The following is a 72,089-nucleotide window of genomic DNA, read 5'->3' on the forward strand; positions in this document are numbered from 1 at the left end:
GACGTAATGTGCTGTTCCAGTCTCTTCTGTACTTAAGGTCCATCACCGTTCCATTTGGATCCCTACGTAATTCGGTGCTCTCCGACACACACGATCGAACAGCGGAGGAGTGGTACTCAAGCGTCAACTTTAGGTTACAATATCTCCGCATGTAATTAACATTTTACAATGCAACAAACGGCACTGATTACCTATTTGTTTATATGTTCAGATGTGCTAACAAAACTAACGGGGTTCCATTTAAAAAAACGTAGGTTTGTGTTAAAAAACATACTTCCGTGCGTTTGTTTATGGTTTGTATTAACCAATTACACTAGCCCGTCTCCTCACGTTCGGTCTGTGGAATCGATTCGTCAGTATTTGATGTGGTTTACGAAATATATCCAGCGGAAATGTTAGGTGACTCACCCTGTATATCTCATCTTCATCTTCCTCGCACATTTTCTCAAGAAGTGTAGTGAGCAGAAAGTCTCGGGGGAGAAAGAAACTGCTGTAATACAAATTATCGACATTACATTACATCAGAAAATCAATGATGAACTATTGTAATATCTCAATGTAAAACCTGAAAAAACTGATTCATTTCGTGATATAATTTTGTTGTTTTTTCCAGCGATTAGTTCACACAACAGCAGAAGAGGGGTTAGAAACGAGAGAACAGGAAGTGGAGAAATAAAAATCGTGAACAGGTGTGGAAGCATAATAGCGTGTCGGGATTAACTTACACGTTCTCATATTTAACACTTTTTCAACACAGTTTGTTTTTTATACCTGTATTAACATTTTAAACTGTACTGAAAGAGCAACGGTGTCACTCTGACACACAGAGGTGGCAAATTTCCACAGCTTAATCGAATTACTACTGTGTGTGTGTGTGTGTGTGTGTGTGTATGCGTGTGTGTGTGTATGCGTGCGTGCGTGTGTGTGTGTGTGTGTGTGTGTGTGTGTGCGCCCATGTTATTTCGCTGCCAAACTGGCTCGGCAGAAACAAATCATCGCTTTACTATAGAGACGAAAAGCTGCAAATTTATATACCCACGTCAAAGCTGCGCAAAGTCAAAATATGCAACTGTAGAGCGTTTAATCCGAGTAGCTTTAGGAAGTACAGCAGCATCTCAATGCCTGTACACAGATATTCAGATGCTCTGGTCACTCGATGAAACTGTTGAGTTGGAGATAATTTTTTTAAGAAGGTCTTGATTCCTAATCAGTCCTGTAGGACATCAGACATATCAGACTTTTTTAACCAGTGGTGCGATGTATGGCCAAACCTGCAGTTCTAGTTGCATTTGTGAGTCATGAGTCTGAGACGAGAACATTTAATCGCCTTTGGCTACTGTGACGGCGTAAAATTGAATCGTAAAAACAGTACATAAAATTTCTTCATGTCTGAGTTCACAGCTTCGACATAATTTCTCATTTATACGTCCACCCTGGGCTGTCAAATTCTTTATGCAGATGAGATTCACTGCATCATTCACCGTATCGTCGTATTACTGGCCAGTTTCGAGCTACGGTCATTTGGAAACGTCTGCAATAACAATATCGACAAAATAAAAACGTAGAACACTTGTTAACATGGCTAAACTTTGGGTACTACAATGCTGTTATACTACTTGCAGTCGTGTCTACTGGCACATACTGACTCGCTGTAAAACGTCACATGATAAACATATTCTACGAGCGTCGCATGTCCCAGAGTTTTTGTACCAACGATGTTTATGTCTGGGGAAGCGAAAGAAACGGTGTGTGCTGTTTTTGTCAACAACAGTTCAGTTATTCGACATGTTACAAAATGCGTTCATCTGTATAAAGTATTCGACACCCTACGCCGTACATTTAAAACGATTTTAATTTCGAGAATAGTGCATAAAGTAAACAACTCTGACTGTTTCAAGGTTCAAGATAATCATGTTTCGAGCGGTCTAAGGCGCTGCAGTCATGGACTGTGCGGCTGATCCCGGCGGAGGTTCTAGTCCTCTCTCGTGCACGGGTGTGTGTGTTTGTCCTTAGGATAATTTAGGTTAAGTAGTGTGTAAGCTTAGGGACTGATGACCTTAGCAGTTAAGTCCCATAAGATTTCACACACATTTGAACATTTTTTTGATTTTGATAATCATGTTTCCAAAAAATTGCACGGAAGGTTTTAGGTTAAAGCACAAATCTAGATTTTTCCCCCTTACGTTTACCAGTAACATTTGATGCTCTAATAGCGATATACAGGAGGTTGTTGGGAATAAGGAGAGGTTACCGGCATACGAAAAAGGGGAAAAGTACAGAATTTCGGTATAGTTTATTTTAAGTTGGAAGATTAAACGGGAGATGAGTGGAGTGGGAGGGGGGGGGGAGATAAGGGTTAGCTATTAATGCGGGGAAACTTGTTACAAACAATTTTAGAATTAACAGCTGATAGCGAATCAGATTTCTTCCGACAGAAATTTCCATTTTTTGTGCTGTTCAGTCACCGGTTACAGAGGAGCGTACTGCCAATATCAGACACTGCGAGAGAAAACTTTGTTTATGCGCTGTTCTTCATTTGCGATTGCTTTCTTTTGCGTTATTTTTTAATAGCAATGTAGTCTTCCTCTAAATCACTGCAAAGACCAATCTTCACATGAGTGAATAAGTTTAAATGTTCTCTGTAACGAAAATAAATGCACGCCTCCACTGAAATATGACATGGCAAAGTACGAGACAGCAAGTTACAGTTCCATTGGGGCTAGTTTTTACAGTGAAACAATGTCGTGTGCATTCTCGTATTATGTATTTTGATTGTTAACATGAGAAATTAGAAGAAGGGTCATGAATTTCATCAACGATGCTTGTGTTGCGTGCCTCAAGAACGAGCTTAGAAAAATGTAGCCATAATGGATGTACTGAAAATACAACTATTTTTGACTTTCCTTCTGCAATGGGGCAGGCAGTTTCCAGAGTAGCAACGTCAGAGACTTTTGTGTTAGGATCCATGGCGGTTAGCATCAGATATATTTGACGACGAGGATCCTGTACCAACGCCCATGACTGATCGTTCGAAGTCATTTGAAAAGAAAATTATATCCTCCGATGGAGAACATCGTTTAAGCTGGACCTTTCTGTTGCATTGCTACGACTTCTTCTTCAGAAGAACGGCGTTCCACATCGAATCCAGAAATTCACGTCAGCCCTAGTATTCGGCCATTTATCAAGGTTGTCGAGCTTAAGGCCATCGTTGAACGGCAGGAACGGTGAGTAGTGTTTTGACACATGCCTCAGTGAAAGGTGCTTTATACACTGAAGTAGAAAAACTCAAACTGCGAAGAGAAAACCATTTCTCAATATAGACGGGAAATGAGCATGAAGGCAAAGAAGCATAAGGTGTGCGACGTCAGCTCTCATCCGACAAAGATAACGAACGGTGCCACACTACTCGAAATGAAGGCCAACAACATGAATTCACTGTCCTAGATGTACAGGTGGGGCTGATGATTGTCACGCAAATTATGATAAATATTGTGTTCGCAATAAATGCAGTTATGATGATGAGTTTGAGGATAGTTAAGCAGAATAAGGGTTTCTTATAATGTGTGAATGAAATTGACAGGAAGTGCAAAATGGCTAAGCAGGGATGGCTAGATGACAAATGTAAGGATGTAGAGGTTTATCTTACTAGGGGTAAGATAGATACTGCCTACAGGAAAATTAAAGAGACCTTTGGAGAAAAGAGAACCACTTGTATGAACATCAAGAGCTCGGAGGGAAACCCAGTTCTAAGCAAAGAAGGGAAAGGAGAAAGGTGGAAGGAGTATATAGAGGGTCTATACAAGGGCGATGCACTTGAGGACAATATTATGCAAATGGAAGAGGATGTAGATGAAGATGAAATGGGAGATACGATTCTGCGTGAAGAGTTTGACAGAGCACTGAAAGACCTGAGTCGAAACAAGGCCCCCGAAATAGACAACATTCCATTGGAACTACTGACGGCCTTCGGAGAGCCAGTCCTGACAAAACTCTACCATCTGGTTAGCAAGATGTATGAAACAGGCGAAATACCCTCAGACTTCAAGAAGAATATAATAATTCCGATCCCAAAGAAAGCAGGTGTCGACAGATGTGAAAATTACCGAACAATCAGTTTAATAAGTTACAGCTGCAAAATACTAACGCGAATTCTTTACAGACGAATGGAAAAACTGGTAGAAGCCGACCTCGGGGAAGATCAGTTTCGATTCCGTAGAAATATTGGAACACGTGAGGCAATACTGACCTTACGGCTCATCTTAGAAGAAAGTTTAACGAAAGGCAAACCTACGTTTCTAGCACTTGTAGACTTAGAGAAAACTTTTGACAATGTTGACTGGAATACACTCTTTCAAATTCTAAAGGTGGCAGGGGTAAAATACAGGGAGCGAAAGGATATTTACAATTTGTACAGAAACCAGATGGCAGTTATAGGAGTCGAGGGGCACGAAAGGGAAGCAGTGGTTGGGAAGGGAGTGAGACGGGTTGTAGCCTCTCCCCGATGTTATTCAATCTGTATATTGAGTAAGCAGTAAAGGAAACAAAAGAAAAATTCGGAGTAGGTATTAAAATCAATGGAGAAGAAATAAAAACTTTGAGGTTCGCCGATGACATTGTAATTCTGTCAGAGACAGCAAAGGACTCGGAAGAACAGTTGAACGGAATGGACAGTGTCTTGAAAGGAGGATATAAGATTAACACCAACAAAAGCAAACGAGGATAATGGAATGTAGTCGAATTAAGTGGGGTGATGCTGAGGGAATTAGATTAGGAAATGAGACACTTAAAATAGTAAAGGAGTTTTGCTATTTGGAGAGCAAAAAACTGATGATGGTCGAAGTAGAGAGGATATAAAATGCAGACTGGCAATGTCAAGGAAAGCGTTTCTGAAGAAGAGAAATTTGTTACCATCGAGTATAGATTTAAGTGTCAGGAAGTCGTTTCTGAAAGTATTTGTATGGAGTGTAGCCATGTATGGAAGTGAAACGTGGACGATGAATAGTTTGGACAAGAAGAGAATAGAAGCTTTCGAAATGTGGTGCTACAGAAGAATGCTGAAGATTAGATGGGTAGAGCACATAACTAATGAGGAGGTGTTGAATAGGATTGGGGAGAAGAGAAGTTTGTGGCACAACTTGACAAAAAGAAGGGAACGGTTAGTAGGACATGTTCTGAGGCATCAAGGGATCACAAATTTAGCATTGGAGGGCAGCGTGGAGGGTAAAAATCGTAGAGGGAGACCAAGAGATGACTATACTAAGCAGATTCAGAAGGATGTGGGAGGTGAAGAAGCTTGCACAGGATAGGGTAGCATGGAGAGCTGCATCAAACCAGTCTCAGTACTGAAGACCACAACAACAACAACGTGTATAGTTCAGGTGAAACTTCCGGGCTGTGAGACCGTGGTGGATATGTAAAACTATTACCTGACGTTTCGTCTCCGATTTCGGGAGTCATTTTCTGTAGGAAAGGTACCACTGCATCAAGTGCTCAAAGGACACACAAATTTATACAGTTGTATAAAAGGCACCACCATTCTTCGACTGATGGCGACTGCATGATTATGATTGTCAATCTTACCGCGAAGTCGTTATCCATATTTTATCAAATTTAGTAGCTTCGTCTGTTATATAAAAATTATTGTGTGTTTCTAAGTTTCTATGGCTTCTCTAAACATGTGCGCTTGATAGTTCGTTGTCTTTGATAAAACGCTGGCCCCAGTGAATTTCATTTCGTGGTTTCCATTGCTCCGCTATTGCTGATTTGTCGGTTTGTTCCAGACAACAGTTCCTTTTGTGTTAGGCTAAGCGGGTGTTAACACTTGTGGTAGCAATGTGCACTCCTGGAAATTGAAATAAGAACACCGTGAATTCATTGTTCCAGGAAGGGGAAACTTTATTGACACATTCCTGGGGTCAGATACATCACATGATCACACTGACAGAACCACAGGCACATAGACACAGGCAACAGAGCATGCACAATGTCGGCACTAGTACAGTGTATATCCACCTTTCGCAGCAATGCAGGCTGCTATTCTCCCATGGAGACGATCGTAGAGATGCTGGATGTAGTCCTGTGGAACGGCTTGCCATGCCATTTCCACCTGGCGCCTCAGTTGGACCAGCGTTCGTGCTGGACGTGCAGACCGCGTGAGACGACGCTTCATCCAGTCCCAAACATGCTCAATGGGGGACAGATCTGGAGATCTTGCTGGCCAGGGTAGTTGACTTACACCTTCTAGAGCACGTTGGGTGGCACGGGATACATGCGGACGTGCATTGTCCTGTTGGAACAGCAAGTTCCCTTGCCGGTCTAGGAATGGTAGAACGATGGGTTAGATGACGGTGTGGATGTACCGTGCGCTATTCAGTGTCCCCTCGACGATCACCAGTGGTGTACGGCCAGTGTAGGAGATCGCTCCCCACACCATGATGCCGGGTGTTGGCCCTGTGTGCCTCGGTCGTATGCAGTCCTGATTGTGGCGCTCACCTGCACGGCGCCAATCACGCATACGACCATCAGTGGCACCAAGGCAGAAGCGACTCTCATCGCTGAAGACGACACGTCTCCATTCGTCCCTCCATTCACGCCTGTCGCGACACCACTGGAGGCGGGCTGCACGATGTTGGGGCGTGAGCGGAAGACGGCCTAACGGTGTGCGGGACCGTAGCCCAGCTTTATGGAGACGGTTGCGAATGGTCCTCGCCGATACCCCAGGAGCAACAGTGTCCCTAATTTGCTGGGAAGTGGCGGTGCGGTCCCCTACGGCACTGCGTAGGATCCTACGGTCTTGGCGTGCATCCGTGCGTCGCTGCGGTCCGGTCCCAGGTCGACGGGCACGTGCACCTTCCGCCGACCACTGGCGACAACATCGATGTACTGTGGAGACCTCACGCCCCACGTGTTGAGCAATTCGGCGGTACGTCCACCCGGCCTCCCGCATGCCCACTATACGTCCTCGCTCAAAGTCCGTCAACTGCACATACGGTTCACGTCCACGCTGTCGCGGCATGCTACCAGTGTTAAAGACTGCGATGGAGCTCCGTATGCCACGGCAAACTGGCTGACACTGACGGCGGCGGTGCACAAATGCTGCGCAGGTAGCGCCATTCGACGGCCAACACCGCGGTTCCTGGTGTGTCCGCTGTGCCGTGCGTGTGATCATTGCTTGTACAGCCCTCTCGCAGTGTCCGGAGCAAGTATGGTGGGTCTGACACACCGGTGTCAATGTGTTCTTTTTTCCATTTCCAGGAGTGTATAACTTACTTGACCTCAACTAAACGGAATTTTATACATACCGGTATTACCCGTGGATGATTCAATGAGACTATCGTTTTAGCAAAGGCAACACATCATCAGGCACGCATGTATAGAGGAAAGAAGCAACACTTGGGTTTTACTTCTCGTCGACAACGAGATCATTAGACAGAGAGCTGGAGCTCGGATTGTTCTTTTAAGGGTTAGGGGAAAATCGACAGTGCCCTTTCAAAGGATCTATCCCGGGATTTGCTTGGAACGATATAGGAAAATCACGGAAATTCCAAATCTGGATGATCGGACGCGGATTTGAACCGTCGCCCTCCCAAATGCGAGTACAATGTCACATGTACAGAGCGCCATATATATTTACAAACACCATAATAATTTTAACAGAAAAGAAAACGCTGTTAAGTGAGATACGATATGGACGACGACTTCGCGCCAACGGAATGACGCCGAATTGCTTTTAATCCAGAACGATGATGTCAGGGGGGGCCTATATTCAGCTATATAAATTCGAGACAGCGTCGAGACCTTGTTGCATTTGCCGTTTTATCCTCGAAGATGTTTTCCAAAGTCGGGAGTGAAATGTTTCAGTGAGGTGACAAAAGGCGTGGGATATCTCCAAATATCGTGTCGGACTCTCTTTTGCACGGTATAGTGCACCAGTTCGACGTGGCATGGAATCAACAAGTGCCGGGCGGGGTGGCCGAGCGGTTCTAGGCGCTTCAGTCTGGACGCGCGTGACCGCTACGGTCGCAGGTTCGAATCCTGGCTCGGGCAAGGATGTGTGTGATGTCCTTAGGTTGGTTAGGTTTAAGTAGTTCTCAGTTCTGGGGGACTGATAACCTTAGATGTTAAGTCCCATAGTGCTCAGAGCCATTTGAACCAATTGAAACGTCCCCTGAGAACAATTTCTTGATTACTGTGCTGATAAACCTCTTACTTTATTTGCTTTTCAAACAGCTGAGCAAAACTGAACGTACTCAAACATTCACAAAAGTGACACACAATATTTTTAGCGCAACGCAATCTGACTTTCAAAAATCCCTACAAAAGAATGGCCCTGACTAACATTAACGTATACCTTTCACAAATCACTCACCTCACAAAAATCTTCATTACTACTGCAATACAGCGAGCGCCACTATTGCCAGCTAAATAAAAGATTCAAACTACTGAAGGCACTAACTACTCATAGGCATAGTTAGCAAATGAAAGATTTTAATAGAGAACAAACAATGTATTTACCTTAATAATCATAATATATACAGCAGTTCATGATATCCAGTATTACAAATTTCAAAACTCCGCCATCTCTCTCCCCACATCCACCACTGCTGGCGGCTCACCTCCAACTGCGCAACGCTATGCGGTGTTAACAGCCAACTGCCCAACACTATAATGGCAGACAACAATGCAAACTAGCCACAGACTGCACACAGCACAGCCAGTGATTTTCATACAGAGCGCTACGTGACATTACCAATAAAAAAATCTAAAGCAGCCTACTTACACAATCAACAAGTTCTTGGAAGTCCTCTGCAGAAATATTGAGCCATACTTTCTCTATAGCCGTCCATAATTGCGAAAGTGTTGCCGGTGGGGGATTTCGTGCGCGAACTGACCGCTCAACTATGTCCCACAAATGAACGATGACACCCGTGTCGGGCGATCTGGGTCGCCAAATAATTCGCTCGACTGTCCAGAATGTTTTTCAAATCAGTCGTGAAGAATTGCGGTCCGGTGACGTGGCGCACTGTCATCCATCACACGAAGTTCATAAACGGCTGCAGATGGTCTCCACGTCGCCGAGTATAACCATTTCCATTCAATGATCGGTTGAGTTAGACCAGAGGACTCAGTCCATTCTGTGTAAACACAGCCCACACCGTTATGGAGTCACCACCGGCTGGCACAGTGCCCTGTTGACAACTTGGGCCCACGGTTTCGTGGAATCTGAGTCACACTTACAGGGTGTTTCAAAAATGACCGGTATATTTGAAACGGCAATAAAAACTAAACGAGCAGCGATAGAAATACACCGTTTGTTGCAATATGCTTGGGACAACAGTACATTTTCAGGCGGACAAACTTTCGAAATTACAGTAGTTACAATTTTCAACAACAGATGGCGCTGCAAGTGATGTGAAAGATATAGAAGACAACGCAGTCTGTGGGTGCGCCATTCTGTACGTCGTCTTTCTGCTGTAAGCGTGTGCTGTTCACAATGTGCAAGTGTGCTGTAGACAACATGGTTTATTCCTTAGAACAGAGGATTTTTCTGGTGTTGAAATTCCACCGCCTACAACACAGTGTTGTTGCAACAAGACGAAGTTTTCAACGGAGGTTTAATGTAACCAAAGGACCGAAAAGCGATACAATAAAGGATCTGTTTGAAAAATTTCAACGGACTGGGAACGTGACGCATGAACGTGCCGGAAAGGTAGGGCGACCGCGTACGGCAACCACAGAGGGCAACGCGCAGCTAGTGCAGCAGGTGATCCGACAGCGGCCTCGGGTTTCCGTTCGCCGTGTTGCAGCTGCGGTCCAAATGACGCCAACGTCCACGTATCGTCTCGTGCGCCAGAGTTTACACCTTTATCCGTACAAAATTCAAACGCGGCAACCCCTCAGCGCCGCTACCATTGCTGCACGAGAGACATTCGCTAACGATATAGTGCACAGGATTGATGACGGCGATATGCATGTGGGCAGCATTTGGTTTACTGACGTAGCTTATTTTTACCTGGACGGCTTCGTCAATAAACAGAACTGGCACATATGGGGAACCGAAAAGCCCCATGTTGCAGTCCCATCGGCACTGCGTCCTCAAAAAGTACTGGTCTGGGCCGTCATTTCTTCCAAAGGAATCATTGGCCCAATTTTCAGATCCGAAACGATTAATGCATCAGGCTATCTCGACATTCTTCGTGAATTTGTGGCGGTACAAACTGCCTTAGACGACACTGCAAACACCTCGTGGTTTATGCAAGATGGTGCCCGGCCACATCGCACGGCCGACGTCTTTAATTTCCTGAATGAATATTTCGATGATCGTGTGATTGCTTTGGGCTATCCGAAACATACAGGAGGCGGCGTGGATTGGCCTCCCTATTCGCCAGACATGAACCCCTGTGACTTCTTTCTGTGGGGACACTTGAAAGACCAGGTGAACCGCCAGAATCCAGAAACAATTGAACAGCTGAAGCAGTACATCTCATCTGCATGTGAAGCCATTCCGCCAGACACGTTGTCAAAGGTTTCGGGTAATTTCATTCTGAGACTACGCCATATTATTGCTACGCATGGTGGATATGTGGAAAATATCGTATCCCAGACCGCAGCGCCATCTGTTGTTCAAAACTGTAACTACTGTAATTTCGAAAGTTTGTCTGCCTGAAAATGTACTGTTGTCCCAAGCATATTGCAACAAACGGTGTATTTCTATCGCTGCTCGTTTAGTTTTTATTGCCGTTTCAAATATACCGGTCATTTTTGAAACACCCTGTAAATCCTACCATCAACCCTTTCTGAAATCGGGATTCAGCGCAGTGTTTTCCAATCGTCTAGGGTCCAGCCGATATCAGCCCAGGAGAGGCGCTGCAGGCGATTTCGTGCTGTTAGCTAAGGCACTCACGACGGTCGTCTGCTGCCACAGCTCGTTAACGCCAAATTTCGCCGCACTGTCCGAACGCACATGCTCGCTGTACGTCCCACAATGATTTCTGCGTTATTTAAGGCAGTGTTGCTTGCCTGATAGCACTGACAACTTTAGTCCTAACGGTTCCGAACTGCAATGTCCTATGCGTCTAGATTCAACTATCATCCCCCGTTCGAAGTCTATCAATTCCCGTCGTGCGGCTATAAAGAACTCGGATATCATTTTACAAGAATCACCTGAGTATAACTGGCGACTACGCCAAAGCACCGCCCTTTTATACGTTGTGTATGCAATACTACCGCCATCCGCATGTCGCTTTCCCTTGACTATCATTGTACACTGTGTTTAAAAAATGTTACATATTCCACAGGAAATACAATACTGGCCATTAAAATTGCTACACCAAGAAGAAATGCAGATGATCAACGGGTATTCATTGGACAAATATGTTATTCTAGAACTGACGTGTGATTGCATTTTCACGCAATTTGGGTGCATAGATCTTGAGAAATCAGTACCCAGAACAACCACCTCTGGCCGTAATAACGGTCTCGATACGCCTCGGCATTGAGTCAGAGCTTGGATGGCGTGTACAGCTACAGCTGCCCATGCAGCATCAACACGATACCACAGTTCACCAAGAGTAGTGACTGGTATATTGCGACGAGCCAGTTGCTCAGCCACCATTGACCAGGCGTTTTCAATTCGTGAGAGATCTGGAGAATGTGCTGGCCAGGGCAGCAGTCGAACATTTTCTGTATCCAGAAAGGCCCCTACAGGACCTGCAACATGCGGTCGTGCATTATCCTGTTGAAATGTAGGGTTTCGCAGGGATCGAGTGAAGGGTAGAGCCACGGGTCGTAACACATCTGAAATGTAACGTCCACTGTTCAAAGTGCCGTCAGTGCGAACAAGAGGTGACCGAGAGGTGTAACCAATGGCACCCCATACCATCACGCCGGGTGATACGCCAGTATGGCGCTGACGAATACACGCTTCCCATGTGCATTCATCGCGATGTCGCCAAACACGGATGCGACAATCATGATGCTGTAAACAGAACCTGGATTCATCCGAAAAAATGACGTTTTGCCATTCGTGCATCCAGGTTCGTCGGTGAGTACACCATCGCAGGCGCTCCTGTCTGTGATGCAGCGTCAAGGGTAACCGCAGCCATTGGTCTCCGAGCTGATAGTCCATGCTGCTGCAAACGTCGTCGAACTGTTCGTGCAGATGGTTGTTGTCTTGCAAACGTCCCCATCTGTTGACTCAGCGATCGAGACGTGGCTGCACGATCCGTTACAGCCATGCGGATAAGATGCCTGTCATCTCGACTGCTAGTGATACGAGGCCGTTGGGATCCAGCACGGCGTCCCGTATTACCCTCCTGAACCCACCGATTCCATATTCTGCTAACAGTCATTCGATCTCTACCAGCGCGAGCAGCAATGTCGCGATACGATAAACCGCAATCGCGATAGGCTACAATCCGACCTTTATCAAAGTCGCAAACGTGATGGTACGCATTTCTCCTCCTTATACGAGGCATCACAACAACGTTTCACCGGGCAACGCCGGTATGAGAAATCGGTTGGAAACTTTCCTCATGTCAGCACGTTGTAGGCGTCGCAACCGGCGCCAACCTTGTGTGAATGCTCCGAAAAGCTAATCATTTGCATATCACAGCATCTTCTTCCTGTCGGTTAAATTTCGTGTCTGTAGCACGTCATCTTAGTGGTGTAACAATTTTAATGGCCAGTAGTGTAGTACTGGTGAAGACTGGATCCAAGTTCCTGTAATGATACGTCTGGAAACCAATACTTGCTGAGGCAAGGTCCACTCTGTCCTCTCATTCCCATTTGCCTGCTACGCAGAAGTAAACATTAAGGCAGTAGTGTTGCACATGTGGTAACCACGCAGCCATGTAGACGCAACCTGCGTGTTGGTGTCGGAGCAGCGCTCCACTGCTGCGGTCACGGATCACCGAGCGGCGACACGCGAGCAGGCGGCAGGAAGCGATGCTAATTTGCGCTCCTTAATAGCCTCCGCCGCACGCCAGATGTGTCGCCGGAGGAGACTGCGGGCAGCGATGACGTCACGCGTTCCGCGAAGCCACTTGTTTACGCGCGATGCAGTAAAACAGCGCCGGCTTTCCAGGACGAGAAAAACGGCGGCAAGACCAGGAAAGGCCGGTCCAGCTACGGGCTGGCCACTGTGGAACGCGGCGCAGCGAGTAGGAATTAACTGCGCAACGCGTCGGAGCCCAAGACGACATTCGCGGGACTCCATTATTCTCGAAAGAACTTTGACGATGCAAATTGCTGTCAAGGCGTGGTCTTCAGATGAACGATGCCTTTTTTGCGGCCTTCAGAATATCCAGTGTAACACGGCAGAAAAAAAGAAAATTTCGTGCCATAAACGTCAAATCAACGTCACATTTCTCACCATCCTGAACTCGACCAGCGTTATCCAAAAACGGACTATCGTTAGAGACTAATCAAGATGCCACGATAAACGCACTCGCGTCAATAAACTGTTCTGTGATCAAGGCAAAGTGACCGCTACGATTCATCGATGTAATAACTACTTCCACTTGGGAGGACATGTAAATTTACTTTGCAAAATCTTCCCTACTTACTTGTTACCTGAACTGTCATTGCATTTTACTGTCCTCTTCTTCTTTCTGCTTGTACAGTTGTGTGCGCGTGCGTGTCTCTCTCTCTCTCTCTCTCTCTCTCTCTCTCTCTCTCTGTGTGTGTGTGTGTGTGTGTGTGTGTGTGTGTGTGTGTCATACTGTGACTAAAACCCAGCACATTGTCAGACACAGGAGAAACTACTTCATTATTTATCTACTGTGGACAATCCACACTAGCGACTGCTAAATTCATGCTCTAATACGACAATTAAATGAGAAATCGCGAGAGTTAGGAAAGCCTTTGACTGTGTTTCTCGGACACGTACAGCCGGCACGTTAGCTCAGCGTGTTCGGTGAGAGGGCTGCGTGCTCTCTGTAATTAAAAAACAACCTGATTCAACAAAAAAAAGTAGTCTAAGGCGCTGCAGTCATGGACTGTGCGGCTGGTCCCGGTGGAGGTCCCTCGGGCATGGGTGGGTGTGTTTGTCCTTAGGATAATTTAGGTTAAGTAGTGTGTAAACTTAGGGACTGATGACCTTAGCAGTTAAGTCCCATAAGATTTCACACACTTTTTTTTTGATCAGATGTCTTTACAATAATTATCTCGCAGCTGCGAAGAGAAGTGATGGCACGTCTCATTTCTTCAGTGTCTCAGTAGGTGTCGTGCAAGGTTATGTTTCGTCTCATTAACTGCAGAACATCTGTGCCGAACATGTCATTAGGAAAGAATTGACAACTTCTGCTTCGCCGATGACACCGTGCTTTTAGACACCAGCGAAGACGAATTTGCTGAGATACTGACAAAAGTACAGTACACCAGTCTCTCATTGAGATTAGACATAAAGCTCAGGAAGCCGAAGCTCATGATAATTGATAGATACGAGCAGGTCCAACTTACAGGTCTATTAAAGGATCTGGAAAACGTGGGCTCTTTCATCAGTCTTGAGTCAACCATTTCTGACACGAGAAGCTGTGAAGATGAGACAAGAAGGCGGATCATACTACGACGAGTGGCTACGAAGAAACTCATAATGATCTGGTGGAACAGAGTGATAAAGGATAGGACAAACATTTGGCTTGTTGAAACACTTGTGTTTTCTCTCGTCTTCTACGGTTGCGTAACGTGGTCTCTGAAGGCCAGAGACAAGCAGCATACTGACACGTTTGAGCTTTGGTGCTGCTGTAGCATGCTGTGCATTAAGTGGACCGGCAGAAAAAGTAATGTGTATATTATTAAGCAACTAAACATCTCCTGGTGCCTTTCTTCTTGTGTCAACAAAAAAAAAGTCTGACTCTTTAGCCACATTGCAACAAGAGATGGTGAAAGTCTAGGAATAAAATAATCGTGGAAGGAAATATCGAGAGCGCGAGACCGAGGGGGATATCAGTGATCAGGTGGACAAAAAAATGGTTCAAATGGCTCTGAGCACTATGGGACTCAACTGCTGTGGTCATAAGTCCCCTAGAACTTAAAACTACTTGAACCTAACTAACCTAAGGACATCACACACATCCATGCCCGAGGCAGGATTCGAACCTGCGACCGTAGCGGTCGTGCGGTTCCAGACTGTAGCGCCTTTAACCGCTCGGCCACTCCGGCCGGCGAGCAGGTGGACAAATCAAGTCGAGGCATCCAGCATACTTCTAGAGCAAGCGATTAGAGAAAGAAGTTATTGATGGAGTCACGAAGGTCAGCAAAGAATACGACGACTTTTGGCGATGAATGCGACCTTGTGACCAGAATTTCTCCTGTATTCTCACTGATGTGACTTGGCATCTACACATGTGGACCACAAATTAGCTTCAGTGTGCTGCGCAGGGCCGGCCAGTGTGGCCGAGCGGTTCTAGGCGCTTCAGTCTGGAACCGCGCGACCGCTACGGTCGCAGGTTCGAATCCTGCCTCGGGCATGGACACGTGTGATGTCCTTAGGTCAGATATGTTTAAGTAGTTCTAAGTTCTAGGGGACTGATGACCTCAGATGTTAAGTCCCATAGTGCTCAGAGCCATTTGAACCATTTTGTTGCGCAGGGTACGTCTTTCCTCGTACCTGTAGCATTTCTCCCTTTGCCTTTTCCGTACTCGAACGCTGCGCCACCAAAACAACTGTTAATAAGCTTCTCCGTTGACCCGAAACCTATGATTTTATCGCCCTGGTCATTTTGCAACATATCCGTAAAATAGTAACCTGTTGTATGACTGTTGTTGTAACGAACGATATCGGAAAAAGGGCAGCACACTTTTTTCGTAATGAAGAACGTCCACCTTGTAGAGGCTGCTGCTAGAGTTGGAGGAGTACCTCAGTGATACTTTAAAATTCACTAAAATAAAAAGTTTCCTTTTGCACAACAGTTCCGTCTGCAAACAGCTTCACGCAGCGTCCGGTATTATCCACTGGGTCAATATTTTAGTATGCTCGCTATGGCTACTGCTGAAACTAGTTTAACATCTGAAAATTTCTCACCGTTGGTAAACTGGAGTGTTGAGTTCTATTGCCGAGGAAGTCTTCATTCCAGACACACAGTTGATCCGGTATTTCGCAAGAGTCTACATTTTCAGTAGGCGACTGCAAGGAACTCTACCGAAAGATTTGCCCCACAATAAGGGTGCTGATAACTGCCGCCTTCTGGATTGTATGGACGAACATAGCGTGTTGATAATTAATTGAAACCCTCAGCTGCCGACAGGTGTCGTTGATATACCTCGATAGGGAGAGCTGAAAATGCGTGCCCCAACCGGGACTCGAACCCGGGATCTCCTATTTACATGGCAGACGCTCTATCCATCTGAGCCACCGAGGACACAGATGAATAGCGCCACTGCAGGGACTTATCCCTTGCACGCTTCCCGTGAGACCCACATTCCCAACTGTCTACAATTTACATACGTAATGTACGTAATGTGTACTTGCCCATCCACTCATTCCTCGCGCACACTAAGGTGACGATTCCCGTAAGAGTTCCGGCAAATTGTGCGCATTCGCACAGACGAAGGTCAGTGGCTGGGTAGTCTTTAACTATATGTATGAAGATAGTAAATGTTCTCGAAAGAACAGGCACCATTGATGACCATTGATGCCCCGGTCGGTGCACGCATTTTCAGCTGTGCCCATCGAGGTATATCAACAACTGTCGGCAGCTGAGGGATTCAATTAATTATCATTTATTCTAGAGAAGCTGCACGGTCATCAGTGCTATCTGTTCTTTCGAGAATAGTTACTATCTTCATACATTTAGAGTGTTAAGTTCCATAATATCACTATTTTACGAATCCATTGTTAATTTTTATAGACGCTAAAAGCGGAGCAAGCATTTCCGCCTAATATGCATGGAATCGTAGTGGTATTCCATGAAGTCCAAATTGCCCTTCCTCTGTCTAGCGATTTGGTACATTTTCAGCTCCGCGGTCACCTGTCTTAATATCTTTTCTTTCAAGTGTGTCTGATGACTGGACGCAGTAGTACAGTTTTCCTCAGCAAAGCAATATCGAATATCAGGTAACAAAAGTCTTGGTATAGCGCTATTCTCATATGGAAAAGGCGATTACGTTATTCAGTTCTGCAGAGCAGTGTAGTTTATGTACTGTATTCTGGCAATGATCTACAAATCGTCACATTCGTCCAGAATGCAGGACAACGCGGCAACAATAATCGTGTCGAAGAAAAGGCAGAATTCCAATTGTAGAAGGGGGGCAAAGTGTCTCTTCCACTCACCACAGCCACGCGGTCTCAGGCGCCTTGCCACGGTTCGCGTGGCTTCTCCCGTCGGAGGTTCGAGTCCTCCCTCCGTCATGGGTGTGCGTGTGTTGTCCTTAGCGTAAGGTAGATTGAGTAGTGTGTAGGCCTAGCTAGGGACCGACGACCTCAGCAGTTTGGTCCCGTAGGGACTTTCCACCACAAATTTCCGCTACACACACACACACACAACGGACGCTTATACCGATGACGTAGAAAACCATGTTACATCGCACTGATTCACGTTGCAAAAGCTGACTAAACGTTTTCAGATGTTTACACTCGGAAATTACACGCAACTTGAAATTCCACGTTACGAAGTCGCAGATCTTGACTTGCTACACGCCTATGTTGACATTGTTTCGCGCACTTGTAAGGTCAGTCAGTGGCAGACGCTAAATCTTGCAGTTATACAGGGTGTTACAAAAAAGTACGGCCAAACTTTCGGGAAACATTCCTCACACACAAATAAAGAAAAGATGTTATGTGGACATGTGTTCGGAAACGCTTAATTTCCATGTTTCGTCAGTATGTACTGTACTTCCTCGATTGACCGCCAGTTGGCCCAATTGAAGGAAGGTAATGTTGACTACGGTGCTTGTGTTGACATGCGACTCATTGCTCTACAGTACTAGCATCAAGCACATCAGTATGTAGCATCAACATGTCAGTGTTCATCATGAACGTGGATTTGCAGTCAGTGCAATGTTTACAAATGCGGAGTTGGCAGATCCCCATTTGATGTTTGGATTAGCACGGGGCAATAGCCGTGGCGCGGTACGTTTGTATCGACACAGATTTCCAGAATCAAGGTGTCCCGACAGGAAGACGTTCGAAGCAATTGACCGGCGCCTTAGGGAGCACGGAACATTCCAGCCTGTGACTCGCGACTGGGGAAGATCTAGAACGACGAGGACACCTGCAATCGACGAGGCAATTCTTCGCGCAGTTGACGATAACCCTAATGTCAGCGTCAGAGAAGTTGCTGCTGTACAAGGTAACGTTGACCACGTCACTGTATGGAGAGTGCTGTGGGAGAACCAGTTGTTTCCGTACCATGTACAGCGTGTGGAGGCACTATCAGCAGCTGATTGGCCTCCAGGGGTACACTTCTGCGAATGGTTCATCCGAGAATGTGTCAATCCTCATTTCAGTGCAAAAGTTCTCTTTACGGATGAGGCTTCATTCCAACGTGATCAAATTGTAAATTTTCACAATCAACATGTGTGGCCTGACGAGAATCCGCACGCAATTGTGCAATCACGTCATCAACACAGATTTTCTGTGAACGTTTGGGCAGGCATTGTTGGTTATGTCTTGATTGGGCTTCTCAACAACAGATTCGGTGACCGATGGATTGGTAGAGGCGGACCAATTCCATGGCCTCCACGCTCTCCTGACCTCAACCCTCTTGACTTTCGTTTATGGGGGCATTTGAAAGCTCTTGTCTACGCAACCCCGGTACCAAATGTAGAGACTCTTCGTGCTCGTATTGTGGACGGCTGTGATACAATACGCCATTCTCCAGGGCTGCATCAGCGCATCAGGGATTCCGTGTGACGGAGGGTGGATGCATGTATCCTCGCTAACGGAGGACATTTTGAACATTTCCTGTAACAAAGTGTTTGAAGCCACGCTGGTACGTTCTGTTGCTCTGTATTTCCGTTCCATGATTAATGTGATTTGAAGAGAAGCAACTGGAATCACTCAACAGAGGAAAGTCCACTGGACCTGACGGGATACCAATTCGATTCTACACAGAGTACGCGAAAGAACTTGCCCCCCTTCTAACAGCCGTGTACCGCAAGTCTCTAAGGAACGGAAGGTTCCAAATGATTGGAAAAGAGCACAGGTAGTCCCAGTCTTCAAGAAGGGTCGTCGATCAGATGCGCAAAACTATAGACCTATGTCTCTGACGTCGATCTGTTGTAGAATTTTAGAACATGTTTTTTGCTAGAGTATCATGTCGTTTTTGGAAACCCAGAATCTACTACGTAGGAATCAACATGGATTCCGGAAACAGCGATCGTGTGAGACCCAACTCGCTTTATTTGTTCATGAGACCCAGAAAATATTAGATACAGGCTCGCAGGTAGATGCTATTTTTCTTGACTTCCGGAAGGCATTCGATACAGTTCCGCACTGTCGCCTGATAAACAAAATAAGAGCATACGGAATATCAGACCAGCTGTGTGGCTGGATTGAAGAGTTTTTAGCAAACAGAACACAGCATGTTGTTATCAATGGAGAGACGTCTACAGACGTTAAAGTAACCTCTGGCGTGCCACAGGGGAGTGTTATGGGACCATTGCTTTTCACAATATATATAAATGACCTAGTAGATAGTGTCGGAAGTTCCATGCGGCTTTTCGCGGATGATGCTGTAGTATACACAGAAGTTGCAGCTTTAGAAAATTGTAGCGAAATGCAGGAAGATCTGCAGCGGATGGGCACTTGGTGCAGGGAGTGGCAACTGACACTTAACATAGACAAATGTAATGTACTGCGAATACACAGAAAGAAGGATCCTTTATTGTATGATTATATGATAGCGGAACTAAACACTGGTAGCAGTTACTTCTGTAAAATATCTGGGAGTATGCGTGCGGAACGATTTGAAGTGGAATGATCATATAAAATTGGCGGGTACCAGGTTGAGATTCATTGGGAGAGTCCTTAGAAAATGTAGTCCATCAACAAAGGAGGTGGCTTACAAAACACTCGTTCGACCTATACTTGAGTATTGCTCATCAGTGTGGGATCTGTACCAGGTCGGGTTGACAGAGGAGATAGAGAAGATCCAAAGAAGAGCGGCGCGTTTCGTCACAGGGTTATTTAGTAAGCGTGATAGCGTTACGGAGATGTTTAACAAACTCAAGTGGCAGACTCTGCAAGAGAGGCGCTCCGCATCGCGGTGTAGCTTGCTCGTCAGGTTTCGAGAGGGTGCGTTTCTGGATGAGGTATCGAATATATTGCTTCCCCCTACTTATACCTCCCGAGGAGATCACGAATGTAAAATTAGAGAGATTAGAGCGCGCACGGAGGCTTTCAGACAGTCGTTCTTCCCGCGAACCGTACGCGACTGGAACAGAAAAGGGAGGTAATGACAGTGGCACGTAAAGTGCCCTTCGCCACACACCGTTGGGTGGCTTGCGGAGTATAAATGTAGATGTAGATGTAGAAAAAAATGAGCTCTAACATGGAAAGTAAGCGTTTCCGGACACATGTCTACATAACATATTTTCTTTCTTTGTGTGTGAGGAATGTTTCCTGAAAGTTTGGCCGTACCTTTATGGACGACCCTGTATAAAGATAGCTGTCTTAAAGGTGGCACTGAGTTTGGATTAGCGCCCCGAAATAAGACGAGATGTCGTAAAATTACAGTACGTTCGATTACCTGGAAAGCCCGGCCCATTACAGTGGGCTGTTTTATTGGTCTGCTCTAATCGGCCGCGTGTCTCCACCGACGGCTTGACAGCCAGCAGGCGGCACGGTCGCCGCACAAAAGCCGCTGCGCGCCACTTGCCACTTGCCGCGCCCAGGCCGCGTTCTTCTATAACGACGCGAGGCGCCTCTCCGGCTCTGCAAATGCCATCAGCCGCGTTTTTCCATCACGCTTCCTTCCCCCCCCCCCCCTGTTTACTTCTTTTTCCATCGCGACTGGCGCCGGCGGTTATCCGGCCACGCATGGAGCTCATCAGCCGGGTCTGCGCGCCGCATGAATATGTATGCGCCGCGATGCGGCGACAACGCGCGAAATAACTCTTCACGGGAGGCGCAAGCAAGAGAGAGAGAGGGGGGGGGGGGGTGGGGGAGGGAGAGAGAAAAAGACAAAAGAGAGCAAAATGAAACACCTGCTGTGCCGCAGCAAGACACGGGCCCCTTTCGGGCCTACCGTGCCGCTCCTATCGGAACGGCGGTCGCAGGAAATTGATTCCGGCGGCACGTATTTACACGCTACTACCAGACAGATAATATATCGTGGCTCTACAGTTAAGCTTATCCTGCTAGCAGAGCGGTACGTTGGGGGTAGCTGTCTCACGTCTACATCTACATCCATACTCCGCAAGCCACCTGACGGTGTGTGGCGGAGGGTACCTTGAGTACCTCTATCGGTTCTCCCCTCTATTCCAGTCTCGTATTGTTCGTGGAAAGAAGGATTGTCGGTATGCCTCTGTGTGGGCTCTAATCTCTCTGATTTTATCCTCATGGTCTCTTCGCGAGATATACGTAGGCGGGAGCAATATACTGCTTGACTCTTCGGTGAAGGTATGTTCTCGAAACTTTAACAAAAGCCCGTACCGAGCTACTGAGCGTCTCTCCTGCATAGTCTTCCACTGCAGTTTATCTATCATCTCCGTAACGCTTTCGCGATTACTAAATGATCCTGTAACGAAGCGCGCTGCTCTCCGTTGGATCTTCTCTCTCTCTTCTATCAACCCTATCTGCTACGGATCCCACACTGCTGAGCAGTATTCAAGCAGTGGCCGAACAAGCGTACTGTAACCTACTTCCTTTATTTTCGTATTGCATTTCCTTAGGATTCTTCCAATGAATCTCAGTCTGCCATCTGCTTTACCGACGATCAACATTACATGATCATTCCATTTTAAATCACTCCTAATGCCTACTGCCAGATAATTTATGGTATTAACTGCTTCCAGTTGCTGACCTGCTATTTTGTAGCTAAATAATAAGGGATCTATCTTTCTATGTATTCGCAGCACATTACACTTGTCTACATTGTGATTCAATTGCCATTCCCTGCACCATGCGTCAATTCGCTGCAGATCCTCCTGCATTTCAGCACAATTTTCCATTCTTACAACCTCTCGATACACCACAGCATCATCTGCAAACCTCAGCGAACTTCTGATGTCATCCACAAGGTCATTGATGTATATTGTGAATAGCAACGGTCCTACGACACTCCCCTGCGGCGCACCTGAAATCACTCTTACTTCGGAAGACTTCTCTCCATTGAGAATGACATGCTGCGTCCTGTTATCTAGGAACTCCTCAATCCAGTCACACAATTGGTCTGATAGTCCATATGCTCTTACTTTGTTCATTAAACGACTGTGGGGAACTGTATCGAACGCGTTGCGGAAGTCAAGAAACACGGCATCTACATGCGAACCCGTGTCTATGGACCTCTGAGTCTCGTGGACGAATAGCGCGAGCTGGGTTTCACATGATCGTCTTTTTCGAAACCCATGCTGATTCCTACAGAGTAGATTTCTAGTCGTTACGTCTGCTTTTGTACGCGGCTTGCTAATAACGACAACAGTTATTTGGTGATCAGATCTGTGTCACGGTATGATGTAGGGCTGTTGATAAAATATCTATACATCGATATTTTTTTCCAAAAGTAACTTAATTTTACTTTCACTTTGTCAACGAGTGTTACTACTTTTTGAGCTTTCACCACCTCCAGTCTTGACTGTGTGAAGCAAGCACGCTTAGGTGTCACAAAAAAGTAGCCTGACTGCACTGGAAGGGGGAGGGGGACGGGGGGGGGGGAGGTGTCAATGTGAGTGGAATGACAAGATTTCCGACAATTTTTTGAGAAATGCCGATGTGAAGAAATAGCATTCTTCAAAAATAGTTGCTGAAAATGACGAACAAAAATGTAAATGACAACACTGGGCTCTTTGATGGGCACAGACGTGTGAGAGGAAATGTTGACGCGTTCGCCCACACACTTCCCGTGAAACTGAACGTGCTCTACAAGACGTGCATCAACTTCTCTGGCCAGCACGATCTCCTGACTTGTCTCCAATCGAACACGATCGGACGAGAAGTGAATCGTGCGACTCGTGAACCAACAACTCATACAGAACTATGTGGGCAGGTCGAGCAGGCGTGGCGTAACGGATCCCAGGATAGTGTTTGCAATCTGTACGACCGACTGGATGTCAGAGTCAGCGCCTGCATTGTCTCCTGTGGATGCTACACCACGTACTAATATGGATGTTTCAGTATGGATCGATAACCGGTACCTTAGAAATGCTTGGTTCGTAAACGTAATCTTCACAATTATTCGTATGCAATATTGCAACAATAAATACTGAGTGAATTAGAAACCTCTAAAAGGGTGTACTAATTTTTTCAGACAGTGCATTCATATGATAAAACAGTGTCGATAAAATTTCTCATATGACTTTCATAACACGCGAACTTTCATGACCAATGAGAATAGTTACAGTAAGTGTTGAGGTAAGGTATTTGGATAGGTATGGGAGTGACCATTATGATGTATATCCCAACTGTAATATTATCTCCACTTGCACTTCATTTCGGGTAGGACTCGAAGGATAGTTTATGGCTGATAGGATGGGTAGATTTCGTTGTCGGAGTGAGGCAGGCGATTAAGCTCCGGGAAAAGTCTGCAGATACACTCCTGGAAATTGAAATAAGAACATCGTAAATTCATTGTCCCAGGAAGGGGAAACTTTATTGACACATTCCTGGGGTCAGATACATCACATGATCACACTGACAGAACCACAGGCACATAGACACAGGCAACAGAGCATGCACAATGTCGGCACTAGTACAGTGTATATCCACCTTTCGCAGCAATGCAGGCTGCTATTCTCCCATGGAGACGATCGTAGAGATGCTGGATGTAGTCCTGTGGAACGGCTTGCCATGCCATTTCCACCTGGGGCCTCAGTTGGACCAGCGTTCGTGCTGGACGTGCAGACCGCGTGAGACGACGCTTCATCCAGTCCCAAACATGCTCAATGGGGGACAGATCCGGAAATCTTGCTGGCCAGGGTAGTTGACTTACACCTTCTAGAGCACTTTGGGTGGCACGGGATACATGCGGACGTGCATTGTCCTGTTGGAACAGCAAGTTCCCTTGCCGGTCTAGGAATGGTAGAACGATGGGTTCGATGACGGTTTGGATGTACCGTGCACTATTCAGTGTCCCCTCGACGATCACCAGTGGTGTACGGCCAGTGTAGGAGATCGCTCCCCACACCACGATGCCGGGTGTTGGCCCTGTGTGCCTCGGTCGTATGCAGTCCTGATTGTGGCGCTCACCTGCACGGCGCCAAACACGCATACGACCATCACTGGCACCAAGGCAGAAGCGACTCTCATCGCCGAAGACGACACGTCTCCATTCGTCCCTCCATTCACGCCTGTCGCGACACCACTGGAGGCGGGCTGCACGATGTTGGGGCGTGAGCGGAAGACGGCCTAACGGTGTACGGGACCGTAGCCCAGCTTCATGGAGACGGTTGCGAATGGTCCTCGTCGATACCCCAGGAGCAACAGTGTCCCTAATTTGCTGGGAAGTGGCGGTGCGGTCCCCTACGGCACTGCGTAGGATCCTACGGTCTTGGCGTGCATCCGTGCGTCGCTGCGGTCCGGTCCCAGGTCGACGGGCACGTGCACCTTGCGCCGACCACTGGCGACAACATCGATGTACTGTGGAGACCTCACGCCCCACGTGTTGAGCAATTCGGCGGTACGTCCACCCGGCCTCCCGCATGCCCACTATACGCCCTCGCTCAAAGTCCGTCAACTGCACATACGGTTCACGTCCACGCTGTCGCGGCATGCTACCAGTGTTAAAGACTGCGATGGGGCTCCGTATGCCACGGCAAACTGGCTGACACTGACGGCGGCGGTGCACAAATGCTGCGCAGCTAGCGCCATTCGACGGCCAACACCGCGGATCCTGGTGTGTCCGCTGTGCCGTGCGTGTGATCATTGCTTGTACAGCCCTCTCGCAGTGTCCGGAGCAGGTATGGTGGGTCTGACACACCGGTGTCAATGTGTTCTTTTTTCCATTTCCAGGAGTGTATAAGGGAAGTGGAATGTGCTGATACGGGCCAGGTAACAACCGAGGGGTTCTTGAGGTTGGAGGATACAGAGGAATGTCGGTAGGTATAGCACAAAGTGAATAGTAAGAGTATCAGCACTGTTGTAGGTTGTGGATTGTTTCAGGCCTCAGGCGTGTGTAGGAGTACTGATACGGCGAATATTTTAAGCATGCTAGTAATTCGATTATGAATGTGGGAGAAAGTGCTCCTTGTTGTTATATAGCATCAGCAGTTAGAAAAGAGGCAACTAGGTGGGTCTTACTGAAATGAATCTAGTGCTACCTGTGTTTGAGCAAGAGGGTGGAATACCATACATGGTTGTAAATATTGTCGTATTATGCACATAGCAACACGAAAGATCCACGGTCGTTTCGTTGGTGGAATAGAAGGTTAAGTAGATGTAAGAGTTCATCACCTCAGGAAAAGCTGAAATGAATTCTACTTCAGGTGGATGGGAGAGGGAGATGTGGTTCGAAGTGTTCCTAAGATGTCTTTGGAAGGGACTGATTAAAGAACGCAGCTGAAGACTGTAAGAAGAGTTCTCATTGTGAGGTTTGCTCCGTTTTACGTAGAGGAGAACTCTTGACGTCTTCCATGTTTTGAGATTAACTCCACGTTGAAGTTGGTGTTCAAAGGGTTGCTATGGTTTCTATGGCAGAGAAGGGGTCTTATTTCACGTGGCGTTATACGACGGAGCCATGCCCGCGTTTTCTTTTTTCGAAACAGTAGCTGTGTACGGTGTGGTTGGATCTGTCGTGATGTGGGATATAAGTATTGGGAGTTGGGAGTGAGAGGAATGGCAAATGTGTCACTGTGCTCATTCGTCGTGTCATGGTGTGCTCAAAGTTAAGATTATCAGGAACGGTGAAGATTGTCTGGAAGGTCAATGTGTAGTAGGTAGGACGCGAAAAAAGTGCTTTTATTTAGGTCGTCAAGGAGATATTATTATGGGCATGTGGGTGGTGCGTAGGGATACGAGGTGTGGCTAGGAAAAAACCGGACTAGTACTAGTGAAACAATAAAACGAATGCAATAAGGCTGAAAGTCGCGTGGCCTGTCACGTGACTCTCGCTTCCGCCTACTGCTCTAGTTTCATCTGCCTTCTGCACTCAGTCTGCCCGTGGCGTCTGTTTTAAGTAGTTGACGTTTTGTCTGTGCGTCGGAAAATGTTGAGTGTACAGAAAGAACAGCGTGTTAACATCAAATTTTGTTTCAAACTAGGAAAATCTGCAAGTGAAACGTTTGTAATGTTACAACAAGTGTACGGCGATGATTGTTTATCGCGAACACAAGTGTTTGAGTAGTTTAAACGATTTAAAGATGGCCGCGAAGACACCAGTGATGACACTCGCACTGGCAGACCATTGTCAGCAAAAACTGATGCAAACATTGAAAAAATCGGTAAACTTGTTCGACAAGATCGCCGTTTAACAATCAGAGCACTGTCTGAGTTAACAGGAGTTGACAAGGAAAGTGTTGGGCAGATTCTTCATGAAAGTTTCAACATGAACAAAGTGTGTTGAAAAATGGTTCCAAAGTGTCTCACAATTGAACAGAAGGAACGCCGAAGAATGATTTGTTCTGACATCCTGGAAAACATTGAAAGTGATCCCACCTTCTTACAAAATGTTATTACTTGCGATGAATCGTGGTTTTTTACTTACGATCCCGAAACTAAACGCCAATCGATGCATTGGAAAACTCCTGGTTCTCCACGACAAAAAAAAGCACGAATGTCAAAATCGAAATTCAAGGCAATGATGATTGTTTTTTTTTGCATCAAAGGGATTGTGCACATTGATTGTGTACCAGAGGGACAAACAGTGAATCAGCATTACTACATTAGCGTCCTGGCTACCCTACGTGAGCGAGTACGGAGAAAACGGAACGATTTGTGGAGAAAAAAGTCGTGGATCCTTCACCGAGACAATGCCCCAGCTCACAGTGCGTTGTCAGTGAAGACGTTTTTGGCAAAACACAACATTCCCATCTTAGATCATCCACCCTACTCACCTGATTTGGCCCCCTGTGACTTTTTTCTTTTCCCTAAAGTCAAGTCAGCTTTGAAAGGAACTAGATTTGAGACTGTTGAAGCAGTAAAAGAAAAAGCGACGGAAGTAATGTATGGACTTACCGAAAATGATCTGCAGCATTGCTATGAACACTGGAAAATTCGTATGGAGCGGTGTAGAGACCGAGGAGGAGAATACATTGAAGAAGATAACATGAAATTGTAAATAATTGTAAATAAATGTTTTTTCCAGCATCAGTCCGGTTTTTTTCTAGCCGCACCTCGTATTCCGGGTTCAGACTGGTGGTAAGCGTCGCTATACTCTACTTCAGTTTACCATTATTGTTGAATTGCGCCTGGCGCATATTTCTCGTCAGTTCCAGAGTATTTTTGCACTAAGTGTACTGCAGATGAGTCGAATGGTTCAAAAGGCTCTGAGCACTATGGGAGTTACTTCTGAGGTCGTCAGTCCCCTAGAACTTATAACTACTTAAATTTAACTAACCTAAGGACATCACTCACATCCATGCCCGAGGCAGGATTCGAACCTACGACCGTAGCGGTCGCGCGGTTCCGACTGTAGCGCCTAGAACCGCTCGGCCACACCGGCCGGCGCAGATGAGTCGATGTAATTGCCAGTGATGTGTTAAGATGTCCCAGTCATAAATCTGGAGTAATGAGTGGTAGTAAGTACTGGTGTCTGTAATTACTTCAAGAGCTTGTGAAGGGTGGGTTGGGGGTGGGGGTGGGGGGGGGGGAAGCAGTGACAGCAGCAGCTTCAGTTAAGGTCTGTAGTAGAAAGCAGGGTGGCCTTTGATTTGGGCATGGATATATGTGTAGCAGAGGAGGGTTAGTTTGGCTGAGGCATAGAGAGGTGGGTTTTGTTGATGAAGGGTGAAGATTAAGAGTTGGATTGGGTGAATGACTTATTACAGGTGATTCCGCATTCATAGGAGCACAAAGTACAACAACGATTGGAATATAAATTCAATGAAAATACTCTCAGAAATTTTTTTGGCAGTGAAAGAACATCTCTGCTTCAACTGCCAATCTCTAAGATGATTTCTAAATATTCTGTAGTTACATGTAATGTACCGGCCTCCACAGAACAAACATCGAAGTGGACTGAAACTGAAGCCAGCTCTGGATACATTTCGTGGGAGGTCCGTGTGCGCAATTCCTTGTCACTTCGGTGCAGATGGACTTGTTTTGTCGATGTAACACATGTACGTTTCGTGCTTCTTACGTAACGTGCGATTCGCTGGTAAATGTTGTGCAAATATCACAGTCGCCTTAGCAACCACAGAGAACGAGTGCAGCCAAGAGAAGACGAACATCGCTAATATCATCTACTTATTGGTACCAAATGCAAAAAATCCATTCATTTCACTGACAATGAAAAGCTGCCGCAAATCCAGAGAGCAAGGGAAGCTTGACCAGAATCCATTCATACAATAAAGTCCTCCGCTGTATTTTTCTGCCGGCCGAAGTGGCCGTGCGGTTCTAGGCGCTACAGTGTGGAACAGCGAGACCGCTACGGTCGCAGTTTCGAATCCTGCCTCGGGCATGGATGTGTGTGATGTCCTAAGGTTAGTTAGGCTTAACTAGTTCTAAGTTCTAGGGGACTGATGACCTCAGCAGTTGAGTCCCATAGTGCTCAGAGCCATTTCGTGTTTTTCTGTCAAGGGAACATCCCCATCGCACCCCCCTCAGATTTAGTTATAAGTTGGCACAATGGATAGGCCTTGAAAAACTGAACGCAGATCAATCGAGAAAACAGGAAGAAGTTGTGTGGAACTATGAAAAAATAAGCAAAATATACAAACTGGGTCGTCCATGAGTAAGATAGGCAATATTACGGGCAATGTGAGGCGAGGAGTGCCGTAGTCCCGTGGTTAGCGTGAACAGCTGCGGAACGAGAGGTCCTTGGTTCAAGTCTTCCCTCAAGTGAAAATTTTACTTTCTTTATTTTCCCAAAGTTATGATCTGTCCCTTCGTTCAATGACGTCTCTGTTCACTGTAATAAGTTTAGTGTCTGTGTTTTGCGACCACACCGCAAAACCGTGTGATTAGTTGACGAAAGGACGTGCCTCTCCAATGGGAACCGAAAACATTTGATCGCAAGGTCATAGGTCAACCGATTCCTCCACAGGAAAACACGTCTGATATTTTGTATACGACACTGGTGACAGCATGTGCGTCACATGACAGGAACATGTTGTCGACCCACCTAAGTAGTACACTTGGCGAATGGGTGAAAAGTTTCTTCTACCTTGCCCGGTTTAGGTTTTCTTGTGGATGTAATAATCACTCCAAAAAAAGTGATGAAAACATAAGAGTTTTTCACATAAACTGAAAATAAAAAGTTAAAATTTTCGGTCGAGGGAAGATTTGAACCAAGGACCTGCCGTTCCACAGCTGTTCACGCTAACCATGGGACCACAGAGCTCCTCGCCTCACAGTGCCCGTAATATTGCCTATCTTACTCATGGACGACCCAGTTTGTATATTTTGCTTATTTTTTCATAGTTCCACACAACTTCTTCCTGTTTTCTCGATCGATCTGTGTTCAGTTTTTCAAGGCCTATCCACTGTGCCAACTTATAACTAAATCTGACGGGGGTGCGATGGGGATGTTCCCTTGTGTGTACATGTAAAGCCTATTCTCTGGGACTCATGTAGGAATTACGATATTGTTTCCTCTAATACACAGACTCATTTCCAAGGAAGGTGTTTGTGTTTTTACATAAACAAGTCGTCAGGTGGTCGCTACGTACTGGTACTCGTGCGAAGCTGAGGCGGGAGGGTCGTTAATGTTCCAAAAACGAAAACTGTGCGACAACAAGTGCTACCATGATCTCAAAACAAATACCCAATCTGTGCTGCTGTTCAGAAAAACTAAAGTTATGATGTATAAACTTTCATTTGGACCGGCGGCTCTGAAACTTGGACTCTAACAAAATTCGAAGCAAAGCAAGTTGTCACATTTTAAAGAAAAAGATTGAGACAAATTCTTGGGCCAGTGGAGGAAAATGATGCCTGGAAGAGAAGATTCAACTATGAATTATATAATATATATAATAAACCTGATAATGTCAGGTGCTTTTAGAAATAAATGCTTGAATGGGCAGGACTTGTACTGGGAGCTAATGGAGGAATGATTAAGAAGATATTCAACCCAGTGCTGAAGGAACCAGGAAGATTGGAGGAACAGAGCTAAGGTGGGAGGAAAGTTTCGGAGAGGACATAAGGAAAACTGTAACTCAAAGTTGGAGCAGTTCGGCACTTAACAGGTAAGAATGGAATAATCTTCTACAAAAGGCCGAGGCTGTCGCGCTGATACCGATGATGATGGAATCACAAATCAGCGCACACACTATTGCAGATTGAAAATTCTTTCTGGAAAGTGTGTGTTTAAAAACATCAGCGTACTATGGGTGAGGAGTGCTACGACCGAAGACGTTCATTCTGCAAGTGGCTTTAGCGTCGTGTGGACAAGGAACTTGTTGGAAAATATATGACTGTAACCTTTCATAATAACGTAAATGCACTCGCTCACTTGCACAATGAAGTGCTTCAACCTGCTGACAACATTACACTTTTTGCCAATGAATGCGTACAGGTTTAGCGCACTCAGTGTATGTAAATATTTCAGTGTTGTCGCGTAGCTACTGGATGTGCCATTAGGCGCATGCAAGAAACTGGGCTTAATATCCTTACTACAGAATTAACGAACAAATTCTAAGTTCGGATGCAATAAATTTTGCAAATCATTCTATCCACAAATAGACACGAATTTACAAGGATCGCTCATGCGAAACTTAATTTGCCCTTCTCTCGCAAGATATCCTCCGAGCCATGGATGAACGGCAGGAGTCAAGATCCATACTCCCAGGTTTCTAGAAAGACTTTGATGCAGTCGCACGCTGCAGACTGTTAAGAAAAGTCCGACCACACGGAACAGATTCTCAGATACGTGAGTGGCTCCAAGACGTTTTAGATAATAGAGTGACCGCAACGGTCGCAGGTTCGAATCCTGCCTCGGGCATGGATGTGTGTGATGTCCTTATGTTAGTTAGATTTAATTAGTTCTAAATTCTAGGCGACTGATGACCTCAGAAGTTAAGTCGCTTAGGGCTCAGAGCCATTTGAACCATTTGATACACGATACGCTGGATATAATTTCTATTTGGTATGATGAATGGCAGCTTGCTCTCAACATGGAAAAATGAAGTTAATACAGATGAGTGGGAAAAAGAGTCATGTAAGGATTAAACACAATACTAGTGGTGCACTGTTTGACAAAGTCATGTCGAATAAATATCTAGGCCTCGCAATGCGACATGAAATGCAACGAGCACGTAAGGTCGGTTGTCGGTTAGTGATGGGAACAACCGAACGAAAACAATCGATTAATTCACTTGCTGGAAAACAATCGACTCATTCGGGTGTAGTTTTAAGTTTGGACTGAATTATTCGTTCATTCTTTTGAGTGAAACCAGTCTGTGGGAACAATCGAATGAAAACAGCGGAAACATTCGATCGCCTTACCATTGTTAAATCTTTACTGTTGACTAGACTCTGATACCGCCTATAGTTGTTGTTGTTATTGCCGTTTCGATAGTTGCTTTTTATTCAGTTCCAATGAGTAGTTCCTAGTTCAGCTTTTTGTCCATGTTTACGAATAGACATTTTCTTAATAGCGAACTTCGTGTTTCGATTAGAATGCCGAAACGCTCATTAGTGTGGGAATAGAAGAAAACATATGACTGGATGAAATATGATTCTCAAAATAAGCTCAGTGCAATAAACGGTATCTTGAAAGATGACTCATACTTATGGAGCTATATTAATTAATGATATTCAAAGAAAATTCACGAATGAAGACAAATATTTCTCGGGAAAGAAAGCTTACAACAAGTGACAATATATGCTTAAAAAGCAGGCGATTAAGACAAGAAACAATTTAAAAAATTGTATGTTATTTGCATTCTGTTCACTTCACCTTCGCACTGGCCGAAACAGAATTATCGGCGATGGGTGCAAAGTAATGGGAAGATAGAGAGAAAGCTTTAATAAATTCAAATAAAAGAGTAGTTATTCATATAGTTAAATATAAATTTATAAAGTAGCACCAGTTATTAACCTTTCAAAACCAACATAAAATCCATATTTTATGCCAGAAGTAAGAAATATTCCTTTTAAGTAAATAAATACATAAACATTGAAAGTACTTCATTTTTAGAAACATAATTTTTATTCATTCTTCCTTGAAATAAGATGCGTTATTTGTTTCTAAAAATTTGGAATCCTAGTCATCTATAACTGATAAAGCTGAAAAGGAATGTAAATGGAATGACTCAAACTTGGAGACAGCTGAATACGATCATACAACTGCCATAACAATCGGGTCGTTGTGTCCTTATTGTTATCTCACATTAAGCGAAATCACTGTCCTAGACAGTGAATGAAAACATTCATATAGCTGACTTGGCGTTAGTGACTATCTTCCTTCGACTGAAGAAACCAACTGGACAGGAAAACAATCTTCCGGCCAATCGGTAGTTAAAACCATCCGTTGCTCCATCATTTCTGTAGGGATGGCCAATGGTCGACTCTGATTTATTGAGAGAATGCTGGGTAAGTGTAGTTCATCTGTAAGAGAGTTCGCGTTCAGAACACTGGTGTGACTGATTGATGAACGCTGCTCGACTGTTTGGGATTCCCAACAGATCGGATTAAAGGAAGACGTCGAAGCAATCCAGAGGCGTGCCGCTAAATTTGTTACAAGTGGATTCGATCACAGCGCGAGTATTATAGAGATACTCCACGAATTCAGATGGGCAATCGTGGAAGGAAGAAGGCGTTCTTTTCGCGAGATACAACTGAGAGATCTGGCTGTCCATTGGAACGGTTTTGAACAGCGACTGTGATGTAATTCAAACAGGAAGGAAGTCAACAATCAGATGCTATTCATTCTGTACTTCACTGCAAATCGGAATCGCAACTGACTGCAGATTTCCTTCCTGTGTGTACTAGTCACAGAGAATTTGGAGAACTGACGTCTATGGTTGGCTGCCGCTGTCGCTCGTTTAAGGACCGCGAAGACAAGTTAAGGGAAATTAGAGTTCGTACGGAAGCATACAGATAGCCATTTTCCTTCGCTCGACTGTGTAGCGGAATAGGAAACGGAAGATTAGTTGGATGGTTCTCCTCCCAAATCTCACAGATTCCCAAAATTTTGCCAAAGCTTTTCCCATGCCTTTGGTCGTTATCTCGTCCCCAACTTGAACCCTAGAATTTCAGCCATCTTCTCGATTTGCCCTTTTTTAACCCAGTACCGTGCAGCCTGTTCCCTTATTACGATGTCAAGGGAGCAACGGTCCCATTAGCACTAATGGCAACTATTACCAAACATCAGAGAACGTTTGCAATTAAAGTACTTGAAACCAAGTAGGGGACTGTCGTATTTCCTTACAGGGCATGAACTGTACCCGGCACCCCCCGACCACGATGTCTATGAGTGTCCCACACACTCGTATGATGTAGCAGCCGAACTTAGACAACGACTTCCTGATCCTGACACATATCACCTACCTACATTAGAGGAAAATTTTGAAATATTAAACATCATGGTTAATGAAATTTCATAAAAGATCTTGAGAGAGTTCTTACGGGTAAATGAGCAGTAGTATAACATAGAAGACGTAGCTGGGTCGCACCTGCCCGTTGAGGAGGAAGGTGCGGCGATTATCATGAATTTAGTAGAAGTGTGGAATTATATTGAGAGCAGGAAGCCTATTTCTTTTGGAAGTTATCTTTTTGAGAAAACTGCAGCGAGTGATAAAGTTTTACGGGCCACCCCAGTGCCAGGATCACGCCCACGCAGATTGTCTCAGTTGGCACCGGGCGATAAATTGTGATAGGCTTGTATATTCACTGAACACAACCTGTAACGCTGCAAGCAGTATATGTAATTCTCAGAAATAAAGAAAATCATATAATGTTATTATTAATTGTATCATGATTTCTGTTGAATTGTATGCAATTGTACTGTGTGATCAAAAAGTCAGTATAAATTTGAAAACTTAATAAACCACGGAATAATGTAGATAGAGTGGTAAAAATTGACGCACATGCTTGGAATGACATGAAGTTTTATTAGAACAAAAAAAAAAAAAACGTTCACAAAATGTCCGACAGATGGCGCTGGACAGCAAAACGTCAGTGACTGCACGTGACAATGGTGTATAAAAGGAGCTGTAATGAGAGAGAGAATCAGATGCACCAGCAGTCGCAGCATGTTGACGTTACCTGAAAAGGCGCTTTTAGTGAAGCTGTATTATCAGAATGGGGAATGTGCTAGTTGAGCGTTACGACCCTATCGCCATAGGAAGGGGATTCGAACGGGTAAAGGTCCGTTGACAAATGCAGCTGTGGCGAGAATGATTTCCAAGTTCGAAGCCACGGGTTGCTTAGACGATAGACCCCGTAGTGGCCGACCGAGCACAAGGCGTAATGCTGCTTGAGACAGTTGAGGAAGAAATGGAGACTGTAGCGGGTTCGTCTATGCACGGGGAAGTCAGCGCTCGTGCAGTCGCACCGGCATTCCATACACTACTGTTTGGTCGGCACTTAGGCACACTCTCCGATGCTATCCGTACAAAATCCATCGGCATCATGAACTGTTACCTGGCGATTTGGTGAAGCAGAGGGCATTTGAGGTGTGGGCGTTTCAAAAGATGGGGGAAGATGACGATTGGTTGAGTAACGGATTGTGGACCGACGAAGCTCATTTCACGCTCCGAGGGTCTGTCAACGCCCACAACTGCAGAATTTGGACTACCGAAAATCCTAGAACTGTCGTGCAAACTCCATTGCACGACGAGAAAGTCACAGTATGGGTTGGATTTACATCTACCGTTATCGGGCCTTTTTTCTTCGAGGAAATGCGTGATTCTGGTTTTGTAACCGCTACCGTGACGGGTGGGAGGTACACCGATATGTTACAGAATCGCATCATCCCCAGCCTGGCTGATAAACACCTGCTGGAACGTACGATGTTTATGGAGGATCGCGCTCCACCCCATATTGCTAGACGCGTGAAAGATCTCTTGCGCGCGTCGTTTGGCGATGATCGTGTGCTCAGCCGCCACTTTCGTCATGCTTGGCCTCCCAGGTCCCCAGACCTCAGTCCGTGCGATTATTGGCTTTGGGGTTACCTGAAGTCGCAAGTGTATCGTAATCGACCGACATCTCTACGGATGCCGGAAGACAACATCCGACGCCAATGCCTCACCATAGCTCCGGACATGCTTTACAGTGCTGTTCACAACATTATTCCTCGACTACAGCTATTGTTGAGGAATGTTGGTGGATATATTGAGCATTTCCTGTAACGAACATCATCTTTGCTTTGTCTTACTTTGTTACGCTAATTATTGCTATTCTGATCAGATGAAGCGCCATCTGTCGGACATTTTTTGAACGTTTCTATTTTTTTGGTTCTAATAAAACCCCATGTCATTCCAAGCATGTGTGTCAATCTGTACCTCTCTATCTACATTACTCCGTGATTTATTCAGTTTTCAAATTTATACTGACTTCTTGGTCACCCGGTAGATGTCTGCCAGTGTGACGAACAGCACACGTGGAGGCCAGACATGCGCGCCCGCCGCCTACCATGTAGTTGTCGCCGTGCTTGGTGTGCAGCATGTGGGCGGCCTCGCGCTGCGCCTGCCGGAACTGGGCGCGGCCGACGTCCGCGGGGAACCAGAGCGCAATGATGCGCTCCGTCACGTAGCTCAGGTCCATGCCGCCGCCCCCGCCGCCGCCGCCACCGCCGCCGCCCCCGGCGCAGCGCGCCCGCGACGCGCTGCGAGGTTGCGTCGTCAGCGCCGCGCCGCCCCCGCCGCCGCCACCAGCGCCTCCGCCGACCAACGTCGGTCCGCCCACCGGCTGTCAACAAGAGAACCGCCACACGGTTACTCGTCGTCCGTCAGCTTGCGCGTTGCTCAACAATCACAACATCCTCACCACACCTCAAACTAATTCACCACATGGTGTATACCACGACAGATTTCTATTATACACCTGTAAGGCTCCAGGATTAGATGAGAAGGATTGATGCTAGAATATTCTGAATCGTTAGCTCGTGTGATATTTCTCTTCAAACATCTCCAAAGCTCGACGTTTCGATCCCTCTCTCGGAACGTATTCTGGGTTCGACATCGTCACTGAAGAAGATCCCAGCAGAGGGATCGAAACGCCGAGTTTTGGAGACTAAAAATCTACTCTGTAGGAATCAGCATGGCTTTCGAAAAAGACGATCGTGTGAACGAGACTCAGAGGATCATAGACACGGGTTCCCAGTTAGATGCCGTGTTTCTTGACTTCCGCAAGGCGTTCGATACAGTTCCCCACAGTCGTTTAATGAACAAAGTAAGAGCATATGGACTATCAGACAAATTGTGTGATTGGACTGAAGAGTTCGTAGATAACAGAACGCAGCATGTCATTCTCAAAGGAGAGAAGTCTTGCGAAGTAAGAGTGATTTCAGGTGAGCCGCAGGGGAGTGTCGTAGGACCGTTGCTATTCACGATATACATAAATGACCTTGTGGATGACATCGGAAGTTCACTGAGGCTTTTTGCGGATGATGCTGTAGTATATCGAGAGGTTCTAACAATGGGAAACTGTACTGAAATGCAGGAGGATCCGCAACGAATTTACGCATGATGCAGGGAATGGCAATTGAATCTCAATGTAGACAAGTATAATGTGCTGCGAATACAAAGAAAGAAAGATCCTTTATCATTTAGCTACAATATAGCAGGTCAGCAACTGGAAGCAGTTAATTCCATAAATTATCTGGAAGTAGATGCCAGACTGAGATTCATTGGAAGAATCCTAAGGAAATGCAATCCGAAAACAAAGGAAGTAGGCTACAGTAGACTTGTTCGCCCACTGCTTGAATATTGCTCACCAGTGTGGGATCGGTACCAGATAGGGTTGATAGAAGAGATAGAGAAGATCCAACGGAGAGCAGCGTGCTTCGTTACAGGGTCATTTAGTAATCGCGAAAGCATTACGGAGATGATAGATAAACTCCAATGGAAGACTCTGCAGGAGTGACGCTCAGTAGCTCGGTACAGGCTTTTGTTGAAGCTTCGAGAACGTACCTTCACCGAGGACTCAAGGTACCCTCCGCCACACATCGTCAGGTGGCTTGCGGAGTATGGATGTAGATGTTTGAAAAACGATATTACGCGTCCTAACGACTCTGAACATTCTAACAGTAATAACAACGGCCACGGACGTTTGTATACTTGTGGAAGAAGAACTGATTGCAGCTACGTTACTGGAGCTTCATGGATTAATCCGGGACACATTAGACAGCCTTCTAAACACTTAAGCCTGCAAGTATTTCCTTGTTACAGATGCCTTCTGGGGGAACTGAATACAATAGGGCTAAGGGTGCCCATTCCCTCCTCCCCCCTCGCCATACTCTCAAAGTACTTCGTTGCTAATTCTGATACCGTGGCACAGTGCGTCATTAGAATTCAATTAGAGCAAGGGGAATTCTGTGGTTGAGATGGATGGACGCCTCCAACTATACTGATTCAGCTGCCCTAAATATATGCATTACTGTCCATTTAAACTGCAGTACCTGAAGAATAGAAAATAACGATCTTCTACTTATTGCAGATCTATACATATTATAAATCATGAATAGCGTAACAAAACAAATCGCCATCCACTGGAACATATATAAGTATACAATATTGTTTCATTTTACATGTAAATAAATTCAGGCAGATTAACACGTTTTTACTAACGAAACAACATATAAAGTGGCTCTAAATATTCAAATGTTCTTGTGCAGTGCAAGAGTAGACGACATGCTGCTGAGCAACTCATCAGCGTAGCTGAAAATGTTAGACGTCTGAAGATGGGCATGTTAGCCCGAAACAAGTTGTGGCACTGAAATAAAGGACTTTAAAATTATTTGTGACTGGTTGCGTTATTCACCAATAACCATTAACGGCCGCGGAGTTTACAGAATCCAGCATTATAAAATAACAAGGAAGATAGGGGTTTAACGTCCCGTCGACGAGGAGGTCATTAGAGGCGGCGTACAAGGTCGGATTTCAAAAGTATGGGGAAGGAAATTGACTCGGCTCTTTAAAAAGAACCATTCTGACGTTGGCCTTAAACGAGTATGGAAATCATGGAAATGCCAGACACCCGAATGCGAGTCCATTGTCTTGGCCAATAAGACACGATCGAAATCCTATTTGTTCGTCGACATCAGCGTGTTCCAATGATCATCTTACATTTCCAGCGAATTACCCAAAAATATTAAGAAACAACTGGTAAGTCAGGTTTCTTTCCTCTCAATGTTATGGAACGTTTTAACTTCGTTTCGCTGCATTTTTCTATAACACATCGTAGTGTAGACGGCGAGTATTTAATATACTGTATATTTCACGTGCCAGTCTTCAGGGACAGCGAATATTTTCAGTAAGCAGGTCATAATACGTTAACCACATACGACCTTTCAGCTGAGAACGTGATATCCATTCACCAGCCTGTGATATGCAAACTGTTCCGGTATTGTGTTGGTCTATGTTACGCTGCACGTTCAGAAAATGTTACGGACTGGCTTCAATCGTTCACTGTCGCCACCCGCAAAGCGGATTTCTGCATAACGACGTCACAAAAATCGTCACGTTCTGCGTCCGTGTTCCCATTCATTCTCAGACGACGTAAACAATGCTTAACATCATACAGCTGGATAATGACGCTGGGAGTGACGTGTTTCCGCATTTTCGCATTGAACGTATACATGAAGACGGAGCAGGAACAATACCGTGTTGCACAAGGTAAACTCCATTCTTGGGGTGTTCTTATTTGAGGCACAACAGCGTGCAGTTGAGTTTCTAGAGAAGGAAATTTGATTTTTTGACTACGAGAGAAATTGTATTGTCTACTTTATTATTTGGATGAAAGTTTGTTTGTAAACGTATCGTATTGATTATACTGATGGAGAAGATTTTTCGAGGAAATTTTCAAGGTAACCAACGCAAGCGCAAGAATGAAATGTTTGTTTGTCAGAACTATTAAGTGAAGTAAAGTTCGTGGCGCCCTCCATCGGTAATGCTGGAATTCAATATGGTGTTGGCACACCCTTAGCCTTGATTACAGCTTCCACTCTCGCAGGCATACGCTCAATCAGTGCTATACGGTTTCTTGGGGAATGGCGGCCCATTGTTCACGGAGTGCAGTTGAGGAGAAATATCGATGTCGGTAAGTGAGGCCTGGCACGAAGTCGGCGTTGCTAAACATCCCAAAGGTGTTTTCTATACGGTTCAGGTCAGGACTCTATGCAGGCCATTTTATTACAGGGATGTTACTGTCGTGTAACCACCCCGCCACAGGCCGTGCATTATGAACAGGTGCTCGACCGTGTTGAAAGAAGCAATCGCCACCCCCGAATTTCTCTTCAACAGTGGGAAACAAGAAGGTGCTTAAAACATCAGTGTAGGCCTGTGCTGTGATAGCGCCACGCTAAACAACAAGGGGTCCAAGTCCCCTCCATGAAAAACACCAGCACACCATAAAACCACCGCCTCCTAATTTCACTGTTGGCACCACATACGCTGTCAGATGACGTTCACCGGGCATTCGAAACACCCACACCCTGCCATCGGATTGCCACATTAAGTACCGTGATTCGTCACTCCATACAACGTGTTTCCACCGCTCAATCGTCCAATGTTTACGCTCCTTAGACCAAGTGAGGCGTCGTTTGGCATTTACCGGCATGAGCCCGCATCTCGTGGTCGTGCGGTAGCGTTCTCGCTTCCCACGCCCGGGTTCCCGGGTTCGATTCCCGGCGGGGTCAGGGATTTTCTCTGCCTCGTGTTGGCTGGGTGTTGTGTGCTGTCCTTAGGTTAGTTAGGTTTAAGTAGCTCTAAGTTCTAGGGGACTGATGACCATAGATGTTAAGTCCCATAGTGCTCAGAGCCATTTGAACCATTTTTTACCGGCGTGATGTGTGGCTTATGAGCAGCCGCTCGACCAGACACCCAAGTTTCCTCACCTCCCGCCTAACTGTCATAGTGCTAGTAGTGGATCCTGATGCTGTTTGGAATTTCTGTGTGATGTTCTGGATAGATGTCTGCCTATTACGCATTATGACCCTCTTCAACTGTCAGCGGTCTCTGTTAATCAACAGACGAGATCGGGCTGTACGCTTTGTACTGTACGTGTTCCTTCAAGTTTCCACTTCAGTATCACATCGGAAACAGTGGACCTAGGGGTGTTTAAGAGTGTGGAAATCTTGCGTACCGACATATGACACAAGTGACACCGAGTCACCTGACCACGTTCGAAGTCCGTGAGTTTCGCGGAGCGCCCCATTCTGCTCTGTCTCGATATCTAATGACTACTGAGGTCGCTGATTTGGAGTACCTGGCGGTAGGTGACACATAATGCACCTAGTACGAAAAACGTATGTTTTTGGGGGTGTCCGGATACTTTTGATCACGTAGTATAGTTTTTGAAACCAGACTATTCAGTATTTTCACTTACAGATAAATTTTTATTGAAAGCTTGGAAGATAAGCTAGTGGAATCATCAGTGCAAGGTTTACTTGCAATGTAGGTGGAAAATTCTCTCGGCAGATGGAGATATAAAGCGAGCGGCGCTTAAGTCCGGACAAATGAAACTCATTTTTAAAATGCAAATTTATTAAAAGATAATACAAATGAAAATGAAAATCCATTTACATATAAGTAGTGGCATCTTTCAAGAGTAACATTACTCGACGTAACACCCTTCAGTCGCAATGATTGCCTCCAATCTCGTTGTGAAGCGATCGCACGCACTGTGAAAAACAGCGCTGTCCATATTAGTGAATGCTGCTTCCATAGCTGTGCAACATTAGGGTGCCTCGACTTACTGGTAACTCTTTCGACTACGGTCGAAAAATAGTAATGGAGGGGGTTCAAATCCAGGGTATTCGGGGGCCAGAACGCCTTTGACCAGAACATGTCAACGTTATCCGAGAGTCAGTTTTGGACTAAATGGCTCATATGAGCCGGTGCACCTTCCTGTTGGAAGACGTATTGTCTCCCCGAGGCCACAGATACCATCCACGGCTTCACGACATTCGTCGAAACTTGCAGATAAACTTCTTTGTTGCCAGTTTGTCCCCTTTCAAATAAATGTGGCGACATGATATCATCCTCACTGGACGCAACAGCCGGCCGCGGTGGTCTAGCGGTTCTGGCGCTGCAGTCCGGAACCGCGGGACTGGTACGGTCGCAGGTTCGAATCCTGCCTCGGGCATGGGTGTGTGTGATGTCCTTAGGTTAGTTAGGTTTAAGTAGTTCTAAGTTCTAGGGGACTTATGACCTAAGATGTTGAGTCCCATAGTGCTCAGAGCCATTTGAACCATTTGGACGCAACACCTAGGACGCGAACTCTCCGTTGCATTAAATTTGGATACAATATCGTAAACAGTTGATCTCGGGTACCCGAAGAATCGAGATATTTCAGTGGCCGGACGACCAGCGCGAAGACTTTCGATAGTCGTGGCTTTTCGGCTGTACTCCGCAACATCTCGGCCATTTTGAAGTTCTTACTGTTAAAGAACGCCAATCAAAACCTCCGGTGGAGCTACGACATGGTGGGAAAGTGAAATTGAAGATTGTCCGGATTTAAGCGCCGCACCTATATTGTAGCTAGTCTGGATCACTGTCGATGTTTGCCCGAAACGACTTGAGAAGTCAGTGGAAAACGAGGAGTTCAATTAGCCGCCTTACCTCGAGTAGGAGTCCACTGGCTTAACCACGGTGCCACCTCCCTAACTGAAAATCTCGTGACGGTAACGGCCAGTGATCTGGGAACAGCAGGAGGGTGGAGCTGTGCGGTGCTGACGAGGCTAGGCCAGGCAAGCTCTTTGTGTAACCAGCGGATGCCGCACGCGTCGCGGAAGTCTTTGGCGGTCGGTCCCAAAAGAGCCGCCTCAGAGATTCGCGTCAGCTCGTCTCAGACCCCATTATAATTTTTCTTTGGAAGCTGATAGTGCTGATGATAATGGAAGTTCCTGTTTCATCTGCTTTGATGGCTCCGAAGCGACGGTTGCTCGCACGGTACTTTTTTTCCACACGCGCCCGTGGTATCAAACTGCGGGTCTAGCTGTTGTTTCCGTATTCCTTCTCATTTCTTTGACAGCGTGGGTATCAAAACTCATAATTATAAAAGAAAGCCGACATATTTGCGTAAAAAGTTTTCTTCTTAACATTAGCGCGACGTGAGAGCCCACACTTGGCGAAGTTTTATTACTCGAGGATATAGCACTACTTCTGTGGCTTTTGTAGTAACAATAACTGACCTCACCTTATGAAGATGGGATGTGGTGTATACCAACTAAGTAGAATGAAACTGGTAAAATTCAGGTGATATCACGCTAATACAGGGTGTCTACGTGGACAAGAAAAAAAAATTCCCGGATTTTTCCCGGATTTCCCGGTTATTGCGTAGAAAAGTCGAGGTGTTCTGGCATGAAAAGACTTGTGACATTACTCAGTAACACATTATGCACATTTTTTTGAAGGTCAATTACACTTTCTGCCATCGATCGCATAATTTTTTGTCTATGTAAGAACAACATTAAATATGAAAACTAACTTGAAGCTCGGTCTTTTTTTAGCGTGTGCTACACGTTAAGTCATATCAAATACAAATGTGCCGGTAAAATTTTAAATAGTGGCATGAATGACTTATCTTCTGGGCCCGACATTTTTCAAATGGCTGATCCTCAAAGTGTTACGTTTTGAATGAGAGTTATAACACCCTGTGATTTAATAAATTCACTGCACATTCTCACACGTAACATAAATCATCTTGCGTGGAAATTTCCTTTGAAAGTAACGCATCTCAAGCCACTATTCGTAATATATACTGGTGATCTGTCAGAAATATAAACAATTGTGACGTCACGCACATTGAATGCACGTTAGTTGTTATGGACGTACTGCATAATCTTCGACCAAAAGCCTTTGACACTTTACGGTGTCGGCAAACTGGTCTGTGCATTGTGTAAATTACCCATTTTCTATGCAACTAAACTTTTATTTTGGTGTTATTCCCTGATTTATGTTTCATTGCTGCAGTATTATTCAGCAGTAGTGGACTAAAGTTCTTTGTCAGAGTATCAGATCTTACACGTCAAACCTACAAAACTTTAACTAAAATCTAAAACAATGAAAAATCCCGGAATTCTAAGAAAACCCCGGGTTTTTCCCGGATTTGTCCCGGATGAAAAAATTCCCGGGTTTTTCCCGGATCTCCCGGATGTCCCGGGCCGTATACACCCTGTAATATCTTGCAACATTGCGTCTAGCCTCGTTAATGGCACCAAATCGGCGAGGAAGAAAGGTTCTTCAGGTATCCGATATATCCACTCACTAAGTAACGGTTAGGTGCGATAGACCTACCGAATTGCGGGGACTGTTACCCATTATTCCGAATAGGCGCTTTCCGTCCCATGAGGATCGTGGGATGTAGCGAACGAGTCGGGATGAAGTACGGCGCTTGAGCGCTCATTACAGCAGAAACGCGTGCACGTACCCTTGTCAATACGGCTGTTGTCATCTTGGAAAATGTCATGTCCGCATTATACTCACCATGAAGATGTAGAAGAGAGAACAGCATTTTGTCAGCGTGAAGGCTGAAATAAACATCCTGGTCCATGGTAACGGTAATCTGAATGAGTAGGCCCAAATCATGATACGAGAAAAAAAGAAAAACAAAACCACAGCATCATTTGAACAAAAACCTTCATACACTGCCTCATTGGGCAGTCGGTGTTCACGAAGCCTTCCGTCATTTGAAACAAAGGCCAAAAGTGCGACTTGCAGGACCACACTACACACCTCCAGACAAACTTCTGTGTTGTTTGTCCAACTGGTCCGCTTACGTAGCTGAGTGGTCGGCGTGATTAACGGCTATGTGGAGGAATCACGTTTGATTCCCGGTACTGCCAGAGATTTTTCCTTGGTGGAAGAACTGGTTACGGGGTGCACTCAACCTCCTGAGGCCGTCTGAGGAGCTACTCGGACGAGTAGTATCGGTTCCAAAAAAACTCGACCACGACGACGACGACTACGACTACGACGACGACAGGGAGAGCGGTGCAAAGGGAACTGCACAGCGAACATAAACATAGCCAAAGCCTTGCAGAAAAACAAAAATTACGCGAAGCGAAATGTAGTGTGAGGAGGGCTATGCGAGAGGCGTTCAATGAATTCGAAAGTAAAGTTCTATGTACTGACTTGGCAGAAAATCCTAAGAAATTCTGGTCTTATGTCAAAGCGGTAGGTGGATCAAAACAAAATGTCCAGACACTCTGTGACCAAAATGGTACTGAAACAGAGGATGACAGACTAAAGGCCGAAATACTAAATGTCTTTTTCCAAAGTTGTTTCACAGAGGAAGATTGCACTGTAGTTCCTTCTCTAGATTGTCGCACAGATGACAAAATGGTACATATCGAAATAGAGGACAGAGGGACAGAGAAACAATTAAAATCGCTCAAAAGAGGAAAGGCCTCTGGACCTGATGGGATAATAGTCCGATTTTACACAGAGTACGCGAAGGAACTTGCCCCCCTTCTTGCAGCGGTGTACCGTAGGTCTCTAGAAGAGCGTAGCGTTCCAAAGGATTGGAAAAGGGCACAGGTCATCCCCGTTTTCAAGAAGGGACGTCGAACAGATGTGCAGAACTATAGACCTATATCTCTAACGTCGATCAGTTGTAGAATTTTGGAACACGTATTGTGTTCGAGTATAATGAGTTTTCTGGAGACTACAAATCTACTCTGTAGGAATCAGCATGGGTTTCGAAAAAGACGGTCATGTGAAACCCAGCTCGCGCTATTCGTCCACGAGACTCAGAGGGCCATAGACACGGGTTCACAGGTAGATGCCGTGTTTCTTGACTTCTGCAAGGCGTTCGATACAGTTCCCCACAGTCGTTTAATGAACAAAGTAAGAGCATATGGACTATCAGACCAATTGTGTGATTGGATTGAGGAGTTCCTAGATAACAGAACGCAGCATGTCATTCTCAATGGAGAGAAGTCTTCCGAAGTAAGAGTGATTTCAGGTGTGCCGCAGGGGAGTGTCATAGGACCGTTGCTATTCACAATATACATAAATGACCTGGTGGTTGACATCGGAAGTTCACTGAGGCTTTTTGCAGATGATGCTGTGGTGTATCGAGAGGTTGTAACAATGGAAAATTGTACTGAAATGCAGAAGGATCTTCAACGAATTGACGCATGGTGCAGGGAATGGCAAGTGAATCTCAATGTAGACAAGTGTAATGTGCTACGAATACATAGAAAGAAAGATCTCATATCCTTTAGCTACAATATAGCAGGTCAGCAACTGGAAGCAATTAATTCCGTAAATTATCTGAGAGTATGCATTAGGAGTGATTTGAAATGGAATGATCATATGAAGTTGATCGTCGGTAAAGCAGATGCCAGACTGAGATTCATTGGAAGAATCCTAAGGAAATGCAATCCGAAAACAAAGGAAGTATGTTACAGTACGCTTGTTCGCCCACTGCTTGAATACTGCTCAGCAGTGTGGGATCCGTACCAGATAGGGTTGATACAAGACATAGAGAAGATCCAACGGAGAGCAGCGCGCTTCGTTACAGGATCATTTAGTAATCGCGAAATCGTTATGGAGATGGTAGATAAACTCCAGTGGAAGACTCTACAGGAGAGACGCTCAGTAGCTCGGTACGGGCTTTTGTCAAAGTTTCGAGAACATACCTTCACCGAAGAGCCAAGCGGTATATTGCTCCCTCCTACGTATATCTCGCGAAGAGACCATGAGGATAAAATCAGACAGATTAGAGCCCACACAGAGGCATACCGACAATCCTTTTTTCCACGAACAATACGAGACTGGAATAGAAGGGAGAACCGATAGAGGTACTCAAGGTACCCTCCGCCACACACCGTCAGGTGGCTTGCGGAGTATGGATATAGATGTAGATGTAGAGGTGTGCTGACCACATGCCAGTCCATAAAGCATCCGATGACACCATCTCCAGAGGAAGACACGGCGGTCGGTCGGACCCGATTGGGCCTTTAGAAATCAGAATGCAGAACATTTTCACTTACTGAAACCGCGCTGCTTTATGCGCCGCTGTGTGTTATGGCCTTCTGCGAGGTACTCAAAAATGAAGTCACATTGCATGATCCCTTCCAAATGTTCTCCCGGAAACTAGTTGAGGTCAACATCATTCATTGACAGAAACAATTACTGTCAGATATAAAACTCATTCTCACTGGCGACGCCTGGCTTTGGTCTCCGATCCCTGTTGGTTAGGATCTTTTTACAGACACTTTTGTTAAACCCGTGCAGCATGGCTGCGGCGAGTGGTACACCGTGTTAATGCGCGTACATCGACAAATTGATGCCGATATATCGACATATCGGGGAATATGTGTCGCCGATGTATATCGATGTTTGTTGGACAAATAACAATATATCGATATTTTAGCAACAGTCTCAGTGGGTGCCGGCTATGTGGACTGAGTGAGGCACTACGGTCTCCACGAAATTTATCAGTTGGCTGGTTTGTTGTCTAAAATCCAGGCTTGAAAAAACTGAATAAACTGGGGGATACTCTACAACCCCGTCTCACTCCGTTCTCAACTACTTCATATCTTTCATGTCGTTACACTCTTACAATTTCAGTCTGGTTTCTGTGCAAACTGTTAATAATTTTTCCCTCACTGTATTTTATCCCTTTATGGATCTACTGGTCCTGAGCAGTTTGTATCAAACTGCTACGAATAGGTAATTTTTTTGTTATAGCTAATGCAACGCATTTCGACAAAAATCTCATACAGGGTTATTACAAATGATTGAAGCGATTTCACAGCTCTACGATAACTTTATTATTTGAGATATTTTCACAATGCTTTGCATACACATACAAAAACTCAAAAAGTTTTTTTTAGGCATTCAAAAATGTTCGATATGTGCCCCTTTAGTGATTCGGCAGACATCAAGCCGATAATCAAGTTCCTCCCACACTCGGCGCAGCATGTCCCCATCAATGAGTTCGAAAGCATCGTTGATGCGAGCTCGCAGTTCTGGCACGTTTCTTGGTAGAGGAGGCTTAAACACTGAATCTTTCACATAACCCCACAGAAAGAAATCGCATGGGGTTAAGTCGGGAGAGCGCGGAGGCCATGACATGAATTGCTGATCGTGATCTCCACCACGACCGATCCATCGGTTTTCCAATCTCCTGTTTAAGAAATGCCGAACATCATGATGGAAGTGCGGTGGAGCAACATCCTGTTGAAAGATGAAGTCGGCGCTGTCGGTCTCCAGTTGTGGCACGAGCAAATTTTGCAGCATGTCCAGATAGACGTGTCCTGTAACGTTTTTTTCGCAGAAGAAAAAGGGGCCGTAAACTTTAAACCGTGAGACTGCACAAAACACGTTAACTTTTGGTGAATTGCGAATTTGCTGCACGAATTCGTGAGGATTCTCTACCGCCCAGATTCGCACATTGTGTCTGTTCACTTCACCATTAAGAAAAAATGTTGCTTCATCACTGAAAACAAGTTTCGCAGTGAACGCATCCTCTTCCATGAGCTGTTGCAACCGCGCCGAAAATTCAAAGCGTTTGACTTTGTCATCGGGTGTCAGGGCTTGTAGCAATTGTAAACGGTAAGGCTTCTGCTTTAGCCTTTTCCGTAAGATTTTCCAAACCGTCGGCTGTGGTACGTTTAGCTCCCTGTTTGCTTTATTCGTCGACTTCCACGGGCTACGCGTGAAACTTGCCCGCACGCGTTCAACCGTTTCTTCGCTCACTGCAGGCCGACCCGTCGATTTCCCCTTACAGAGGCATCCAGAAGCTTTAAACTGCGCATACCGTCGCCGAATGGAGTTAGCAGTTGGTGGATCTTTGTTGAACTTCGTCCTGAAGTGTCGTTGCACTGTTATGACTGACTGATGTGAGTGCATTTCAAGCACGACATACGCTTTCTCGCCTCCTGTCACCAATTTGTCTCACTGCGCTCTCGAGCGCTCTGGCGGCAGAAACTTGAAGTGCGGCTTCAGCCGAACAAAACTTTATGAGTTTTTCTACGTATCTGGAGTGTGTCGTGACCATATGTCAATGAATGGAGCTACAGTGAATTTATGAAATCGTTTCAATCATTTGTAACAGCCCTGTATTTTGAGTCACTGCTGGTGGGGAGAATAATCGGTAGGGCTCTCCGACACTCTGGAATCTGACCACACTGGTAACAGATTCACAGCCTTACACGGTATGGTAATCGAGAGCCGCATCTGATCACAATATTCTTGCATCCGAACGGTTTTAGTAACCCGTTACAGGAGATAATCCGTATCGAAGAACGCGTTTCGAGTGCAGAAAGTGAACGCGTGGGAGAGTCGCGTCTGCGACCGAGTCGCGCTAGCGCCGGGCTGGGGGGACACCCCGTGGAGAGGCACGCACGCTACGCAGGCACGCAGCCGCGGTGCGTACGTGACACTCGTGACCTAGCGCTCTGCGACTGATCTCGCCGTCTTGCAATTAAACGCCTTCCTATTGCAGCGCGCAGGCGTCTTTAAGCAGTTTCTGAATGACAGAGGCCTCTTAAGGAACGACGCGAACCTGCCTATCGTCCTTTGATCAGGACCCGCTCGCTGCACCAACCTGAACTTTTTCTGCCTGGCTGTACTTCCAGAGTAGCTCGTTTCTATAGACGAGTCCCACCCCGTCCCTTCACCCCCTCCCCATACCTTTACAACCGCTGTCTTTCCAGCAAGATCGCTGAATTCGTTCCACTCCATACCAAGTTGCCACAGTCTCTTTCCATTAAAGTCTTCGTTCTTGATCTAAACATGCTTTTTACCAACTTTTTTGTGACTAAGAAGTCATCTGCGATCCTTATTTCTGAAAAACACACTTTTATCATAAATGAAGACTCTCCGAAAGAACATATAGCATCTTCATATAGTTAAAGCTAACCGGCCATTGACTTCCTTCTTCTGTGCTGGATGCACACGCATTGCTCGAACTCTTACGGGACTCGGTAAGATTGTATGCTGCGAGTAATGCGTGGAATGGGCAGGGGCACTACGAATGTAGTGTGTGGACATTAAGTTGGACATGTGGGTCTTACGAGGAGCGTGCAAGGGATAAATCCCTGCAGTCGCACTATCCTCTGTGCCCTCGGTGGCTCAGATCGATACAGCGTCTTCCATGTAAGCAGGAGATCCCGGGTTCGAGTGCCGGTCGGGACACATTTTCAACTGTCCCCGTTGATGTATATCAACGCCTGTCGGCAGCTTAGCGTCTTGATTTACTTATCACTTTTATCAGTCTTTATTTATTATCTCAAGATTACCGGTTTTAGGCACTGTGGCCCATCTTAAGGGGCTCCGGAAAGGCTCAAAATCATGAAAAGTTCAATTTTTACTTTTTTGCGTTTTCTGAATCTGCAGACTATTACCTTTTAATAGATATATAATTTATTCAATTCCGAAGACTACAACTATTTTTAATTTTTTTTTGAAATGTGTTGTACATGGGCGTGACCCACTGTGGCGCTGTTAAACTGCTGTCAAATGGTGTTATTATTAACGTCCGTGTTCATCAGGTACATTTTAGTGATGTGAGATAAAGTATGTGATGTGGCTAACCTGTGATGGTTCAATATATATCGCTGGTGTGATTGTCGATTGTTTCATGTTTATTTACTCTGTTGTTATCTCGAAAATATTCGTAATTAATTCTGTTTCTTGAGTCTCTGTTTTGTTGAAGTATAATAACGAGTAAAAGTAAAGTTATTAGAAAACCTCTGAAGGCTCTTAAGAAAAGGAGAAATGTTGGAAAGCCAAAGGTATGTGTTATTACTGTAAATAATAACATTCTAAGATGGTACGAGCGATGCTTGCTTTAGACAAGGAACGCCTTCGGGCTGCAGACAGGGCTGTAAAGAGTCTACAAATACAAGCAAGAGTAAACAGGAGGAGGAACAAGAGGAAGCTGGAGGAGGAGTTTGCAGAGGATGAAGATAATCCATCCTATGGACCTGGAATGCACTAAAAAGTTAATCCAATCTTTGTCGCTCGATTCCCAAAACTTTTATTTTCTCATACTAATTACATGTTTTCTAAGGATCTTCCAAACACATTTGTTTCAAACTTTCAGTAAATGTTACACAGTACCTTCTGCATAATTTAACACAGCCTTTTTCCAAAAAACTGTATATTTTTGAATATATAAATAAAAAATTGCAAAAAAATGTTGTGAATTTTCATTACAATTGAAAAAAAAATCATCTTTAATAACTGAACTAAAATTTTGTAAAATCCCTGTGTTAAGTTGTAGCTCATATTCCAATAAATAATCTGTAAAAAGTTCAACTTCCTACCTCAAATACTTTGTGAGGAAAGATGTAATTTATAAGCGTTATTTTAACATTGCAAGTATAGGGCGTTCCGGAGCCCCTTAAGGTATAATACACTATTTGTTATAATAATTAGTGGGAGGTGGTGGTAATCTGCTATGGGAACAAACTGCTGAGGTCATCGGTCCTCAGGCTTACACACTTTTTAATCTAACTTTAACTTGCGCTAAGGACAACACACACACCCATGCCCGAGAGAGGACTCGAACCTCCGACAGGGGGAGCCTCGCGAACCGTGGCAAGGCACCCAAGACCGTGCAGCTACCACGCGCGCCTTTTGTTATAATAAGTGGGAACAGTAACGACATTACACATGTTGCGGGAGGGGGTGACTTGGAGTTGAATTAGCAAGTAAAACCTCTTGTTGGATGATCAAATGCCACTCTGAGACGCATCGGAAGAAGCCTTAGTAAATGTAATTCTTTCTCGAAAGAAGTGTCTCTCCGATTCTTGAGTACTGTTTGCCAGATTGGGACCCTTTCCAAGCCGGACCAAAAGAACAGTTAAAGAAGAACCGATGAAGACCGTCGTCTTCGGTCTCGTGTCCGTTTAGTCACCGTGAGAGCGATGCGGAAATTCTCATCAAACTCCACTGGCAGATTCTACAAGCGGCGACGTGCATCATGGAGATTACAGCATCCATTTTGTGAAATGTCCACGACGAGTTAATTGGAGTAATTAAGACTTCATACGGAGATCCGCCTCACATTCGTTCTGCCTATGCAGCACTCGTGGATGGAAGTACAGGAAAAGAGACAGATGACTGAGGTACCAGAAATAATCTCTTCCATACATCGTAACGTTTCCCACAGGGTATGGATGTAGAATGGAAGTTGGTGAACTTTTATACGGATCTGCTACTTCATGTTGAAAGTCAGACTCCACCTTTGCCGAACATATGCTGAAGGAAGGACACAAATACCAAATCCACAAAGAAGTACTTCATGTAGCCAACAACTGAAGAAAACTAAGCGTATTATAAGCACTTGAGATAAACAGACATTTAGCCCAAAATCTCCAGCTAGTTATAATTGATCAGTTACAACTGAGCACATCCTCACTTTTAAGGTTCACATGTTGCTATCAATCAACCACATACCAACAAACCGTCACAATGGCACACACTGCTACACAAAATTGAACTATAACTGACTTTCCTATTCCTTACCCCAAAAACTTCAACAGTGTAACTTGTAATACTTTAATACCATATATTTTAACCATGTACTATGTTCAGTAGTGCATAAAAATGTTATTTACAACGTAAAACATGTTTCTCAATATAATTTGCTAATGCTCAGTTATGGCATATCATGTAACAATGTAAGATTATGTATTCTAATTGCCTAGAGTTTAGTTTATAATGAAAAAATAAATGTTTGTTGAACAACATAAGTGAAAAGTACTCAGTTTAACAGTATCTCAGAAAAAATCATTTAGTCTGTAATATTGTGTAGTTTAATTATTTATTGTGCTTAATATTATCCATTGTGTAAAGTGTAATTCCATCATTAAAAAACAAGTTTGATGCGCAACACTTTTTGCAAGTGATTGTATCTTCCCGTATACTGTTTGCTTATCTATGAACTAGTGTCCCTTGCAGATGCTAGTCAGTTGTTTCCTGAAGACGGCCTAATAAGTCGAAAACTAGTTCGAAGTAAACAAAGATCAGTTGAACAAAAACAGTGTACTCGTTATTAAACCTTGGACCTGGAATTGTTCTACAAAGAAGTAACGGAGGAATCCACAAATAAGATCATATTAAAAGATTAAAAACTGACGACTGAATAAAAACAGGGCCCTATTTCTATTCCAAATGATCTATGGAGGTGTATCATAGCCGCAAACACAGATAAACAAGAATTAAGTGCACGCTATGGTACTGATCACTGATGAAAAGTACTTCGTATAGCTGAAACTGGAGCGAAGTAACGAGCGAAAAGTTCTGTACATTTTACGTGATGAATTTACTGTGAGAAAGCTTTGTGTATTTCTGGAATGCCTTGCAAAAGCAAATGCGAAAACTATTTGTCTGAAATTTTTTGAACTGAACTAATTTTATGAGACAGCTATGGATGAGTGATGGATCTTCTACTTTACAAGGTAAACAAAATTGCAATCAATTCAGTGGTCAGGAACTGGTGGTATTGCACTAAAAATATCGTAAACCAATTCATCCGCCAGTTAGCACACTCAGTGTCTTCTGCATTGCAAAGGCGATTATTCTTACTGATTACCTTGCAAAGTATAAAACAATAATAGACCAATACTATGCATGTCTGGACTAACTTCATTAAATAGAATTAGAAAAGGAAACAGAATTGATGAAAATAACGCTTTGTTAAAGGGAAAATTGATGGATTTGGAGTTAAACTGATGGAACGCCTACGGTCTTCTCCACATTTGGCGCCCTCGGATTTCGACGTATTCTGACATGTAAAGGAAGTAGCGGCTGGGACAGTGTTTTGAGCTCAACTGAAGACGCTGCGGCAGCCTTATCTGTGTAGTTTTCAGATGTTTCAGAATCGCAATTCATGGATGGAATTAATACATTGGAAGACGCTGAAAAACAAGCATTGTCCTAGTGGAGGATTCCATCTAAAGGTGAGTGTATTTTTCACCTAAAATCTCCGTGCGTGGTGGCGCAGTGATTAGCACACTGGACTCGCATTGGGGAAGACAGCGGTTCAAACCCGCGTCCGACCATCCTGAGTTAGGTTTTCCGTGATTTCCCTAAATCGCTTCAGGAAAATGCCGGGATGGTTCCTGTAAACGGGCAGGGTCGAATTCCTTCCCCAACTTTTCCTGATCCGATGAGACCAATGACCTCGCTCTTTGGTACCCTGCCCCGAATCAACCAACCAAACATCAGCTTAAATCGTGCAGACCGAAGACTTCTTAGCACGCATTTCTGCTCAATAATCACACTCCGTTCTGACGTTAGTTGTTTCGTAAGAAACCAACCCGTCCTCATTGTACAACATTAAATTTGGCCTGATCTTTTTTAAACTGTGTTTTTCAGCTTCAATCACACCAGTGGTTCACAAATAGTTTAGATGGCTCTGAGCACTATGGGACTCAACATCTGAGGTCATCAGTCCCCTAGAACTTAGAACTACTTAAACCTAACTAACCCGTAGCGGTCGCGCGGTTCCAGACTGTAGCGCCTATAACCGCTCGGCCACCCCGGGCCGTCACGCCAGTGGTTTCTTAACAGGTTTCGGTTTCTCAAGTCATTATCAGACGGTACTTTTTTTTTTGGTCATCAGTCTACTGACTGGTTTGATGCGGCCCGCCACGAATTCCTTTCCTGTGCTAACCTCTTCATCTCAGAGTAGCACTTGCAACCTACGTCCTCAATTATTTGCTTGACGTATTCCAATCTCTGTCTTCCTCTACAGTTTTTGCCCTCTACAGCTCGCTCTAGTACCATGGAAGTCATTCCCTCATGTCTTAGCAGATGTCCTATGATCCTGTCCCTTCTCCTTATTAGTGTTTTCCACATATTCCTTTCCTCTCCGATTCTGCCTAGAACCTCCTCATTCCTTACCTTACCAGTCCATCTAATTTTCAACATTCGTCTATAGCACCACATCTCAAATGCTTCGATTCTCTTCTGTTCCGGTTTTCCCACAGTCCATGTTTCACTACCATACAATGTTGTACTCCAGACGTACATCCTCAGAAATTTCTTCCTCAAATTAAGGCCGGTATTTGATATTAGTAGACTTCTCTTGGCCAGAAATGCCTTTTTTGCCATAGCGAGTCTGTTTTTGATGTCCTCCTTGCTCCGTCCGTCATTGGTTATTTTACTGCCTAGGTAGCAGAATTCCTTAACTTCATTGACTTCGTGACCATCAATCCTGATGTTAAGTTTCTGGCTGTTCTCATTTCTACTACTTCTCATTACCTTCGTCTTTCTCCTATCTACTCTCAAACCATACTGTGTAATCATTAGACTGTTCATTCCGTTCAGCAGATCATTTAATTCTTCTTCACATTCACTCAGGATAGCAATGTCATCAGCGAATCGTATCATTGATATCCTTTCACCTTGTATTTTAATTCCACTCCTGAACCTTTCTTTTATTTCCATCATTGCTTCCTCGATGTACAGGTTGAAGAGTAGGGGCGAAAGGCTACAGCCTTGTCTTACACCCTTCTTAATACGAGCACTTCGTCCTTGATCGTCCACTCTAATTATTCCCTCTTGGTTGTTGTACATATTGTATATGACCCGTCTCTCCCTATAGCTTACCCCTACTTTTTTCAGAATCTCGAACAGCTTGCACCACTTTATATTGTCGAACGCTTTTTCCAGGTCGACAAATCCTATGAAAGTGTCTTGATTTTTCTTTAGCCTTGCTTCCATTATTAGCCGTAACGTCAGAATTGCCTCTCTCGTCCCTTTACTTTTCCTAAAGCCAAACTGATCGTCACCTAGCGCATTCTCAATTTTCTTTTCCATTCTTCAATACTCACAAATTATTCTTGTAAGCAGCTTCGATGCATGAGCTGTTAAGCTGATTGTGCGATAATTCTCGCACTTGTCAGCTCTTGCCGTCTTCGGAATTGTGTGGATGATGCTTTTCCGAATGTCAGATGGCATACACAGCAACGTGAATAGTCGTTTTGTTGCCACTTCCCCCAATGATTTTAGAAATTCTGATGGAATGTTATCTATCCCTTCTGCCTTATTTGACCGTAAGTCCTCCAAAGCTCTTTTAAATTCCGATTCTAACGGTACTAGATGTGGGTTAAATGACGCGACGTCGGCTTACAAACATGATTCGCGAGTGGCAAACTAGACTCGTGTCGAGGAGTCATGTTGTGTAAGTTTCGTTCCGGTGGATCAACTGGATTACTATGCTCCCATAAAATTCCTTGTTTTGGACTCTTGTGCATGTAGCCGTCATACCCCGCTTCTAGTGTCATCTGACGATGACTTTCTAAGAAGATGAAACCTGTTGTGATAACATTTGTGTGCCTTGATGCTGAAAAATAAAGTGAAAACAATTTTGTCAGTATGGCTGCACTGTCTTCCCTCAATGCAGTACGGCTACTGTGTTTAAACTCGTTACGACTTCGAACCAAGTTTCATGTGTGGATTTACAATGTCATGTTTCACTTACATCGCGTCGTGCAGTGTAGATACTGACTAACTCATGCACGCACGTAACAGTGATTCTGGAGCCTCGCTGGGACGGACACGCGTGCACCAGCGGTGGCGTCGCTGTCTGATAAGACGCTCTCCAAGAGACGCTGGCCAGGCACCACAACACGACCTCCCCAACCTACTGGCTTGCGCGATAGAGCTCCAGCTGCTTGTTTCCCTCAGCAGTCTCCGATACCGTAATTCATCTCAAGCTACGAATATACTCACAAATTCGTGGCATTTTACGCAGCTGATTTAAGAAAGCTGTCCCAGGGCAATATCTACAGCACAACAAGAGAATCAGACCTATACACGACAGTGTTTGTCGAAGTTTGACTACGAGAGCTTCAACCTGGAATCTCGCTTGACTGGAGCAGAATTATCGTCAGTCCCACTTCGAACTCACTCCCGCTGGCCAGAGAAGACATGTCTGGAGACGCCCTGGACAGGGATGGTACAGTAACATGACTGTGGTCCATCATACAGTCCGACAACCAGAAATGACGGTCAGGGGTGCCTCTTCATTCCATAGCAGGACCCCTTTACCCTTACAGCACAGCAGTACGTCGACGATATTCTTCAGAGTGCCGGCCAGCTTGGATGTGGTTTTCCACATCCCGCCATCTGCACGATTCAGAAATACTTCAAACAAGTTCTCGTACTTGCATTCGGCATGCAGCCACCCTTCACAACTAACATCACCAAATCCAGAATAACGGGTCGATGCCGTGACGTCACGGGAAAAAAGTGGTGAAGAAGATTACAGAAAGGTTTATTTAGTAAAAAACTACAAAGTTTTTTTTTCTTTTGTTGTATGTACGTCGCCGAGGTGTGGAGAGCGCTAGCGGTTACTGGCTACTCCTCGCGCGGCATGGCGTGACTGCGTCGGCTGATGAAATGCTGAGCTGGTCCACGCAACAAGAAGACCGAGTATGTACTACATCTCTCCTGAGGTGACTACGATAGTACAACGAAAACAAATGCATATTATATGAACATACTCAATGTTGCTAATGTTGTAAAAAGCCTCTATCTGGTCACAATTCTGTTTTATTACACTAGTCACTTTTATTAATATACTTAGAACTATTTTCTAATCTCTTGTGGTAAGTAACCGTGTTGTGCTACGGTCGCAGGTTCGAATCCTGCCTCGGGCATGGATGTGTGAGATGTCCTTAGGTTAGTTAGGTTTAAGTAGTTCTAAGTTCTAGGGGACGGATGACCTCAAATGTTAAGTCCCATAGTGCTCAGAGCCATTTGAACCATTTAACCGTGTTGAAGTTATTGCGAAGACAAAAAATAATCATTGCATTGCCAAGATATCCTAATGTGTTCACGGAAAACGTATATTTTCAAATATATTCGTCGAGAAAATTGTGATCAAGTGACTGTATCTATCTGAAAAGGTATTTTAGCTGGGAGCAGTGGTAAAAGTGAGAAATGATTTTTCTGGTTTTAAAATAAATGGCTCTGAGCACTATGGGACTTAACATCTTTAGGTCATCAGTCCCCTAGAACTTAGAACTACTTAAACCTAACTAACCTAAGGACATCACACACATCCATGACCGAGGCAGGATTCGAACCTGCGACCGTAGCAGTCCCGCGGTTCCGGACTGCAGCGCCTAGAACCGCACGGCCACCACGGCCGACAGGTTTTAAAATAGTTCGCCGAGATATACAGTACTTACAAAACAATATTAAGTGTTTCTAAAGGCGAAGTAATCTGTTAACAGAATGTGGATGAAATATATTTCACTCCAAACACTTGAAATTAACCACAAAGTGTGTTCATGAAGCCAACTTTTGATTTCTAATTTGGATGATATAGCAAGAACCAGCGATACACAAAATTTAGTCAAGCATCATGTTAAATATTATCGTTGGACGTCTGAGCAACGAACAAAATAGACTATGTTAGGACGACTTCTCGTCAATATTATCGAGAAAACTTTTCCTTTCTTACCTACTCGCTAAAATGAGGCGAACCTGTAAACCATTACTTAATTAACGATAAATCATCAAAAAGAATTAAATATCAAAGGAAGTTGTCGTGTAGATGTGGCAGAAGACGGTCAGTGCATAACTTAAGTACGTTTCAGAAGACGACATTTGTCATGTCACATTATACAGTGCAGCCCTTGTGCCCTTGTGTGGGGCTACTTTTGTCAAGCACCACAAAGGGAATTCTGAACTTGTTTTTAGTAAAGGAATAAAGAAAAAGCCTAGAAACCCTGAAAAAAACTAGGATAAAATACATATGGAATCGATTAAAATATGTTCAATAATGAACTGCGAGGAATGTCCGCGGGAGATAAATTTCTGTTCTGAATGAGTAAGTCTGTGTTGAAGCTTGCAAATCCGTTAAATAGCATGGCTGTGAAGGAAGGAACTGAAAGGTCAGTACAGAGACCTAAAACGCAAGGTGTGCAAAATCGACAAAGGTAAAGGTAATTTGAGGAATACCCAACGAAATGTGACAGGGACGTTAATGTTAACAACGTATGTAAATAATCTAGTTGGTAACGTCAAAAGCCGCATTCGGCTGTTGGGAGACGCTGCAGTTGGCTACAGAATGATACCAAAGCCACAAGACTCTAGCGAAGTTCTCGAAGTATGGCAGAGGAAGTCCAGAAGTTGATCCTGAAAGTTACTGGGCTTATTGCGCGTACATACCCACAGAGATCCGTTACTATTCGGTTACATTATTGGTGCTGAATGATTGTCAAATACCGTGACAGGCAGAGCACTTGTGAAAATATATCGTGTTCACAAAACCAATTCTGGACGATCTGAGCTATGTAGACAGGGGCCCCGGCATCTTGGAACACAACATCACCATTCAGGAAGAAGCATTGTACCATGGGATTGACATGATAAGCCAAAATGGTCACGAACTGTGACAGTAATGAGACCTTGCTGAGTGACCGTGGGATTCATGGAATAACATGATGTGACTGCCCAAATCATCATCGAACCCCCGCCATATTTCACTCATGGGATGTAAACTCGGCCAGAAGCAGTGCGAAATAAGACTCCTCCGCCCACATGACTCTCTTCCATTGCTTCGCAGTCCAGGTTTTATGGCTTCGGTACCACGTTTTCCCCTTAAGTCCATTTTGATCACTGATGAGTGGTTTTTGGAATGCCAACTCGCCCTACAGTTCTCTGCTTACCCAGCTCCTCTGGTGGTGTTTTGGAGCTCACAGGGCTGGCAAGTGCGACATTTATTTTTGCATCTGTAGTGCCTTATTTTTCGTCACAGCCCTCATCAACGAACTTCTGTCACTATCAGTCAACACACACTTTCGTATACGTCGTTACGTAGTGCATGATGTTTTCCCGCTTTCTCTGTATGTGATATATTTCTTCGATATGACGCCTCCTGAAATACAGAACCCTATGGCTACTTGGCTACGGTAGCACCCACTATATGAAAACCGACAAAGTTTGACATGATGGATCAAAACTACAGAGAACACTTTTCCGACCACGACTGACATTTCCGTGTTGAGGACACTGCACAGCTGCCGCTCATGATCAAATACAACTGAGCAACCTGCAGATTTGGCTATCGTCTGCATTTATTACAACCATGTATTTGTCGCGGTGTTTCTATGTTTTTCTCCAACCCCTGTACCTAGGAATAAGCGCCCGGAGGTACCTTGGGCAGAGCGACCTTAATTGGAATGACCACATTAAATAAACTGCAGGAAAAGCAGACTCCAGACTTGCACTGGATGAGTCTCAAGGATGAGAAACTGATTCACAAAAGAAGTGACTTAAAAAAACACTTGTTCGACCGATTCTTGAGTATTGATCATGATTCAGGGACCGGTATCAGTTTGGATTAATACAGGAAGTAGAAAAAAATCCAACCAGCACCGGTGCGTTTCGTCACACGGTCGTTTAGTTGGCACGAAAGCGTTACGGATATGCTAAAACCCCAGTCGTAGTTGCTACAAGAGAGGCGTTGTCGATCATGGACAGGATTACTGTTGAAATTCAGAGACAGAACGTACCAATAGGAGTACTCTCTCCCACATACACCTCAAGAAATGAAAACGAGAAAAAAAGGAAGAAATTAGATCTAATACTGGACTTTACCGACAATCATTCTTGTCAAGGAACTAACTCGAATTATACTGAGAATGCGATAATGGTAGTAGAAGTACCCTCTGCCACACACCTTAAGGTTGTTTGCTGAGTTTAGATATAGCTAAACTTCAGACAGTATAGTCGCAATATGAAACCCGGTCCATCAGATTTCAAGTACAATACACCGTTTCGCTACAGAGGACGTTACCTGCGACGTAAGAGAACATTAGTGTGGACTAGCACGTCAGCAGCCAATAATACCATTGACGTTTCAGGACGTCTTGGGCACAGCAGGGTGTGAGCTGACTGCGAAAGCTACAGCATGCAGAAGAACGATTACGTCAGAACTCTTACGTCATGGGAGGGCATTGTCATCCAGTTGCTCCGTGAGAGAAAGCGCCATTGACAGATCACGATGCGGAAGGTTGCACGTCACGAGGTAATTTCGGCAGCTGACATGGCCGCTCCCGACTGCGCGCAGGGCACGCCGGTCACGCTCAGCGGAACAACGCCGCGATTCCGGGAACACAACACTGTGTGCGCGTGGGAGGCACTCGAAGAGCCGTACAGTGCCAACGCGTTCAACGCTGTCTTGTCCCATCTACGCAAATGTTAGTTTACTTCGGCCTTCCCTGCAAAGCTACTTGCCACAGTTACATTAATTATTCTATAGTATTAGTTTCTCAGACGACCCCCCAGGTTAGCCGAGAGCGCTAATGCCCTGCTTCCTGGATTCGGGTAGGCGCGCCGGCCCCGGATCGAATCTGGCTGGCTCTGAGCACTATGGGACTCAACATCTGAGGTCAGCAGCCCCCTAGAACTTAGAACTACTTAAACCTAACTAACCTAAGGACATCACACACATCCATGCCCGAGGCAGGATTCGAACCTGCGACCGTAGCGGTCACGCGGTTCCAGACTGAAGCGCCTAGAACCGCACGGCCACACCGGCCGGCCGGATCGAATCTGCCCGGCGGATTAATGACGAAGGCCGGTGTGCCAGCCAGACTGGATGTGGTTTTTAGGCGGTTTTCCACATCTCACTACGTGAATACTGGGCTGGTCCCCAAGTCCCGCCTGAGTTCCACGGCTCGCAGACATCTGAAACACGTTCGCACTATTCCACGATTTACAATAGACACAGACAGCTGGGATCCACTGATTCCATCCCGGGGGGCATGGGGTGGTGGCAGAAAGAGCATCTGGAGGAGATTTGTGTTTAACGTCCCGTCGACAACGAGGTCATTAGAGACGGAGCGCAAGCTCGGGTGAGGGAAGGATGGGGAAGGAAATCGGCCGTACCCTTTCAAAGGAACCATCCCGGCATTTGCCTGAAGCGATTTAGGGAAATCACGGAAAACCTAAATCAGGATGGCCGGAGACGGGATTGAACCGTCGTCCTCCCGAATGCGAGTCCAGTGTGCTAACCACTGTGCCACCTCGCTCGGTAAGAGCATCCGGCTACCCTTTCGCATTAACCATGCCAAATCCGATTGTAGCAGTGCCGAACCTGTGGGACTAATGCTCAAGCCATAGATAGTATTATTTTTACAGACAAGCTTCCCGAAGGAAATAACATATTTCGTCTTTGTTATCTGGAAGCGAATAACGAGTTCCAATGAAATAAGTATTTTATAGCAACGCCATAAGTCTTTAACAAAATGGAGAAATGATTTCACTGTATAATTAGGTATACAAACTTCACACAATTTGGTGGTGACCATAGGAGCTTTCAAGAAGTAGACTGGAAGCTAAACATCATCAATGAGTAGCAAAACGATTTACAACAAAGTATTTGAAGAAAGAAGAAGAAGAAGAAGAAATTCAGAATAATGTTTTATTGTGTGACCTTCGAAATTCATTTTCCCTCGTTCATAGATTTTTTCCAATTATCTTTTTTCAAAATTAAACTGACTGATGGTCGCTAAGCATTATTTGTTCATAATTTATATGCTATACCCAATGTTGAACATGAACAGCAAGTTAATTACCATTTGCATTTAACCATACAAAAGAAAAAAGATCTAGATTAGCTGCACTGCTTTCTTAATTTTCTATTCGAATTTGCATATTTGGGCCCTGGTTTATCTTGTTTAGTAATACTTAGTTGTTCTTTGTATCTGTGTATTTAAATGACCATTTTCTGACACCATAAACATCACATTCGCGATGTTTTTAATATCTGCTTTTGGACCTGTGAAATGGCAGGCACAAAATTTTCGGCTACAGTACAAACGTTCTAGATCTTTCTTTGTACGAGACCTGAACATTTAATAGTTATGAAGACTGTATCACTCTGTTCGCATACATACAAAGAGCGATTCACCGCTCATTAAATTTCCAATAGTAACACTTAGTCAGATTCCTGTTTTCAGATACAATTTCTTTAATGCTATGGCCTTTGAAAAGCTGAGGCTGCAACTTATTGGCTTCTCAGGAAGGAAATTTGATGGATTTGTGTGACTTTGTGGGGCTGAAACGCAACTGACACTGGCGAATGTGAGGAACCTGTTAGTGACCATCTCAGGCTGCTTCTTGTACCTTTGTCCCACATCGGCGCAACGTCAACAAGGTTATTAACGAGCTGATCATGATTCATTTAGGGGGTGGACAGGTGCTCTACCTGTCGCCGCACCGTGAAACACCAGGACGAAATCTGTAAACCTCAGTTGTCTGCGTGTATCCTGATTCATGTCAAAATGTCTGAAAGTTTTCTAAATGTTTACGAATCATGTATCTGAGCACGAACTGGGGACCAGCGAGGTATTCACCTAGTCGGATTTGGCTCCATTGGTTCAAATGGCTCTGAGCACTATGGGACTTAACAGCTATAGTCATCAGTCCCCTAGAACTTAGAACTACTTAAACCTAACTAACCTAAGGACATCACACAACACCCAGTCATCACGAGGCAGAGAAAATCCCTGACCCCGCCGGGAATCGAACCCGGGAACCCGGGCGCGGGAAGCGAGAACGCTACCGCACGACCACGAGCTGCGGACAGTCGGATTAGGGAAACAAGCTAAGAAACACACCCAAGCTTGCCGGACTGCCGACACACTGAAATACTGTAGTTCAGAGATGATGAAGCTGTATTGTAAACAAAAAATGGGGATCCACAATGTGTGGAAGTTGGAGAAGGGGCGACATCTCATACTGGGCCCAAGACATAATTCTGCGTCGTTTGTTGCTGCGAGACACTACGTTGTGTCACAGGCGCCTCTGGAGATTTTCATCAGCGGTGTGTCGGACAGAACACGCGGCGGCAGTGCGCAGAACCTGTTGCGCGATGTCGCCATTCATTGCTGGGCGACTACTGGGACGACAGGTGGATGGAGTGGAGTCCGGGCTGGGAAAGGAACGGCAGTCGACCTTGCGGCCGCACCTGTTCCCGCCTGGCCCCATAAAGAAAACAAGTGGCCCGAGCCCGAGCCGTCCGTCGCGTCCTCTACTGCCCGCGCGGGAGGGCCCACACTGCTGACGTCACGGCCTCCCCTGAGTAACGGCAGCATTTCAAAAGCTCGACTTACGCGACTTCGTGTCACCGAACTTTTTCGCGACAGCCTCCTTGTTTAAAATATTCTCGGCGTTCGGACCGCATCCAGTCAGAGTTACCGATCTTTCGAAAAATATCACCGTCTTTGTCAGGAGATAGTTGCCTGACAGGAGCGAAGTCTGCATCCTCTATCATGGCATTCAAGCTTGTCATTGGTCGGGTGACGTCGCTTGGTCTTTTAAGGGGATACGGAATCGGATTTTGGGTTAAAAAATCGAATTTTTTTTTATTGGCGTATTATATTCTGCAATGTTTCCTCTTTAAAATGACGTATCATACATAGCTCTACTACAATTATAACTATTTTATTTTTATATATTTGTGAGATCGGGTATTGCGCTTTAGTTATACACGTCTCTCATGGCTGACCATGAACTTTTTGGCAGTACCTTTAAAGTGACATGAATTCAAATATCCCGGTTTCCAGCGACTATTTATACACTAGTTGCCCGAAAATGTTTCTCTCTGGTTTCCTCAAGTTACTCTTTGACTTTGTGGCGGGACTGTTTTGTAAACAGTGTGATATAAGAATGTAGTTGTTGTTGAGTTATTTCGTATTTAGTGCTTCATTTTTCACAGTGAAAATGCCTAGAGCTAAAGCAAAAGTATTTAAAAAGCGTGTGAACTGGCAAAAGAAAAGAAATAATGATTCATTAGCAAAGCAAAGCAGTTCATCATCATCACTGTTGGAAAATGTGAATCCACTTATTACTGATTTGCCGAACGAACTTACACCAAATGAAAACAGTGCTTCTCATAAAAAACTAAGAGATTTGGAAGAGAAATATAATTTACTTGATAGAGGGAATGAAGTTTTTGAACTCATTGATACAAATATATTGTGTGAAGCTCTTGAAAACAGTTTGTGCTGCAAAAAATGTCATGGAAACGTTTCTCTGAAAGTAGAATCCCATGTTGGCCGGGCTGCCCAGTTTAATTTAATATGCAGTGTTTGTAAATACAGCTGTAAGTTTCCAAGTTCGGTTTCAGTAACTGTAAATAATGGATACAAAAAAATTGAACTTTATAGTGTAAATATTAGGTTAGTTTATGGATTGCGAGCAATTGGTAAGGGCAAAGCAGCTGGTGATATGCTATGTGGTGTTCTAAATCTTCCAAGTGCACCTTCAAAGTTTGAAGCTTACAATTATGTACTAGGATCTGCAGTTGAAGATGTAGCACAGAAGTCAATGCAGGTTGCTGTGGAAGAAGCAGTGGAAGAAAATGACGGCAGTCGTGACCTCACAGTGGCGTTTGATGGCACGTGGCAGAAAAGGGGCCACACCTCCAACAATGGTGTTGTAACAGCAACTAGTGTTGATACTGGCAACGTTATTGATGTTGCAATAATGTCTAAATACTGTAGGTGCACAGGCAGGCTGAAAAATGAACACAGTGATGACTGTATTGCTAATTATTATGGTAGTAGTGGTGGCATGGAGGTTGCTGGGGTGAAGAAAATTTTTCATCGCTCTTCACAGTGGTATAATGTTCGCTATGTCAAATATCTGGGAGATGGTGACTCTAAAGCATTCAAAGAAGTTTTGGAAAGCAAACCATATGGGAACAGTGTAAATATAAGCAAACTTGAATGTATAGGACATGTGCAGAAGAGAATGGGTGCCAGGCTGAGAAGGTTAAAATCAGTTATGAAAGGGAAAAAACTAGATGATGGGAAAACCTTGGATGGCAGAGGAAGATTGACGGATTCCATAATAGACCACATTCAGAACTGCTATGGCCTTGCAATCAGGCAAAATACAGGCAATCTTGAAGAAATGAGGAGAGCTATATGGGCTTTATATTTCCACACCGCATCCACGGATGAGCATCCACAACATGGTTTGTGCCCCAAAGGTGAAAACAGCTGGTGTAAATACAATAGGGGACTAACAACAGGAGAGAAATACATTCACCACCACAGTCTACCATCAGCCATCATGGCAGAAATAAAGCCCATTTTCAGAGATCTGGCTGACAGAAGTCTTCTGATGAAATGTCTTCACGGAAAAACGCAGAACCCCAACGAGTGCTTGAATAGTGTGATATGGCATCGTCTCCCAAAAACAGTGTTTGTCGGAATTAATACACTACATTTTGGTGTGTATGATGCTGTGGCAACCTTCAATCTTGGAAATATAACTAAATGCCAGGTCCTTCAAAAGTTGGGTATGTGTGTTGGTTCCCGTACGGTACGTGCTATGTTCTTTTTAGATCAGCACAGACTAAGGCATGCTGATAATATAATCAAGACATTAGTGAAAAAAGCAAGACAGGTGCAGAGGGGTGCCAAAAGAAGACTTGAAGATGATTATGAAGACTGTGAAGGGGGTATTAGCTACGGATCAGGAATGTTTTAATCTTCTTTCTCCGTTTCCCGTAAGTTTACTTTTTACTTCATCTAGGAACATTATCTCAGGTACTGGTCAACCTAGAAGTCTGAAATTTTTATGACGTAGTGACATAGGTCCCTATTACATACTGAAACAACGATTTTTTAATTACTTGATTTACAAAAGACTTAGGGGTGATAGTCTAGTAAAAAGCGATGGAAAAAATTTACTTAAAAATAAATGTACAATATCTCTGTAAGAAAATACTTTGACAATAAACTGTTGTTTCAGTATTGTTGTAACATATGAATGCACATACAGTAAAATTTTTGCCCCTCTGTCTCCAGTAGTTTGTGAGAAAATGTTCCCTATAGTAGGCATATATTAACAGTGCGGGGATAGGTGATTCCGTATCCCCTTAAGTTCTGTTGGCGGTATTACGTCACCTGGAGGATGGTATCCGCTTGCGCAGATGCGAGAAATTGGTAGTGTGGCAGAATGCGTCAACTCTCCACCCTCCCCCCCTCCATTCCCAACAGGCAGCGAATGAGAGGTGTAAGGGGAACATATAAAGTAACAGTGTTAATTTCCATGTACGTAGGGTGTTGTTGAGATCTGACGAATTTATTTAATGATTCTATAAAAGTCTAATTAGAATTGGAAAAGAACAATTACTTTATTTTTCTATGAGGGGTGATCAATAAGTAATGCAACAAATGTTTTTCTCGGCCAATTTTGGTTGGAAAAAATGCAGGATTTGTTGTGGGATATCGTGAAATACTCCCACTTCGGCTCCTATAGTTTCATGAAGCTCCGATAGGTGGTTGCGCCATACATAGCCTTAAAAATGGCTTCTATAACGGAGATGCGTTCCAAGCAGAGAGTTGTCCTTGAATTTCTTTTGACCGAAAACCAGGGTATCACAGATATTCATAGGCGGTTGCAGAATGTCTACGCAGACCTGGCAGTGAACAACAGCACGGGCAGTCGCTGGGTGACGCATCTGTCATGATCGCAATAAGGTCACGCAAACCTGTACAAACTCCCCTGTGTGCTGGCCGGCTGCACACAGCTGTGACTCCTGCAATGTTAGGACGTGCGGACACCCTCATTTGACATGATCGACGGATCACAATCAAAGAGTAGTGTTGACATACTCGTCCACCAGTTGGGGTACTAAAGTATGCCCACTGGGCTTTCCGCTGCTCAACAGTTGACCATACAGAGCAACGAAGGACCATCTGAGTGGAATGACTTGCACGTTGAGAGGCAGATTGTGACAATTTTATCTCGAATATCGTCACAGGTGACGAAGCGTGGCTTCATCACTTGGAACGGGAAACAAAACTGCAGTCAACGGAGTGGTACCGCAGCAAGAGCAATAACTGCAATGTCGTACTTCAATTCAATGAGACAGAGTATTACAGATGTTTGATGAGTTACTTTGTTGCATCATCTGAGTAAAATTTGTTTGTATAAATGCATTTGTATAAAATCGTTTGCTGAAAGTTTCAAGAGAAAATTATCTTGACTTAAATGACAGCTATTACGCTTAACGATTCCCTAAACAGTCATAAAGTGATGGCAGGAAGTCGACAAATGCCTTGTCGCTTCATTCAGGTTCTAAAAAGCACGTTTTATTTGTATTAAAACATAATTAAAATCACTGTTTGAAGTTGGTTAAACAGACATACATTCTCAAAATTCATTACCTCGTAAGTGGAAAGTGGCGACCGAAGCAGGAGGAAGTTGTGAAGCTGACGTAAGTCACAGTTCTTGTTCCACTGGTAAATGCAATCGCTATGTTTAACAGACAACCTAAATTATCAAAACGATAAATCAAGTAAACAGTGAAGTGCAGCGAAAACTTCGTTGCTATAACCAATGGCCCAGAAGTTCGCGTACTAAACGTTTCAGAACAAGTTTGATGAAGTTTGATTGCCAGATTCAAATTTAGTCAGGTAAATACGCGATCAAATATAAGTCAAAGAGTAAAGGATAAATTAATATACTGTTGAGTGTATTAATATTGACGTTTCATTTCGCAAGTCCAAAATTAGACGCTACGCATGAGAATGTCGTAGCAAGGTGACGCTCTTTCACAGAAGCGAGCTAACGATTTCCTAAATGGAATGTCCCATGCGCCTATCTCCAATTACCATTGCGGGTTCAGACTCTGGTAATTCCCCTCGTATAGCTATGACGACTGTCGGAAACCTCTTTAGATGAATCACGCGAGTACAGATAACAGCACAGCCAATGTACTATACAGGGTGATTCAAAAAGAATACCACAACTTTAAGAATTTAAAACTCTGCAACGACAAAAGGCAGAGCTAAGCTCTATCTGTCGGCGAATTAAGGGAGCTATAAAGTTTCATTTAGTTGTACATTTGTTCGCTTGAGGCGCTGTTGACTAGGCGTCAGCGTCAGTTGATGCTAAGATGGCGACCGCTCAACAGAAAGCTTTTTGTGTTATTGAGTACGGCAGAAGTGAATCGACGACAGTTGTTCACCGTGCATTTCGAACGAAGTATGGGGTTAAACCTCCTGATAGGTGGTGTATTAAAAGTTGGTATAAACAGTTTACAGAGAATGGGTGTTTGGGCAAAGGGGAAAGTTCTGGATGGCCGAGAACGAGTGATGAAAATGTAGCACGCATCCAGCAAGCATTTGTTCGCAGCCCAGGAAAATCGACTCGCAGAGCTAGCAGAGAGCTGCAAATTCCACAATCAACTGTATGGAGAGTCCTACGAAAAAGGTTAGTTATGAAACCTGAACGTCAACTACCCGAGGCGATGGATCGGTCGCCAGGCAGCCCGTGACAGAGCACTTCATCACTGGCCTCCAAGAAGCCCTGATCTTACCCCCTGCGATTTTTTGTTATGGGGGTATGTTAAGGATATGGTGTTTCGGCCACCTCTCCCAGCCACCATTGATGATTTGAAACGAGAAATAACAGCAGCTATCCAAACTGTTACGCCTGATATGCTACAGAGAGTGTGGAACGAGTATCGGGTTGATATTGCTCGAGTGTCTGGAGGGGGCCATATTGAACATCTCTGAACTTGTTTCTGAGTGAAAAAAAACCTTTTTAAATACTCTTTGTAATGATGTATAACAGAAGGTTATATTATGTTTCTTTCATTAAATACAAATTTTTAAAGTTGTGGTATTCTTTTTGAATCACCCTGTACTTCTCTTGTGTGCGAGATACTACCGCTATATGTATGTCTGCACATCGCTATCCCATGACTTCTGTCACCTCAGTGAACTACGTGTGCGATGCTGTTCGCAAGCGCATCGCACAGCACATCTTACAGTACTGCTGTTCACGACACTCTGCAGCGTTGTTCGGTAGCAGTCGGCGACACGGAGCGATACGTAGCTCCGGGACAGTTTGAGGGCGAAAAGCGGGATGCCAGGCTACATACAGCGCAGCCGCTCAGTATGCGCGGCGCGAGCTGCTGTTGGAAGCGGGCCATGGTTATTTGCATGGGCCCCGTCCGCCTTCCCCGTACGGACATGCGGGAATGCTAAACGCGACATCGTGGGACCTAATCGCCAGCTTCTTTTCTCCTACGTACGACACCGTAATTCGCATGTAGCTACCCTCTACTTTCCTTTCTAGTAGCACAAATGACAGGGGGTTATTCGTCTACCTTGTTATCTGTAGGATGCTAGAAATGAATGCTGAGATTAGAAAGAAATGCACGAGTAAAAGGACGATTCAGTGGCCTGAAATGCAGCAAACGACAACAGCAGTACGAAAGCATTTTTATGGGACCTTTCACAGGATCTGCTGTCGTTTGTGAGTCTGATGGTTAACTACACTAATGAGCCAAACCATTACGACCACCGTCCACCATGAGACGGAACGAAGCCTGGTAAAGCTGTGGGTACGCTAAGGAAAGTATATAGGGTGAAAAGTATTTAAACCGACAAACTCTGGGAAGTTGTAGGCGACATCAAAACAAATATTTTTCCCTAATGTCATTTTTTCCTATGAGGATTGTTTAAACCGGTAGAGGACGATTTCTCAGGCGGCAAATTAATTAAACCAACAAACACTTCCCCATTTTTTTATGACCAAGAGACAACACATTAACACAATCCAATTTAAATTACAGTAGATTTTCAGAAATGTCTCCATTGACATGTAAACGAAGGTTACACCATAGGATCATGTTCTGAGTGACATGGGCAAAAACTCCAGGACTATTCTGAATTGTTCCTGCTGCTGCTACTATCCGGGCAACCATATCGTCGTCTGATGCAACAGGAGTTGCGTAAACAAGGTTGCGCATCTCTCCCCACACAAAAAGGTCCAGAGATGACATATCTGGGGATCGAGCAGGCCATGGTACAGGACCACTTCTCCCAATCCACGTTTCTGGGAACAGTCGGTCCAGGAATCGACGCAAACGACGACTGAAATGTGCCGGCGCCCCTTCATGTTGGAACCACATGCGTTGTCTTGTAGGGAGTGGGACTTCTTCCAGCAATTCTGGCAATGCTCTGGCGAGAAAAGTGTAATAGTGCCTGCCATTCAATGCCCTATGTAGCAGATACGGCCCAATTAAACAATCTCCAACAACACCGACCCAAACATTAACGAAGAACCGCACTTGATGAGCGCTAGTAACTGTGGCATGTGGGTCATCTTCACTCCAAACATGCGAATTGTGCATGTTGAAGACTCCATCACGCCCGAACGTTGCTTCATCGGTAAACAACACTGAGGATGGAAATGTAGGATGCATTTCACACCGTTCCAGGGTACCACTGCGAAAACTGTGCTCTGGGTGGGTAATCAATTGGTTCCATTTTCTGGACACGCTGTAAGTGAAATGGACGTAACAACTGCTCTCGAAGGACTGTTCTTACATTCGTCTGATTCGTCCCCAAGTGTGCTGATTGAAGGATCCCGCTCCACACGCTGCAAGACAGCTTGGTCAAATTGCAGCGTTCTTACCGTGCGGCGGCTTCCCTGTCCAGGTAATCTGCTAAATGACCCGGTCTCACGCAGACGTTGGTACACAGCAGCATAGGTCGTATCATGCGGGATACGGCCATTAGGATATTGTTGTTGATAAACCCGCTGTGCAGCTCGTCCGTTGTGGTGCCTCCGTAGTACGCACCAACCATATCATTGTATTCACTCCAGGTGTATCGCTCCATTAGCAAACAGAGACAATGCACTAGTACACTGTTGGACAGCAGTTGCCTATACAAGTGAGGAGCGTAATACGCCCTCTAGCAAGTAAAGATCGTAATACGGCCTCTAACAACTGAAGAGCGTAACGAAGTGAGTGTTTCTTAATCGACTTACATTGCGAATGACTTTCACTTCCTTTGTTTTCTCCAGTGATCTTTGCCTCACAGTAAGACTGAAGTGGACCAAGCGATTTGAATCGCTCCCTACGTAACTGTTGCCTGCGAATGGTTCCAAAGGATCTTCTGACCTGGTGTAGTAAAAAAAAAAAACTCTCATGTCTTTTCGTATTCTCATCCGTATTACATTAGACCTGATTAAGTAGATAGACGGCTGCCAGTAATTATAGCAAGCATTGTTTAATTACAGACTCTCCTGCACATTGAGACAATTTTTTAACGGTGAGATCTTCTTATAAACAACAAAAGGACTCTACATTAGGTTCACTGACCTACTGGTGTTATATATCAATTAATTATTGTTTATGATAACTAGAAACTGCCCTAGAACACTTCCATATGATACGTCCGTTGATAGCATGGATGTGTGCGATGTTCTTAGGTTAGTTAGGTTTAAGTAGTTCTAAGTTCTAGGGGACTGATGACCTCGGAAGTTAAGTTCAAATAAATGTTCAAATGTGTGTGAAATCTCATGGGACTTAACTGCTAAGGTCATCAGTCCCTAAGCTTACACACTACTTAACCTAAATTATCCTAAGGACAAACACACACACCCATGCCCGTGGGAGGACTCGAACCTCCGCCGAGACCAGCCGCACAGTCCATGACTGCAGCGCCCTAGACCGCTCGGCTAATCCCGCGAGGCCAGAAGTTAAGTCCCATAGTGCTCACAGCCATTTCACCTATTTTTGAACGTCCGTTGATAACGACGTATTTTTCTATCCAGTTATGAACTTCTCCTTTCATCCATAACATTTCTTCGACGAGAACACTATACCCCCGATGTGCAAACAGCAGTCCATGGATTTAGCGCCTGATTACCCCTGCCGGCAAGTCCCATTTATGTTGCACTATTTTTCCGTGGTACAAGCAGGCCCC

Source organism: Schistocerca cancellata, chromosome 6 (assembly GCF_023864275.1).
Source record: "Schistocerca cancellata isolate TAMUIC-IGC-003103 chromosome 6, iqSchCanc2.1, whole genome shotgun sequence".
NCBI classification, from domain to species: domain Eukaryota; kingdom Metazoa; phylum Arthropoda; class Insecta; order Orthoptera; family Acrididae; genus Schistocerca; species Schistocerca cancellata.